We start from the raw sequence: 72,089 nt of genomic DNA, 5'->3' as shown, positions 1-72,089 counted from the left end.
TAGTAGAAATTTAATTTCAGTTTCCATTCTGCAATTAGAACAATTTGTTATGACTTTCACAAGTTCTAATATATCATTTTCTTTCAATGGATCACTATTGTGTATTGCATTTTTGGAAAACATGCTTTATATTCTACGACCTAATGAACCCCTCGCTCTTAATAATGATTTATTCAAAGTAGCTAAACCTAGGACCAATAAATGTCAAAAGACTGACAACGATAGCATGAAGTATTTATGACATTTGAGACTAGGTCACATTGACTATGATAGAATTCAAAGACTTACAAAAGACGGGCCTTTGAGGGAACTCACCTTAGGTGAATTACCTGTCTGTGAATCTTGTCTAGAAGGCAAACTGACCAAGTTTCCATTCTCTGTAAATGGTGATAGGGCCAAAGAACCACTTGGACTTGTTCATTCAGATGTTTGTGGACCTTTAAATGTAAAAGTCATGGTTGGTTTTGAGTATTTCGCCACTTTCATTAACGATTACTCTAGATACTCATGTATTTACCTAATGCATAAGAAATCAGAAACATTTTCAAAGTTTCGGGAAATCCTAGCTATGACTCAGAATCAATTAGGTAAGACATTAAAGATCTTGTGATCTGATAGGGGTGGAGAATATTTGGATATGCAGTTCCAAGATCATTTAACTGAACTTGAGATTTTATCACAACTTACTGCCCCGGGTATTCCGCAACAAAATGGTGTAGCAGAATGCCGGAACATAACTTTATTGGAAATGGTTAGATGCATGCATAGTTACTCAACTCTGCCAACTTAATTCTGGGGACATGAAATTAAAACTGCGAACGACATTCTAAATGTCGTACCATCCAAATCAATCCCCAAAACACCTTTAGAATGTTGGAATGGTCGTGAACCTAGTTTATGTCAATATAAAATCTGGGGGTGTCCCGCCCATGTCTTGAGAAAAAATGAAGGAAATCTAGAACCACGAACCGAAGTTTGTATGTTTGTTAGCTATCCTAAAGGCACTCGAGGTGGACTTTTCTATAGTCATTCTGAAAAGAAAGTGTTTACTTCTACAAATGCTACTTTTCTGGAAAATGACTGTCCAAAACTTCAAACCGCGCAGAAAAGTAGTTTTTAGAGGAGATGGTTGACGAATTGAATCCAACCAATGTTCCATCTTCATCAATGCAAGTTAATGATGAAATTCACACTCTTCATGTACAACCGACACAAGTCGATTTAAATGAAGAAAGTACTACTGTAACGCCCTACTTCCTTAGAGCCGTTAATAAGTGAGTTTAAAATGTGCATCTAACTCGCTAATCGAGGTTTTAAGGTAAACGTGTAATTAAATCATAATCAGAGACATAAACTTTGAAAATAATACCATTTACTGAAAATTATAAAACGTTTAACGTTTGGGATCCCAAAATACAGTTAAGAAATATTTACAACTCAAAATATAATCACAGTCGACTAAACGACAAAATCCAGTTTTATACAATTATCTCCCAAAAATGCCCCTGATCGTGGCAGTCAAGCTAACCAAACATGTACACGCCGCTTCACGCTCGCCATACTCATGATTGGTTGACTTTCTCCTTGCCCTTACCTGCACCACAGAGCACTCGTGAGCCGAAGCCCAGCTTGAAAACTCACAAACAGACAACATATGCATATCAAGCACTTATAAGATAAACAGGCCATCAACTGGCTAAACACGTACGACCATGCCGTCCCAGGCACTTTACCATGCCCTGGATTCGCGGTCCATACCGTGAGGATATCCTAGGTATCCTTTAGATTCTATCCTAGCAACTCGCACTCCACGTGCTAAACGCTGCCTCCGGCCCTGGCCCCTTACCGCACTCGGCCTTGCACTCCACATGCCTATTGCCGTTCTCGGCTCATTTCCGTTCTCGGCCTTGCACTCCACGTACCTATCGCCGTTCCAGGCCCATTGCCGTTCTCGACCTTTGCACTTATCGGTCTTCACCGCTCACGGCTCATGCCGCACAGTCGTCACACTCACATATGATAAAGCTAATCAATAAGCTAAACATACATAAACTCAAACAAAGGGTCAAACCCCACATCACAGTCATATAGGGCCGAGCCCAACAACTCATGCTCTACGGGAAACAATAGTTTTCTTACCTGAGTCCCGAGCTTCTTGTGCACAGAACCCTCGAGCACGGTCCTCTAATTCGAGCCTCTCCGAGAACCTATCCACAACACATAAATAGCATCCCCATTCCCCTACCCAGAAATGGCCTAGGGTCGCGAGGCCCAGCGTGGCCTCCTTCCCTGATGCAACCTAGCGCCGTGACGCAGTAGAACAGGGCCGCGGCGCCCCCTCGCAAACCCAGAATTCTGGGTTTTCCCCTGCATTTTTCCCGAGCCAAAACACTCCCAAATCAACCCCAAGGCATACCTAAGTCCCAAATTCAATTCAAAACCCCACACAGACCATCTAACAACTCAAAAACATCAACAATAAGCTTAATCCCACAATGAAACCCACAATTCACAATTTGGGTTTAAAACTTCAGAAACTTAAACCAAGCCCTTCAAAACTTAAACATCCCTTTAGAAATCTTAAACCAAACCAGAAATAACTTTCAAATATGCATGGAATCCATACCTCAAGTGAAGATTCGACCTTGAGCTGTTTTTCCCAATCAAATTCCAAGCTTAATTCACAAAATTCAGGCTGAACCTAACCACAATCCATCCCAAGAATTCACCAAACAAAACACACAATTCAATTCTCAAACCATGATATTCATAGCTGAATTCCACAACATAATCACACAGAATTCCCTTACCTCAATATGCAGAGCAATCCTCTAAGTTTTCTAGCCTTAATTCCCTTCTTGATTCCACAAAAATTCAGAAACTCCTCTCCTTCCCTTCTGTTTTCTCTAGTTTCCTCTAGAGCTTCCCAACACAATAATCAGATTATACTTAGAGTAAAGTAACGTAAATGATTCTTCCTCAACCAAATTCATCTATATCCCAGCCAAAAGACTCTTTTTCCCTTCCATCTAACTCTCTCTCTAACTAAACCTCAAGGCATCTTAGACCTTTCCCATCCCTTACAAATATACCACTTTTCCCACCTAGAGTAGCTATCCTTAACGGTTACCAATAGTTACCCAAGCCACTAAAATACCATTAATCAAAACTTACAAATTCCCAATCTCAAGTTATAATATTCCCAAAATACCCCTAGGCTCCTCCTGAGCCTGGTATTTAATCCCGCTGTGACTTTTAAACTAATTAGATCCCCAGGACCGTCTCGGCACGTGCATTACAATTATATCACCATCATACCATAAATTTCACATATATTACATTTATGCCCTCAGCGGCTAAAATTACCAATTTACCCCTAACAATCAAACGGGGCCCACATGCATAATTATTCAACCTAAACATGCATTCTAATCACATAGATTAACACAGTATAACAATTATTGCCCTCCAGGCACACTAATCAAGGCTCCAAGACTTATTAGCAAATTTGGGTAGCTACAACTACTGTTCTTGAGCAAACAGTCATGGAGCCTCGTCGTAGTGGGAGGGTTTCTAGGAACCCAGTTCGCTATGGTTTGGATGGTGAAACCAATATGGTTGTTGCTGACACTAGTGACGATGATCCATTGTCTTTCAAACAGAAAATGGCTAGCCCTGAAAAAGAACTATGGCTCGAAGCCATGAAACAGGAAATGGAGTCCATGTACTCAAATTCCGCCTGGGATCTTGTGGAAGCACCTAGTGACTTTAGGGCCATTGGGTGCAAGTAGATCTACAAGAAGAAATGAGGTGTTGATGGAAATATTGAAACTTATAAAGCTCGATTAGTGGCAAAAGGTTATACCCAAAGAGAAGGCATGGACTATGAGGAAACGTTTAGTCCAGTAGCCATGCTCAAGTCCATTCGCATCCTCCTATCCATAGTAGCTGCTCTCGACTATGAGATTTGGAAAATGGACGTCAAGACAACCTTTCTTAACGGGAAGATTGACGAAGTCATTTATATGGATCAACCAGAATGATTTAAAGTAGCTGGACAAGAAGGAAAAGTTTGCAAGTTGAATATGTCCCATTATGGACTTAAGCAAGCTTATTGATCCTGGAACCTTAGGTTTGATGAAATAATCAAAACCTATGGCTTTGAACAAAATATTGATGAGCCTTGTGTTTACCAACTGAAGGCAAATCCAATAGTGGTATTCCTAGTTCCTTATCTAGATGATATCTTACTCATTGGAAACAATGTTAAGAAATTGTCACATGTGAAGAATTGGCTGAACACTCAATTCTAGATGAAGGATTTGGGTGAAGCAAGTTATGTTCTAGGTATCCAGATCATTAGGGATAGTAAGAACAAACTCTTAGCTCCATCTCAAGCCGCTTACATTGATAAAGTGCTTGAACGTTTCTCAATGACAAATTCCATGAAAGGACGTCTTCCATCCCTCCATGGAATTCATCTTTCAAAGAAGCAATTTCCACAGACTCCTGAAGAGGAAGATGGTATGAGAAAAGTTCCTTATGCATATGCATTTGGAAATCTGATGTATGCTATGTGTTAGAGAATATATTTTTATACTCAATGGAAACATGGAAAAACCAAAATACAACTCTATGCAAAAGTACAATAGACAGGGTAATTGATTAAATAAATATTACAACTCAATTTCTCAAAATACAATTAAATATAAATAAGAGAAAAAAAGAGAATTATAAGAACTAAAACCCTAAAACAAAAGATACCAATGAATATGTAAATAAAAATAGAAGTAGAGGATTACAAACTCAATACACTAATAATACAAGAAGAACAACATAATGAAAAGAAAACCAATAAAATAGACAAACTCTCACACAACCAAAGTGTAGAGTAGTGGGGATCACCAACTTGAACAATGTTCAAAACCTTTGTCCAAAAGTTTATTTCCCCCTATTCTCTAAGCACTAAGGGATCTCTCTAGAAAATAGTTCTCTGGAATTATCAAGCCTCTATGGTGTATTTTCCAGCCAAGTGCTTTGTGGATGGAAAATGGTGTGTCTTACAAGTGAGCATTAGGCTCCTATTTATAGAGTTTAAGTTACCCCTTCGAATTTAAAATTCTAACAACCCCCATGACTGTTACCAATGTTTAATTGGATGTTTATGGAATTAAAATGGAGATTTGGGAGTTATTTGGGATGTTAGAACCATTCAATTTGGAAAAAACTGAAAAACCATATGGGTTGTCAGCCTCACTAGCCACGGCCAAGACTTTTCAGTGGCCGCGGTCACTGGCTTTTATCCCCCAGGCCGTGGCCACTGAAAGTCAGTGGCCGCGGCCACATGCCATTTTTAGCACAAAAAAGTCATTTTTCCAAAATGTTCCAAAACGTTCCAAATCTTTTCCCACATGATTTTGTAACCTCTAAACACCAATTGGGAGTTAAAAACATGTCTCCAACAGCCATATTTTATCATGGCTTTGTGAAATCCAATCTCAAATGTGTAACATATAATATACACATTATTGGGTAATATTTGGGAGTTACAAATTCGTAACTGATTTTGTAACTCCAAAATATATCACATTTGGGCACACACATTAGTCCAATTTTGTGACTCTCAATAATATGTTACAAGGTGTGACAAATCACATTTTGTCACATTATTTAATCTAATATTATATTATATGAAATAATATAACACTAATCATCATACACCTATCATGTTAAGCTAGTGAAAGGATCACTTATTTATAAAAGGGAACGGAACCCACCTTAGTGACTTGTACCACTGTCACTCTTTTATTCAGGGCTATCAGCCCGGTATGGTTACCGGAATCACTGGTGATAAATCACTTATCTGATTGTGATTGACTTGATAGTCATCCACTCAGGAGGGCAGGATTCCTTATCCTGGATACCCATCATTACGTGGATTTGTTTGCCTGCTTGATTAGGGCTATATCTGCTAGGTGTGTGCCTTATGATTTGATGACATGTTATTACTGTTCATGTGCATATTGAGTTTTCTTGCTGGGCTTCGGCTCACTGGTGCTATGTGGTGCAGGTAAAGGTAAAAGAAAGATGGACCATCCTTGAGCTGGAGAGCTTAGGTGACGATGTGTACATATGCGGCTGCTCGACCGCCACGGCCGAGGGTTGAAAGAGGAACTAGGTAGCTATGAGTGTTAATCATAGATATGAACATCTATAGCTTCTAATGAAGAAGTAAAATGATTGTTTCTGATTAGTGGTGAAAAATGCACATTTGTTGATTTTAATTGTCAAAATAAATTAAGTTTTAATTAATATTTTCATGGAATTAATATAATTTATTTAATAAATGAAAATATTTTATTATAATGTAATTTATTGTTATTTTTTAGGAATTAAAGATGCATTTTGTCATTAAGAAAAGAAAGAAGAAATAAATAAATAAAGTTGAAGAAAGGAGGAAAAGTTGGCATTTTTGCAAAAATTGAAGCCCAGAAATTCGGCCCAAAGCACCCTAGGCCCGCAGCTTCCCTTCTCTCCAGCGCGCCACTTGTCGTGCTCCTCGCATGCCACGCGTCCCAGCAGCCATCTTTGACCCACCTTTGACCCATGTTAGCCCCTTTGCTTCATTTCAACGTGACCCTCCAAACGCCCAACAACCTCCTTCAACGTGGCTGAAACCATTCAAAGCCCAGAACCACATTGGCCCAAACCAAAGGCCAAACTGAAGCTCCCCCAATGCAGGCCCATCTGAACCAGCCCAATCCTCCCAGCCAGTGCCTACGTGGCGCGCTCCCATTGGCTGGGAGTGGGTCAAAACCCTCATCTGCCACCAGCCACTTTCAACCCATATTTTGTGGGTATTGGGCCTTGCGAAATTGCCATTTTGAGCTTTAAAGCTCATCTTTTTTGGTGCTTTTGAAAAATGGTATTTTGACCATACACCAAAATAACTAGGTTAATATTTATAATAAGATTTGATTTTTCAAAAAAATCATATTTTATTATTAATATTTCAGATTTATTTTGTAAACCCCATTATATTGTTTAATTTCTTTTTAGTCATTTTCTCCCTCTATAAATAGGGACTCTCATTTCACATTTTGTATGTAATTTTTAGGTAGCAAAACTCTACCAAATTTTAGTCTCATTTCTCATATTTTCTCTCTAGAATTTCATGAGAATGTCTAGCATAATAGGCTAACCTTCTTAGAAAGGTTAGGATGATCATATATGCACTATGACTTTGTTTGGTATTTTTGATTCACCATGTGCTTAAAGTTTATATATTTTAGTGATTTATTTTCTTTCATCTTTACTTCTTCATCTTATTATCTATATTTATGTTTACTAATAGTATATAGATTTTGTCATGCACTTTCTATGTATTATCAAATCAGTGAAAATAATATAGATAATATCTTTATCATTTTCTCCATCTCACTCATATATATGTACTTTTGCTAAAATCTATATAGAATTAGTCATGCTCTTTCTATGTATTTTATAAATAGTAAAAGTAATATTTGTGTTAGGTTTTATGTCCAATCTTTTATTGCATTATTGCCAATGGTATAATATCATTTTTAGATTTCTCATAAGATTTATCTCATCTTTCCATGGTAAAGAATAATAATCACTTGAATACATTTTTGTAAAATATATTTGTGCTTCAATGTTAAATCTTCCAAATGAATAGTTGGGATGTGAACTTCTCATTTGTGTAACTTTTGTGAATCAAAGATCCAAATAAATAAGTATGCATATTGGTGACTCTTGATCCTTCCTACCTGTTACCTATTGTTACATCACACTTTATTTTATCTTTATTTCTAATCTTTAAATTTCAAAAACAACAAAAATATCCTTGTTCTATTTTCCTCACATTATTTATCTCTAACATTTATTTATTGATTAACTTTATTTATTTGCCTCATTGTGGAATCGACAGCCCGATCTATACTACAACCACCGCTAAGTGGAAGTTACGTTTGGGCGTTAAACAGTTTCCTTTTAGTTTGGTTCAAGGTGCTAAATGATAGAGATCTCATTTTAGTGATTAATGTTAGTTTACTGAAATATCATTTACAAAGAACTAAGTGTTTTAAGGATAAAATGCAATGAGAGGTAAAACAATATTTTTAGTCCCACCTCATTGTAGACCGTCTATAGAGGATTGAGTGACAATTATGGTTGTAACAATGAATAATTAATAACGTATCTATATTGGTTATAGAGCGTTATATGAATTCAAGATTGCAATTCTGAGTCTTTAGTGGAGTCACGAGGAATTAACAAGTTAGTAAATTTATGATAACTTATTGGAGCTTTATTTCATAGGCCCATGGTCCCCACTATACCTTGAATAAAATCGTCTAGATAGTCTCAATTAATTGATTTAATTATCAATTAGAATTATCAAAGTTGACCGGGTCAATTTTGGATAGTTTCACAAAGTTATGCAATTTAGAGAAGAAAAGAGATTTTAGGGAAAATTTATTAATTAAGATAAACTGGTGTCTAAATTAATAAATAAGTTTAATTCAATGTTCAAATTACAAATAATTAATAGAAAACATGCATTGATTTTAAGTCCAACTGACTTATAATTAAATAAGAAATTTCACGGGCCTAAAGCCCATGATAATTTTTACCTAATGGCTGATATTACCTATTATTTTATTGATTTTTTAATTAAATAAATGACCTAATTGAGCCTATAAAAGGAATACTAAGTGAGAGTTGAAATCAGACGATCTAACAGATGGAAAGAATATCAGAAGATCTACTCTTGATGCTCTAGGTTTTAGATTCTCTCTACAACAAAATGTAATTTTCTAAGCCTTTAAATTCTATTATCTTCTTCTTTTTGTATCTATCTCATGTGTTGAGAACATCCCACTTTAGTCTAAGTGATTCTAATGATACTTTGGAAGGCTGTGAAGAAATTTGAAGATCGGTTCAGTTTCTTGGTGATACTCTGCGATAGAAAGGATACAAAGGTTGGAAAAACTGAAGGAATGACTAATATATTCTGCTGCGTATAATGTAAGTGTTCTTATCATTATCTCTGTTTAAATTCAATTAGAGAAACATGTTCTAGATTGTCTTATATTAATTTGTTTAATATTAGATTTACATGCAAATAAATAAGATGATGTATAAGTTTTCCTAACAATATATTGGGTATCACAATTTATTAAATGATAATAAAACACATATATTTGAGTATTTTGGAATTAAAAATTAAAATTTACAATAAGAATAAATTTCGTTTTTTCTTTTTATATTTCATATATGATATTTTTCATAATAGAAAATTAATATATATATATATATATATGAATTTCGAATATTGTCAAAATAATACGAAAAAAGTCCAAATTTATTGTAGCTTTTTTTTAATTATTTCCATATATAATTAATAATTTCAATTTTTTTAGAATATTTGAAAAAAATTATTATTCTCATTTTGAATTTTGAACATCAATACACAAATGACTGATTGAATATTTAAAATTTAAATGCTAATTGCTGCCAAATTTTGTAATTAGTGATCTTATTAAATAAAAAATGTAACTTCCAATTTTTAAATGAATTTTAATATGAGACAAATAAGAATGACATATATTGGGTATTAAAGATTATTAAATGATAATAAAACACATATATTATCACATTAAACTTACAATCTCAATTAATTATGCCAAAATCGAAATATCCCTATTTTTCTCAAAATACGACTCATGCTCCAATGAGTCTCGGTAACTCACCGAAATACCCCTTGGCTCACCCCGAGCCAAGTATAAATCCCCCATTGTGACTAAACTGCTATCTTGCTCAAAAGGACTGACTCCTGCCAAATATCTCTAATATATCCACATAATAAAGTGGTCACAATCATATAATATCATTTAATCACAATTATACCCTCAACAGGTCAAAATTACAAATATGTCCCTAAACAAAAGTGGGCATGTTTCACACATTTAATACACTTAAACATGCTTAATCAGTCATATAATGATATAAACCATGCAATTCACATAATCACATAATTATTCAATTAATTCACATATAAACACATAATATTCTAATATTGCCCCTCGTGACCCCTTAATCAAGGCACTAAGCCTTATTAGGAATTTTAGGACGTTACAATTACATATGACTTTAGCAAAAGTAGGATGTAGTTTGGAGTAATATAGATATTTAAAAAGTGGTCGAATAGTTGAATCATGAGCTAGAACAAATTCAGATGCAGTATGAGAATTAAAATAATGATATTTTTGTAAATAAGAAGGGGTTTTAGAGATTCTCCCTATCCGAGTAGTAATAGAAGTAGGGGGTTCTGATGCAAGTTCCAAATCTGATCTAGGCATTGTTGAATGGTCAGTTGGAGCATCATGGAGTGATGTTTGTGCATTGTCAATGGCTCAGCCAGAAGTGTCATGCACACAATGAGGTAAAATAGAGTCAGAAAGTAATAAATGTGTGTCCTTTTGAGAGATATTATTCAGAAAAGGAAAGCCATTCTCATTAAGATGATACCACGAGAAAAAGTGATTTTATTTGTATGAATTTCAAGTACTTTGAAAGCCTTCATGCATTGGGGATACCTTGTGAAAATGCATGATTTTTCTCTTGGGTGAAACTTGTGTCTATTGCCTTTTAAAGTAGAGATGACTCACAAGCATCCAAAAGTGTGTAAATGACCATAAGTAGAAGGTTTAGAGTGCAATACCTCATATGAAGTCTTTTTGTGCAGCAGTTTGGTGGGAAGACGATTGATGAGGTGTGTAGCTGTGAGGACAACATCTCCCCAATATATAAGAGATAAACCTGATTGGAAAATTAATGGTCTAGGAACATGGAGCAAATGTTGGTGTTCGCACTCAACTACCGCATTTTGCTCAAGATAATCAACGCAAGAAAAATAATGTATAGTACCTTGAGTTTTTTAAAAATTGTTAAAAAGTCAATTCTTTGGCATCATCTGATCAAACACCTTTTACAGTATTACCAAACTAATTTTTATCATGGTGACAAAATAGGAATAATAGAAGCCACATCATATTTTGATTTAAGTAAAAATAACCATGTATATCTAGAGTGATCATCTACGATGGTAAGAAAATATTGAAAACCATCTCTAGTTTCTTTGGTAAAAGTGTTGGATAAACTTATACATGATCTTTATTTATTTTCATGTATATCTACTATTAAACAAATTAATACAAGATAGCCTAAAACATGTTTCTAAAATTGAATACAAAGAGAAACAAATAATATAATACTTACAGTATATGCAGCGGAATTAAGAGTCCTTCCTTTAGTTTCTCTAACTCTTGTATCCTTTCTGTCGCAGAGTATTATCAAGAAACTGAACCGATTTTCTATTTTCTTCACAATCTTCCAATGTATCCTTAGAACCACCTAGACTAGTGTGGGCAATTCTCAACACATGAGATAGATATAGAGAGAAGAAGAGAAAATAACAAAGTGACTTAGAAAAGGACTTGTGTTTAGAGAGAATATAAAACTATCAGAAAATCTGACTTGTGACTTATCTGTCGTCTCTAAAATCTTCTCTCTAAGCACTCCTTTTATAGACTCGATTAGGAAATTTAATTTAATTAAAAAAATCAATAAAATAACAGCCATTTTGAAGCCCTAGGTCGAAATTATCATGGGCTATAGGCCCGTGAAATTTCCCATTTGATTATAAGCCCATTGGACTTAAAATCAAGGCATGTATTATTTTCTATTGATTTAATTAATTAAATAATTATTTAAATCCTTTATCAAATTAATTATTTATAATTTGAACCTTGATTTAAATTTATTTATTAATTTAGATACCAATTTATCTTAATTAATAAATCTACCATAATTTCTCTTTTCTTCTCAAAATTACACAACTCTGTGAAACTATCCAAATTGACCTGGTCAACTTTGATAATTCTAATTGATGATTAAATCAATTAATTGAGACTATCTAGATGATTTTATCCAAGTTACAATGGGGACCATGGGCCTATGAAATCAAGCTCCAATAAGTTATCATAAATCTAATAAATAAATTTACTAACTTATTAATTCCCCGTGACTCCACTATAGACTTGGAATTGCACTCTTAAATTCATAGAACGCTCTATAACAAATATAGATACGCTATTAATTATCCATTGTTACAACCATAATTGTCACTCAATCCTCTATAGACGGTCTACAATGAGATAGGACTAAAATATTGTTTTACTCCTCATTGTATTTTATCCTTAAAACACTTAGTTCCTTGTAAATGATATTTCAGTAAATTAATTTAATTACTGAAATGAGATCTCTATCACTTAACACCTTGAACCAAACTAAAAAGAAACCATCATTTCACTTCTTCATCAGAAGCTATAGATGTTCATATCTATGATTAACACTCCCACTCAATTGTACTACCGAGTTCCCAAGATGTAAGTATGGGCTAGTCCGTAGGGTAAGCTGGTAACGAACAAGTCAAAGAACTCAAATAATACAATCAGTTAGAATAATAACCACTCAGAATTGAGATTGAATTGACCTATGGTCAACTATATGATATGACTAGAATAGATAATAATGGTATGTTTACTTATCTTATCAACTGTCAATATCGGTCCTGTCCGATGTAACATATACATCTGATCTTATCTACTTTGCTAATGTTCTGGAAAGAACATAACACTGTAATGTGTAAGTAGATCATATCGTAGATTGGCAAGTCAGTGTAAAGTGATTGACCAAATCAAAAAATGATTTCTATTCTTTTATTGATAATAAAATGAGATTACAAAGAATTTGGGTTTTAATTAGGGCATAAAACCCCAACAAAAAGGGCCCCAAACATCTATATGGATTAGGTCAAAATGCAATCTGAAACATTGTTATTGGAAACAACAGGCAATTTTCTTTGTCTAGCAAGATGACAAACTGTACAAAGAGTATGATATTCAAAGTACTAAAAGAAAGCATATTGTAACGCCCTAGTTAGCCAAGACCGTCACACTGTGTACTTTAAATAGTGCTTAACTCGCTGAACGAGTCATTAGGCCATAAACGTGCATCTAAGTGTTATTAATGGGTCAGGGTGAAAATCTCGGTCAAAAGGAATAGATATATTTTACTAAAAATGTTAAGTTGTACATGGGATCCAATAAAAGTGTTTACAATCCAAAATGGTCATTACAATTCAAAAGTTACAATCCACTGAACTAAGTGGAAAAAATAGGGTTAAACCCTAGTTCCCCTGAGAAACACCTTGGCCGTGGTGGTCAAGTGACCGCATATGTACACGTCGCCACCTAAGCTCTCCACTCAGGGATGTGTAAGCTTTTCTTTCCCATTACCTGCACCACATAGCACCCGTGAGCCAAGGCTCAGCAAGAAAACTTATTACTGCATGTATACAATATAAATAAATTATCATTCTGGGGCTTGCAGCCCTAATAAGATGATGACTGTTAAGTTATTTTGGGGTCCTCCGCCCTGAATAGATGACTAGTAAGTCATTCTGGGGTCCTACACCCTAATTAGATGACTAATGAGTCATTCTGTGGTCCTGCACCTTAAATAGATGACTAATAAGTCCTTTTGGGGTCATGCGCCCTGAATAGATGACTAATAAGTCTCTCGGGGGTCCTACGCCCTAAGCCATGTGACTATCCAGTCACCTGAGCCTTTTAGCCCTGGCTCTGAGTAACTAGTCATAGACTAGCCAAGCGGTTTAGTTTTCTTTGACCAATAGGTCGGTCAAGCATTTAATGCTCATGTTGATTAGATCTAATCATTTCGGCCCACGTCAATATGCTATTGATGCTCTTGACTCATAAGTCAATTCCATACGACCAGCGCTCAGTACTATTGCCGATCATGACTGATAAGTCTGAGCTTCGCGACCAGTACTAAACACCATTGTTGTTTCTGACTAATAAGTCAGTGCCATTCACAAGTAAACAATGTTGCTAGGCATTTACAAAGCAATTAATACGGTTAGTAAATTCGATCCCGAGCCTTGAGATTTGAAAAACCGCGCTCAAAACTGACTAAAACCCAATTTGGCTCAAAGAGGACAGACGGGCCGCGACCTGCCCCCAAGGGCTGCGGTGTGCCCCCAAGATAGAGAGCCCCCTGTTTGGGTGCCAAGGGCGGGCTGCGACTTGCTTAGAGGGTCGCGGTGCCCCTGTCAGGCAGAGCCCAAAGAAGGCCCTGGGGTTTACTCAAGTCGCGACTTGACCGCGCAAACCCAGCTCCCTTGCATTTTCTTCAATTCTAACTCAGCCAAAACTTATCAAACAAATCCCCAATATCGCAACCAATCATAAATACAACATAGCCACCAATCTAGCTACAAAACCCAAGCCTCTCAACACCTAAAACACCATCAAACACTCACTTTTAAGATAAAAACTCTCAGCCTTCAAGCAACATAAAAACAGATCAAAACCTTAAAGTTCAAGGTGAAAACCTTACCTCAAACCCAGAATTAACACCTTTCAATTGCTGCAACACAATCATAAACTCTTAAGCCTCAAATCCCCAAGCTTAATCTTCTAGCTTGCTTCAAAATTTCAAACCGAGAGAGAGAGAGAAAAATGATCGAGAGAGATGAGAAGATAACCTCTGTTTTGTTGCCTATGTATTCTACAACCTTCCTTGGCTGGATATATCCAATGGTCTAAATGACCAAATTGCCCTTAGGGCCATCTAAAGACTTCAAAGCTAAGCAATGGAAAAATTGTCATTTCCTACCTATCTCGTTAATCATAATTAACGTCCTCCAATTCCAGTCATTTGCAATATTCTCAATTAATTATTAAATCATATCTCATTACTCGCTCATTCCTGGCAATGTACTAGATACAAATTTACCCCTAGGTTCACTTTGAGCCTGGTAATTAATTGCGTTATGACCAAACTGCTAATTTGCATCCTAGGATCGTCTCATGTCAAATAGCTCAAACATATCCACATAATAATGTGGTCTCACCCATATATCACACACATGCACATAAATATATCAATATGCCCTCAACAGGCCAAAATTACGAAAATGCCTTTCTTATAAGAAGTGGGCCCACATGCATGCAATTATCATCATATAATAATATAATTCACATAATCATACATATATCACATAATCACATATTAAATCAATTATGACCCTCTTGGCCCCTTAATCTAGGCACTAAGCCCCATTAGGGAATTTGGGACATTTCACATGTTATGCCTATATTCAATATTGTTTAAAGCTGGGTAATTAGTGCTAAAAAATATTATTTTATTAGTTAAAGTTTAAATTAACGTAAGTTTTAATTAATATTTTCATGGATTTATTGTAATATGTCTTATAATTGAAAAAACAATTTATTACTTAATTTGTTGTTTTTTTTTTGTAGGAATTAATTTGCATTTTTGACATTTGGAAAAAGCAAGAAAAATAATTAAAGTAAATCTTTTTGAAAGAGTCAGGCCCAATAGAAGAAGTCTGACCGTTTGACCCAATCTCCCTAGGCCCGCCTATTCTTCCTCTGCCCAGTCAGCCCTAGCGTGGCACCTCTCTCCTTTAGCTTCCATCAGCGTGCCAAATGGCGCTTCACAATTTGCCACCGCTTGCAGTGCTCCTACTAGCTGCCTGCCGCCACCTATCACTTGATACAACTGACTTTTGCATGCGCCTCGGTCTATGTGATAGCCATTTTGCAGCTCCAAGCCTCCCACCACGCGTGTACTTGCATTAGTCTACAACAAGTAATGATAACACTAAGATTAATATTATTAATAATAATAATTTTGATTTCTAAATCTAATTTTATTATTAACATTTTAGTTCTCTTTTTGTATTTGCAGCATAAGTACCCAATGTTTGGGTTTTGTACGTGGCATAGACCCAATGTTTATTTTTAGTGGCAATAGTACCCAAAGTCAGTAAAAGTGTAATTTTGTTAGCCTCCTCCGTTAGGTCTCCGTTTCGTGATGATTGGACCAACATGTGTCACTCTGTGATTGGTCCAGCTCAATAATATTTTAAAAATAATTATGATTTGGACCAATAAAAACGTGACACGTGTCTGCCTAATAAGCTTATTAACAGACCTAACAGAGGAGACTGGCAGAATTACACTTTTACTGACTTTGGGTACTATTGCCACTAAAAATAAACATTGGGTCTATGCCGCGTACAAAACCCAAACATTGGGTACTTATGCCGCAATTATCCCATATATTTATATTTGATTTCAACGTACAATAATTATAATATTAGCAAGCAATAATTAATGACAAAAGATTACTTTCTGTTGAGAAATTATACAAGCATTTTTTGATCTAACAAATTAGAAAAGCAAGTGATATACGTATACACATGTATATATCTATTAAGTATTGACTCAAATATAACAATAGTATTTTATTTTAGGTAATTATTAATTTGTGTAAAATGATTGCCAGGCAAGTTGTCTTGCTCTTGCCTAAGCTTTGCAACTCTATGAATATGTATTTTGTGTATGTGACATTGTGAGTTTTGAAGAGAAGTGAGTTCGAGATTTTAAAGAAAGAAGTGAGAGTGAGTTTGAAGTGTTAAGAGTGTGAGAGTGAGTTTGCAGAGTGAGAAGTAAATTGTGTATTAGGTTTTGGATGGAGAGATTGAGAGAGTTTCGATATATGTAATATTGAAGATTGAAGTGAAGTAGATATCTCTTTGTGGGCTTTGGTAATTTTACCAATCTAAAAGTAAATTTCTTTGCTTTTATTATTTAGTTGTACTTGGAAAGTTTGTCTTTTTTTTTTCTCAACAAGTGGTACCAGAGCCAAGATTCAGATATTCGCCGAATATGTCAGGTCTTCCACTAAATTTGAGATTGAGTATTTTTTTTATGGAAATAACAATTTCAACATATGACAAAGCACAGTGAAAAAGCTCCTAAAGGCACTGCAGGGAAAAAAACCTGATAGTATGAATGATGAAGATTGGGAGGAGCTGCAGGCAAAAGCAGTAAGTACTATTTGCTTAAGTTTGACTTATGAATTAAAATATAGTGTCTGGAATGAAACATGTCATTCTAAGTTATGGAAAAAGTTACAGAAGCTTTATATGTCTAAATCCCTAACAAATATGTTTTATTTGAATAAGAAATTATATGGGTTAAAGATGATTCAAAGGGATGATGTTAGGGATCATATAAATAAATTTAATAAGTGCATAACTCAATTGTTAAGTGTAGATGTCAAAATTGATGAAGAAGATAAAACTATTATTTTGTTGGCCTCATTACCAATACCATATGAGACGTTGGTGACTACACTTTTAGTTATAAAGAGTACTTTTAACTATGGATGAGGTGTCAACAACTCTTTTGGAGACATAGAGTATCAAGCAATCAAGTAATTCATTCTATATTGATCAAACTCTTGTGACAATGTCAGAATCAAATCGTGGAAGGTATGATGACAGAAGAGATAACTGTAACTGTTGATGTGGTTCTTCGGCAACAGGTAATTATATGAATAAATGGGATGGATTAGTGAAAATTGGTGAACCGTAATATGAAAATAACTATAGATGATCACTCCTTTCTTTTTAGGTGGTTCGAAGGTTAAAACCCCACTAGTCCACCAGGCGATATTATTGATATCTCTTGACTATTTCTTACAGAGTGTTTCTTTATAAAAAATATGCCAACCCCTTGCACTACCCAAGGTCTTGGTATTTATAGGAAGAAGATATCTGGGTTGGCAATGGGGTCATCCCGTGATCTCTTTATCCTTCACGTCATGTCTGTGACACTGATGATTAATTCCTAAACTTTGCAGTGAAGTGTGGTCTAATCAATAGGTAAGGAGGGATAATGGGCCGCATGGCCCAAATCAGGCGTGAGATGTCTGAACACGCACGTTTACACTGCGTGTCCGAGAATTTAGGAATAGAATAGACACGTGATGTCTGATATATGCACATTTATATTGTGTGGTTGACTTTACAAGGGTTCGGATGTCAGATCTCTGTTGCATCACGAGCTTAGTGTGGCGCCAGCTTGTGACACTCATACTTCTGCTACATGATGCCTCCGTGTAGCAGTTAACTCTCTAATCAGCTCGGACTGTAGAAAAGGAGGCCCGCAACACACAGCTCTGGGTGGACGATCTACACGTGTCAGATCAAATTAGGCCCTCTTCTAGCTCGCCAAAATGTGTGGATATTTAGGGTGTACATTTGCCCCCCAAGCCTCTGCTCGTGACCCATGACGTCATCCGTGGTCTTCACAGCGGGGGCTTTTAAGTATCCCTTTCGACTATTCATATCCTGCCCTCTACGTGGGCATCAAACACGTGGAGCGCCGTGGTTGGTGACTGTTCGATTTCCGAGATTTGCATTAAATGGCCTAGCCTACTTTCTGCCATCGTTTTTCCTCTCGATTTATGATCCTCATATCTTGCATTAATTTGATCGAATGGTCCTCGTTCCTTTATGCCTCTTACGTATATATAAGGTTGGCCATCTTCCATATTAGCCACCCTTCATTTGAAATTTTTTCCTCAATTTCTCTCCTTTTTAGTCTCAGAAGTTTCTCTTCTTCCAGTTATCATCCCAGAGATCCCTACGCTCTCGCCATAAGAGTTTCTGCACCAGTCCAGCTTTAAAGACTCCACCAGGACTCCGATTCCTATGCTTTTTGCGGCTTCCATACAGAAAATACACTGTAAGTCCTCTGCCTGTTGCATGTTTTGATCTTTCTGTTTTTCTGTTAGGTAAACCTCTTTCTTAGTCGCACACTGTAGGTTGTTTTTGGCTGGTTTTTGGTGCATAGGTTTTGATCCTAGGTATATCGACTATATGAGAACATGTCTAGGAACGTGATGTTTGGGACAAGATAAATTATGGGTAATTTTTCTGGGTAGCTTTAGGGAATGCCTGTTTGGAAATGGGAAGGTGAGAGGTTTCTAGGGTGCAAAATCGGGTAGCTTAGGGGTCACGCTTCCTAGGCGGTTTTGCTTTTTAAAACTTTCCCTCCAAGGCAAGCATTATCCTGACCCTCCTGACACACAGATCCCGAGCAATCAGGGATCCATTGGAAACGTGGGCGCGTGACCATGGCATCGCGTGGCCTCACGCACCGCGGGCTGAGATTACCTCAGCCCGTGTACGAAAATCACTTCTCGCGCTATATTCCCTTTTCTATTTTTAGGTCGCTTATTTAAACTTTTCTTCATTCTTGTTCGTTAGGCGACCAGATGGGACCCAGGAAAAACGTACCCAAGAAGAGCACGACTGGCTCGTCATCCCAGTAGGCCAGCAAGGGGAAAGGGATTACTGTGGATTCTCCCATCCCCCACTTCGGTCCCATAGTGGAGAAAGCGGTCGAGGTGGGACCTGATGCTTTCTTCGAGGCAGAGAGGATAGTCTCGAAGATTATGACCCAAGGGAGGGTCAACAAGATCCTGCTGTCCCATAACATCGAAATCGGGAAAGGTGCTCTTGTTGCCCGACCTCCCCTCGAGGGCGAGAGGAGCTGCACGCCCCTCGATGAGGAGTTCGCGGCTTGGAGCGACGAACACCTCAAGGCCAGGGCCTTCCTACCTCTGGACCAGTACTTCATGGATTTTCTGAATTACGTGAAGCTGGCTCCCTTCCAACTGCCCCTTAACTCCTACCGTTTGTTTACGAGGCTGAGGTACCTCTTCCTGAGGCATGAGTGGGAGGTCCTGACCCTAGCAGACATCCTTTTCTTCTTCTTCCTCAAAGCCAGCCCAGATCAACGGGGCCGAGGCGACGGGTTCTATTATTTTACCCGTTTTCCCAACTCTCCTGCAATCATCGAGCTGCCTATCCAACCCAACGATGTCAAGGACTAGTTCTTCATGTCGACGGGGTTTCACAACTGCGAATACCACTACTTCAACCGTCCTCTTAAGTTCTCTCTATTCTCTGCTCGCAAAATCACCACATTTCTTTATTTCTTTTCATGCGTTTTGACTTGAACATCATCGTGCAGCTATTTTTGCGAGGACAGCCAAATCGGTGACCCTTGGGGGTCAATACGACACCTTGGCGGGGCTCCCACCAAGTGAAAAAGACTACCGCTAGCTTGTATCTGATGAGACGATGCTGGCATGTAAGTTGATTTCTCCGGGCCAGACTCTGGCCTTGAGGAGGTCGCGGGCTATCCCAGTAGCTCGCGAGCTGGTGCCTGTCCCCGAGGGGGATGCTGCAGACAGTGACGAGCAGGACGAGGAAGATGAGGTGTCGCTCGTGCGATGAAAGTGGGCTCTTGAGGCTGCTCAGGGCCTCGACGCGGATTGGATTCAGTCCGGGGCAGCAGTTGGCCCCTCCGGCCAAGGTAACGCATACCTATTTAGGGACTTAGACAGGGCTGCCGCAGACCTAAGGCTGGCTAGGTTTAACCCAAGCCAGTTCGTACATCGTCATCGAGATGACCCAGACCTTAACATAACCCTACTCTAGTGTGTAGATCAACTAGTGTTGTGCCATGATATGGGCCGCCCTAGGGGAACTGTAGTAGTAGACAACACCCTGGCTTTTAGGTTGGCCTTTTTTGAGGTGTACGGGACCAACCTTATGTCGTGGCCCTCCCTTCTGGAGGGTGTAGTCGCTCTAGGGCTTAGGCAATATGTAGAGGAGTCCAGTCTTGAGGCAGATCCGGACCCAGAACCCCCTCTCATTCGTGAAGTTATAAACTTAGACTCCCCCATAGAAGCTCCGAGGCCGAAGGTCGTGGCACTAGATTCCTCCTCCAGCTCGGAGGGTAGGACCTTTGCAATACATCTTTAGATTTTTCTTGTAATGAAGTAACCTTGCATGTATACTAACGCTCCCTTCTTCTTTTTTTGCTTTAGGCGAAGAGATGGCCCAGCCCGGTGACAACGTCCTACGTTCCATCTTCCAAGGGGGGAATCCTTCGTCCGGATCATCCGGGCCACTGGTCAAGAAACCCCGGCTGACCAAGAAGGCTCCTCCTCTTGAGACCACCTCCAAGTCTCCCGCTAAGGGGAGGGGCCAGGTCCCTGCTGCCGTAGAGAACATGCCCCCGCGACCACCGGTCCCTACTCGGGAACAGGAGGCACCAGCTGGAACCCCGCCAGCTCCCACTCCCACCGTGAGCATCCTGGTTAATGAGACCGCGAGCTATACGGTGGATCATTACTACAATGCCACCCCAAGGGACTTGCAGGAGATCAAGACGAGGAGCCCCGAGAATGTTATGGAGTCTTCACTGGGGATGACCCTCATGGTAAGTTTATTTAGTTAACTTTCTTTGTTTTCCTCTCAGAACATGCTTCTTTGCTTGCTTTCCAGCACATGCCTTACTATCTATGTCTTTGCAGGAGGCTTTGGGTCTACACCGTAGCATAGCTCGGTCTAGGGCCAGGTTTGACGAGATCAGGGGCGAGTTCCAGACTGCTCAGGCTGCTCTCACGTCTGCACAACAGCAAGAGTAGAATGCCAAGGCTGCCTTGACGACTGCCAAAGAAAGTGAAAAGGCCGCGCAGGTCGCCTTGTCCGCTGCGAAGGTCGAACTGGAGGGGATCAGGGCTAAGCAATTGGAGGCCGAGGCTGCACAGGTCGCCTTGGCCGCTGCGAAGGCCGAGCTCGAGGAGGCCAAGGCTAAGCAGTTGGAGGCCGAGGCTTCCACCGTGGCAGAGAGGGCGTCTTCTAGCTCCTCCATGGAGGCCATGCTCTATCACTGTTGGGCCTTCAACCAGGATGGCAACTTCTCCTTCCTAGCGCCTGAGATGTGGGAGCCATTCCTCGAGAAGTTCAAGGCCTGCCTTCAACAGGAGCCACCCTCTGAGACTGGGGAGACTTCCGCTGCTACCGAGAAGGAGGTCGAAGGGGTGACTTCATCGGAGCGGCCTGCAGGGGCCTAGGACTTGTATTCCTTTTTTTTTTTACTTGTAATCTTTTACCATGAGGTTTTTCTTCCTCGAGACAATTTATTTCCTTGACTTTCATTTCAATCTATTTTTAATATTGTGTTTGGTAAAAACTTAGTTTGCGTAAGTTTATTGACCTTTTCTTCGAAACTACAAAGCATTGTCCATCAATTTTAACAAACTTCTAAGTTTTTAGGACCTGGTTGTATCCAGGACATATTTGATTTTAAAAACTTAGTTCGCGTTAATTTTATCGACACCTCGTGCTCTTTAGGAAAAACACTGGTTAGTCAATTTAACTAATTTCTAAGTTTTTAGAACCTGGTTGTATCCAGGACGGTTCACTTTAAAAACTTAGTCTGCGTTAATTTTATTGATACCTCGTGCTTTTTAAGAAAAACCTCGATTAACCAGTTTGAATCAACTTCTAAGTTTTTAGGATCGGGTTGTATCCAGGACATATTTGATTTTAAAAACTTAGTTCGCGCTAATTTTATCGACACCTCGTGCTCTTTATGAAGAACACTGGTTAGTCAATTTAACTAACTTCTAAGTTTTTAGGACCTGGTTGTATCCAAGACATATTTGATTTTAAAAACTTGGTTCGCGCTAATTTTATCGACAGCCCGTGCTCTTTAGGAAAAACACTGGTTAGTCAATTTAACTAGCTTCTAAGTTTTTATGACCTGGTTGTATCCAGGACATATGCCCCCCAAGTAAACAAAAAGAGATCTTTCTTGGTTACTCGGAACACGCTCTTCTAACACTATCCGCACATAGAAACATACAACGATATGCAAAAGTACTTCTCATTTTTTAATAAAACAAGGCGGCTCTAATAATTAAGCCTTACAAAAGTACGACTATTGATAATATTTCTTTAGGTGTATGGTGTTCCATGTCTATGGGACTACTTCTCCATTAGGCTGAGCTAATTTAAAGGTCCCTTCCTTCACAACCTCTATTTTCTGATAGGGTCCTTCCTAGTTTGGTCCCAAAACTCCGTCCTTGGGATCCTTACCAGCTAAGAAGACTCTTCGGAGCACCAAGTCGCCTAAGTTAAAGATGCGTCTCTTGACCTTTGAGTTGAAATAACGAGCTGCAGCTACGAAGCTTCTCATTTTTTGTCAACTAGATCAAGGGACGCACTGAGCAATTTGTCGTTCTGGTCTTGGTCAAACGCCCGGACTCTATGTGAGGCTATCTTTGTTTCGACAGGAAGGACGGCCTCGCTCCCGAAAGTCAAAGAGAAAGGAGTGTGACCCGTCGAAGTTCGGTGCGAGGTTCGGTACGCCCACAGCACCTGGGGGAGATGTTCAGGCCAAACTCCCTTGGCTTCATCAAATCTCTTCTTAAGGCTCGCTTTTAGTGTCTTGTTCACAGCCTCGACCTGTCCATTAGCCTGGGGGTAGGGCACGGAGGAAAAGCTTTTAATTATGTCGTGCCTCTCGTAGAATTCGGTGAAGAGGTCGCTATCGAACTGGGTTCCATTATTCGACACGATCTTCTTTGGTAGCCCGAATCGGCAGACAATATTCTTAACCACAAAGTCAAGGACCCTCTTTGATGTAATCGTCGCCAGGGGCTCCGCTTCTGCCCATTTTGTGAAGTAGTCAATAGCCACCACCGCATAGCGAACCCCTCCTTTTCCCGTGGGCAGGGCACCAACTAAATCAATTCCCCAGACCGCGAATGGCCACGGGGACGAGATCATCTTCAGCTCGACTGGAGGGGCCTGGGCGACGGTGGCGAACCACCGGCACTTGTCGCACTTTTGTGCGTAGGAAATCGAATCTTTCGACAGAGTGGGCCAATAATATCCTTGCCTTAATATCTTCAAGGCCAGGTTTTGCCCCCCAGCGTGATCTCCACAAAATCCCTCATGGATCTCCCGCAGAATAGTTTCCGCTTCGCCTGGCAGAACACACCGAAGAAGAGGTAAAGAAAAACCACGTCGGTACAATGTCCCGTCTACCATTGCATACCTCGGAGCTTGGTAAAGTACCCTTCTCGCGTCATTTCGATCTTCAAGTAACTTTCCTGTTGTGAGGTACTCAACTATGGGAGTCATCTAGGTCGGCCTGGCATCGGTACCAGGCCCAAGGATTCGACCTCCCCGGAGGTGGCGAGCTTTGCTAAGGCGTCAGCATTGGCGTTCTGCTCCCAAGGTATCTGTTCAACTAGGTTGTGCTCAAATACGGACAACTTCATCTTTACCTTGGCCAGGTAGGTCGCCATCTTGGTTCCCCGCGCTTGGTATTCTCCTAACACCTGGTTTACCACGAGCTGGGAATCGCTATAGCACTGGATGGAGCTGGCCTTCAGCTCCTGGGCCACCCTTAGCCTAGCCATTAAAGCTTCGTATTCGACCTTGTTGTTGGATGCTTCGAATCCAAATCGCAATGCGGAGTGGAAATGATGTCCCTTCAGGGATATCAGAATGACTCCAGCTCCAGATCCGTTCTCGTTGGACGAACCGTCCACAAAGACTTTCCACGAGGCTCACACCGGTTCTTCCACTGGTTCCTCTTGGAATCCCGTGCACTCTGCTACAAAATCAGCCAGAGCTTGGCTTTTGATTGCAGTTCGCAGCACATACAGTATCTCGAATTGGTTGAGCTCAATAGCCCACTTCAAAAGACGCCCCGATGCCTCAAGTTTCTGCAAAACCTGCCTTAAAGGTTGATCGGTTATGACGTGGATTGAATGGGACTGGAAGTATGGCCTGAGCTTTCTGGAGGCCGTGATAAGGCAGAACGCCATCTTTTCCATCGTCGGATATCTAGACTCGGCTCCGAGAAGCCTCTTGCTAATGTAGTAGACTGGCTTCTGAGACCGGTCCTCCTCACGAACCAGCATGGCGCTGGCTGCATCTTCCGTTACAGTTAGGTAAAGAAAAAGAGGCTCTCCTGATGTTGGTTTAGATAACACGGGCGGCTCAGCTAAGTGTGCTTTTAGGTCAAGGAAAGCACGCTCACACTCATCGGTCCACTCAAATTTTTTATTTCCCCGGAGCAGGTTATAGAATGGCAAACACTTGTCAGTTGATTTGGAAATGAACCGATTAAGGGTTGCCACCCTTCCTGTTAGACTTTATACGTCTTTTCGTGACCGGGTTGATGGCATTTCGAGTAGCGACCTGATTTTATCGGGATTCTCCTCTATTCCTCTGGTGTTGACTATGAAACCTAGAAATTTTCCTGATGCAACCCCGAAGGTACATTTTTGGGGATTCAGCCTCATGTCATACTGTCTTAAAATCTTAAAGCACTCCTTCAGGTCGGGGACATGGTTATCGATAGTTTTTTACTTGACCAACATGTCGTCAATGTACACTTCCATGTTTTTCCCGATCTGATTAGCAAACATCATGTTGACCAATCTCTGATATGTAGCTCCTGCATTCTTCAGCCCGAAGGGCATGACCTTGTAACAATAAACGTTAGTTGGGGTCATGAAGCTAGTGTGTTCCTAGTCCGCAGGATTCATGGCAATCTGGTTATAGCCCGAGTATGCATTCATAAAGGGCATGAGCTCGTGCCCTGCAGTGGCATCCACCAATTGGTCAATTCTCGGCAAGGGGAAGCAATCTTTGGGGCAAGCTTTATTCAGATTTGAAAAGTCGATGCAGGTCCGCCACTTCCTGTTGGGCTTCGGGACCAAAACAAGATTGGCGACCCAAATAGAGTATTTTGCCTCGCGAATAAAACCGCACCTTAAAAGCCGAGCTACTTCCTCTTCTAAGGCCTCAGCTTGTGTCGTGCCCAGGCGCCTTTGTTTCTGGGACTTCGCAGGCACGTTCTTGTCCAAGTTGAGGGTGTGCATGATGACGCTTGGGCTGATCCCTATCATGTCTTCGTGAGACCAGGCGAACACATCTAGATTCTCCAATAGAAAATTCAGCAGCTCTGCCTTCCTTTTACTACACAGGTTTCTCCCGAGCTTCACCACCTTCAAGGGGTCTTTCGGGTCGATGCTCACCTCTTCGAGCTCTTCGATGGCTTGGAGCTCGGATCTATCTTTGCCTATCCTGGGGTCGATATCATCATTCAAGGTGATCCCCTCCCCATTGGCTTCTTGAGGTTTTTCTATCTCAGGAGTAGGTCCTACTTCCTGAGATTCCTTATCCCCGCTTTGAATGGTCATTGTCTGCTACCCGGGTCATGTTTTTCCCTTCATGGAAATGCTATAGCATTCCCGGGCAGTGAGCTAATCACCTCGGACCGTACATATCCCCGTAGAGGAGGGGAATTTGACTGCGAGATGGTGGATAGAGGTAATGGCCTCAAATGCCATCAACGTATGTCGGCCCAGAATAGCGTTGTAGGTGGTGGGACAGTCGATAACCATGAATTTGAGAAGCTTAGAGATAGTTCGGGGCCCCTCTCCCAAGGTTATTACTAGCTCGATTATTCCTATCGCTGCCCACCCTTCTCCGGAAAAACCATACAACATCATGGAGGTGGCCTTCAGCTCGGTGACAGACAATCCCATTTTCTCCAGCGTAGACCGAAACAACAGGTTCACCGAACTCCCATTATCAACTAGTATCCTCCTAACTCTCTAGTTGGCGAGTTGGGCAGTTATGACTAGAGGATCGTTATGGGGGAACTGGATGTGACTAGCGTCTTCCTCGGTAAAAATGATTGGTTGCCTCTCTAATCGCTGTTGTTTGGGTAGATGCTACTCCGGGACGAATTCCACTCCGTTATGATCCTTCAACTCATTGACATATCTCTTCTGGGCACCTCTGCTCGTGCCGGCCAAATGTGGGCCTCCGGAGATTGTGGATATATCTCCTCCTATTAAAGGAGGAGGGGTATCCTGACTTATCCGGGGCCCGGGCTGATTTACCGGAGCTTCCGGAGCTGGCTGACTGGTAGGAACTCGGTTCCGCGCATATTGAGCCAAAGGTCTGGCTCTGATGAGTGTCTCGATCTCATCCTTCAAATGCCTACAATTGTCAGTGTTGTGGCCAATGTCGTTGTGGAATCGACAGAACTTGGAAAGGTCCCTCTTAGCCTTCTGGTGTTTCAAAGGCTCCGGGTTTTTCCAGGGGAGGCGGGTAGAGTTTGCTAGGAAAATGTGTTCCCTAGTGTTTGTGAGCTCGGTATAAGCCACATAGACTGGCTTAAATTTTTCCACGGGCTTGTTCTTCTTCGGACCGTGCTGGTCGCTTTCGCTACTCCCTTTTCTCTTACCTCCACCCCCTTGGTTATTCTGTGCAACAGTTTGAGTCATTTTTACAACATCCGTTTCCACTCCAACGGGTTGATCAAGGGTTTGGCTGGTTCCCCCGATGACGCTCGTGCCTCTTCCAAGTTTATCCATTCCTGGGCCTTGTTCAAGAATTCATCCACGGTGCTGACACATCTTCTTTGTATCTCTTTCCATAGCTTGCCTCCAACGAGGATTCCAATCCTCAAGGCCATAAGCTTGGAATTATCGTCTGCGTCCCTGGCTCGAGCCGTGACGTTTGCGAACCTGCTCAGGTAAGCTTTCAAAGGTTTCCGGGCTGTTGCTTCACGTTTTCCAGGGTGTCATCTTTGACGCGGGCAGCTTGAGAATCTCGGAACGCCCTCTTGAAGTCAGCAGAAAAACTCTTCCACGAGCTGATGGAATGCTTTTTACACTGCTTGAACCATTGCCTAGCTGGCCCAGTTAAGGTGGAAGGGAATATCAAATACCTCATCTCAGGGCCGATGTTAAGGGCCATCATCAAGGTGTTGAACATACCCAAATGATCCGACGGGTCTTCGTCTCCATCGAACTTATATAGGTGGGGCATCCGAAAACCCGGCGGGTATGTTGTGGCTGCTATGTTGGGGGTGAAAAGCTCGAGTTCGTCCCCCGAGTCATACTCGTCTTTCTCCTTTTCTGACAAGATCTTCTTCATCAGCTCCTCCATCTGAGCTAAACGCTCTAGGGTTTGGTCCTTAATCCCTTGGTTGTTCTGGGGCTGTTCAACAGCTCCAGTTCCCGTGTACGCGTTAGGCGGGTTACTGTCCCTCCAAGCTTGAGCTTGGTTAGGCGGGACATTCCCACTGTCACATACTTCGGAAGGACCATCCCCTCGGTGAGCATGACTTTCCTTTCTAGCTGGATCCCCCCTCTGCGAGTTGAGGCGATCTCGAAGGTCAGCCCTCGAGGTGGCCCGAGGGCTTTGCGCCGAACTCAAGCGATTACGCAGGTCTCCACCGGATCTGCCACTTTGGTGGCTCTCGGTCCAGTAACTCTTGTTGGAAAAGCTTGGAGCCTGCTACTGGGGGTGAGGATCCGGGACCTCCCCGCTTGTTCGGTTGCGATGGGAAGGACTAGCGGGAGGAGGATTTCTTCTGCTGCTCCCGTGTGTCGGAATGTCTTGAACTGGATGGGGAGGAGATGGGTATCTTATCGGTGACGGGGGATTCCTAACTGGTGACGCGATCCAAGTCCCGTCCGGGCGGATCAAATTAGCTCGTGGCCGCTCTACTCTACCATCTCCAGCATCCTGCGCTCGACGGTCTGACCGCGGCGCAGGAGGGCTGGCTAGAGCAGGCTGTCTTCGCGAGCCTTCCCCAGATCTCCTCCGCGAGCTGCCACGAGCCCTTCTGTGAGCGTTCGACGGTGGAATCGAGCTAGGAGTCGAGATTCAGACTGATCGGTCGAATTGCTGATTGGCCCTGGAAAACTCCTCAAACACAGTTTCCTGGTTATGGTGTGATGTGGGTGCAGAACTCGAGTTTGAGGTTCTAACTGATCGACTGGGCCTGGACCGATTATCCTTGTGGGACTTGTGAGTCCCACTTTGCCTCTTTCCGATGTTAACGTCGGTTGTAAGAGGGGGTAGCCGGGCCAAGACTTCTTCGATTTGCTTACTTGCTCTGGATAGTTGACTCCTCAACTGTATGTTCTCCATCTCTATCGCCGTCAGGAAACCCGGGTTCGGATTTGGTAGTCAGGGCGCCTGTAATGCCCCAAAATCCATAATATGTTTTAATGGCTGGATTAGTAGGCCGGGAGGGCCATAACTGTTTAATTATGCCATTAAATGAATTTATGCATGTTTATGAGAATTATATTATAATATGATGTTAAATGCATGCATGTGGGTCCACATTTGTTTACATGGGTGTTTTGGTAATTTGGCCCGTTGAGGGCATAATTGTATATTTGTTTGCATGTCAATGATATATTGTGAGGCCACATTATAATGTGGATTGGTTCGAGTTATTCGGCATGAGACGATCTTTAAATATAATTTATCGGTTTGGTCATAACATGCTTAAGCTTGGGGATCGGGGTGAGTCTCGGGGTGTTTTTAATGATTAGAGCGTTACCAGGAATTATAGGGTAACAGGATGTGAATTATTGGTGTTTGAGATTATTGAGATTAGCAGGAATTGGAGAGCGTTAATTATGATTAACGGGATAGGTGGAAAGTACCAATTTTACCCTTGGGATGATTTTAGAAACCTTAAGTGACCTAGGGGCATTTAGGTCATTTGGTTTGGATGTATATGAACCTAAAGTTGATTGTAGAAAAACAGAGCAAAAACAGGGTTTTACTTCCCCTTCCTGTACATCATTCTCTTCCATTTCTCCTTTGGAGTTCTTGAGCTCAAAGTGAGGTTTCAAGCTAGGAAATCAAGGGGCTGGGTTTGTAGACTTGGTTCAGCCATTGAAGGAGGTTTAATCTCGAAGCTGAGGTGAGTTTCAGCCATAAGTTTCTGGTTTTACTCTGTTTTAGCTTTGAGTTTTTAGTTTGTAACTCTCTTGATGGATAGTTGAATTGATGGAAGTTTGATTGATGTTTAACTTGGGTTTTGATGAGGATTTGATATAGGTGATGTTTAGGGGTTAAATTGGGTGTTTGGAAGAGGTTTGAAACTGGTTTGAAGGTTTGGTTCCGAGGGAAAATGCAGGGGAAAGCAAGCTGGTGCTTGCTGGTTTTGGTAAAGGGTCGCGGCATGGTTATGGTGAGTCGTGGCCTACGTGCATTTTTGTGAGGGAAATGGTTCTATCAGAGGGGTGAGTCGCGGCCCATAAGGGCATTTTTGGCCATAAATGTGTTTTTAGCTTGGGGATTCAAGCCTTAGGCCTCGGGATCGATCCTACTACCCGGTTTAGTAGGATTCGATGTCTTGGAGGCTAGGTTTTGGTTTGGGAACCTTTGCTTATCATTTTCATTGATGAATCCTATATTTTGGTTATGATCAGGTGACCATCAAGGAATTAAAAGATTGATCGTTCTCAAGGGTCGTTCTTATAATAACATTCACTCGAACCAGAGGTAAGAAAACAGTGTATGAATACAGTTGCACCCTGGTTATGTATATGACATGCTTGATTTGTTATTGAAGCACGTTGGTTGGTAAATGTGGACATGGATTACATATTAAATGCTAATGAATATTGATTACTTGTATATGGCACTGACTAGTTAGGGACACTGACCTAAAGGTCAGAAACGGCATAAGCATTCTAAACGCAGGGCCGAATAAAGATTAGATCTAATCGATATCAGCATTGAATGGCTCTATGGCATTAATGATGGACCGACCCTAAATTCGATGAACTTATAAGCGCTTGGCTAGTCTAAGACTAGTACTCAGAGCCAGGGCATAAGGCCCCGATGACTGTTGTCACATGGCTAGGGAAGGATGTTCTAAGGTTATGACTTTATGGTCATGAGGAAGGTTATGTTGGTGATCATTCATCATACACCTGCCCTGATCAAACTTATGAAAGGATAACTTATCAGTTAAGCCCTGGTGACCCTAACGTCACATGGCTAAAGGGAGTTGTACCCATTTTTGTGACTTTTGCTACTGTCACCTACCTGTTTTGGATTGATAGTCCTGAATGATTATTATGATCATTGTTGATATTATATCATGTTTTATTGTGTGTTCTTGTTGGGCCTTGGCTCATGGGTGCTATGTGGTGCAGGTAAAGGGAAAGAGAAGCTCACCCAACCTTGAGTGGAGAGCTTAGGTGGTGTTGTGTACATATGCGGCTGCTTGACCACCATGGTCAAGGAGTTCTCAGAGGGACTAGGGGGTTACCCTATTTTTGCCGCTTAGGTCGGCGGGGATTGTAAATTTGAAATAGTAGCGACCATTTTGTACTATAAACAACTTGTAAACGTTTTGAATGGCTCATGAGCAGTTTATATACTTAATGAAATATATCATTTCCTTTTTATTGGTTTTACACCTTAACCTGATAATAACACTTAGATCACGTTTTTAACCAAAGGACTCGGGTAGCGAGTCAAATTTCCGGTTCACTGTTCACCATAACTGTTCTGGGGTAGCCAGGGCTTTACAGCGCCGAATTCCCGGTGTTGTCCTGGCCCATCGGCTACTTTCCCGATCGCTGCTGGATCTCGGGGTTTTGTTCATCGGATATGGCGGCATAGTGGGCCTCCTGCCCATCACGTTGATCCGCCTCGTTACCATGTCTGGAACGAGTAACCACTATGATCAGGTTTTTGCGATAGCACCAATCTAAATGCTCTCAATGAAAGCACCAAACTGTTGATGCGGTTCTTCGACAACAGGTAATTATATGAATAAATGGGGTGGATTAGTGCAAATTGGTGAACCGTAATATGAAAATAACTATAGATGATCACTCCTTTCTTTTTAGGTGGTTCGAAGGTTAAAATCCCTCTAGTCCACCAAGCGATATTATTGATATCTCTTGACTATTTCTTACAGAGTGTTTCTTTACAAAAATATGCCAACTCCTTGCACTACCTAGGGTCTTGGTATTTATAGGAAGAAGATATCTGGGTTGGCAATGGGGTCATCCCGTGATCTCTTTATCCTTCACGTCATGTCTGTGACACTGATGATTAATTCCTAAACTTTGCAGTGAAGTGTAGTCTAATCAATAGGTAAGGAGGGATAATGGGCCGCATGGCCCAAATCAGGCGTGGGATGTCTGAACACGCACGTTTATACTGCCTGTCCGATAATTCAGGAATAGAATAGACACGTGATATCTGATATATGCACGTTTATATTGTGTGGTTGACTTTACAAGGGTTCGGATGTTAGATCTCTGTTGCATCACAAGCTTAGTGTGGCGCCAGCTCGTGACACTCATACTTCTGCTACACGATGCCTCTGTGTAGCAGTTAACTCTCTAATCAGCTCAGGCTGTAGAAAAGGAGGCTCGTAACACAAAACTCCGGGTGGACGATCTACACGTGTCAGATCGAATTATGCTCTCTTCTAGCTCGCCAATATGTGTGGATATTTAGAGCGTACAGTAACCAATCACGTTCTTGGAAAGAAGTTGACCGTTATCATTGACGCAAAAAGGACATGCTAGGAGGAATTACGATGAACTAACCAAGCATCTTGAAATGTTGAAAAATAAAAAATGTAAATAGACTTCGGATCCTACTAATGTTGTTAATGCAAGCGGGTACTTTTGTTTGCGATTGCCATCATTCTTGTACTTCATTGTGCATTTTTAGATGCTCAGTGCTTTTGAATTTCTATACTTCTTTGAAATCACACATATGCAATAAAGACTAAATTCTAATTAATTGATAAAAATTAGTAGCAATATAATAATGCCAAACTATACTACTTTTTTTTCATAAAAAACAATCTATTTTAAAAAATAAGTATTGAAAAGATGAAAGAAAGAAGCAATTGATATATATATATATATTTTTTAAAATACATCATTTTAATTTTCAAACCATATAACCTCAAACTAATATTTACACATATTAATACAATCTTCATAAACTATTTATATATAAAGATAAAACTTATAGCTTCCAATAAAATGGTAAAAGACTATAATTATAAGAATAATAGAATAACTAGTTGAGTCATTATACATTAATTTTCAAACTAAAAACAATAAACTCTTAAAATATGCCTATGTATTCACCGAAATTATTATAAAATTATCAAAAATATTAGATAGATCTATAATTACAATCATACAATTTTGTATTTCAATTAGTCATATTATGAATTTTAAGAATGTAATTAAAAATAAATTAAATATTTTATAATAACTACCTCTGTGGTTGCTAATCATCTTTATCAACTTGTTTTCTAACCTTAAATGACCAGTATTTCCTAGTAGTAATTCATTTTTAGTTAATATAGCCAAAATGAGCAAAACTCAAACAACCACATTTAACACGACACTTTGGCCAAAGAAAGTCAATCATGTGTTGGCTTGAGAGTTATACATTCTCTCTTGTCAGTTTGTTGCCTAACAGCTACAATATCTACCATGATATATAACCTAACAACAATCTATAATGAGAAAATATTATATATTAAATAAAAATTAAAAAAATTAAATAGATTAACATTTCCAATCATGCAATTTTGTGTTTCAATTAGTCATTATAAATTTTTTTCTAAAAAAAATAATTTGCACTTTTAATTTAGTTGATAATTATTTTGGTATTGTATCATACCAGTATCATTCGAATAGTGCATTTATCAACAGTAAACGATCTTTGAAAATGTCACTGGTAGTTTATTTGTTGATAATGTATCTATAATCTTCAATATCTTATACCACCTAAAACAAAAAAAAAATAACAAAAAATATATATTGGACTTATAAAGAATTTAAAAATAAATTAAAATTGTATAAAAAATAACAAAAAAATATATTAGACTTATAAAGAATTTAAAAATAAATTAAAATTGTATAAAAAATAACAAAAAAATATATTAGACTTATAAAGAATTTAAAAATAAATTAAAATTGTATAATAACTACATGTGGTTTGCTCATCATCATTATGAATTTGTTTCCGACATATAAATAGATAGTGTTCCCACAAAAGCAGCAAAACTCGAATAACTACATTTAATACGACACTTTAGCCAAAGAAAGTTAATTAAGTGTTGTCTTAAGAGTTGTAAATTCTCTTCTGTCAGTATATTGCCTAGCAGCTACAACATCTGCGGATGATATAACCCAACAACAATTCTGTAAAGAGAAAAAAATTATATATTAGATAAAAATTACACCATGCCATATATATCTATATAAATGCGTGCAATGTCTTTTCATGCAACAAATTTCATGATTTTTAGAAAAATTAGATAGATTAACAATTTCAATCATGCAATTTTGTATTTCAATTATTTATTATGAAGTTTTCTTTTTTCAAAAAATTAATTTGTACTTTTAATTTGGTTGATAATTATTTTATCTTTATTACGTGTCTATTTTGTTTTAGCTTTGTATCATGGATGCAGCTATCAATAGTGGAACAATCTTTCAAAATATCACTGATATTTTCTTTGTTGATGACATATTCGTAATCTTCAATATCGTATAACACCTAAAACTAAAAAATATAACATAAAGAATAGATTACTTATAAAGAGATTAAAAATAAATTAAAAATTTATAATAACTACTTGTGCTGGTTGCTCATCAATGGATATTGTTCCTCAGTAGTAATTCTTTTCTTTAATGTAGCCACGAGCAACAAGAAACAAATTCTGATTAACCACGTTTAACACAACACTTTGACCAAAGAGAAATCGATCAAGTGAGTTGTAATTTTATATTTCAACTACATGTCTATCAACTTAATGTATTCACCAAAAGTATAAAATTATCAAATATTTTAGAAGAAAATTAGATGAATCAATAACTCTAGCAATGTTTTATTTCAATTAATTTATTACAATTTTTTTAAATAATAATAATTTGCACTTTTAATTTTAGCAATATATCTAATTAAGGTGATTTAGTTATATTCTGTGCTTATGTGGGTATTAGTAGTATGAAAGTACATTTATTGTAAGACTTCGGTGAATAGTTGTGGACATTGGTGACCCAACCATATTTCTTTGATATAAAGTGCGTAGATAACAGAAATTTTTTATTTTAAGGTTTGTTTTGTTAACTTTAACGGAATATTCTAAATATTTAACAGAATATATCTATAAAGGGTTCCTTGGAAAAATGACATATTTTTTTTAAGTCATTTTGCATTATAGCCTAGTTTTAATAATTATTTGCAAAATGACATCTCATAATTTAGACAACTAGTTGAAATTTAGACAGGTGGTTGAAAAATTCAAACAACCAGTCGAAAATTTTAGATACCTGGTCGAATTTTAGAAAGATGTCATTTTGCAAAAAATTATCAAAAGTAGGTCAGAGTGCAAAATCACTTAAAAAAAGAAGCTATTTGCACCAATTTCTCTTAAAACTAATTAAAAATAGATATTTATTAATTATATTAATCTAAAATCAAATATTATAAAATATCATTATTATAATAATATATAATATAAGACTAGATATTTAATAATTATATTAATATAAATTAAAATATTATTATGATAATAATATATAATCCTATTTTTTTACTAATGAATTCAAATATTATAAAATATTATTATAATAATAATATTTAATACAAGACTAGATATTTAATACTTATATTTATTCAAATGTTATATAATATCATTATTATAATAATATATAATACTATATTAGATATTTAGAAGTAATTAGTGAAAATGACTTTTTTTTAAGTCATTTTGTACTCTTACCTAGTTTTGATAATTTTTTTGCAAAATGACATCTGCCTAAAATTTTGACCAGCTGTTTGAATTTTTTGACCAATTGTTTGAAAATTTTCAATCAGTTATATGAAGTGTCAGATGTCATTTTGTAAAAAATTATCAAAACTAGAACATAGTGCAAAATGACTTCAAAAAATAAGTCATTTTCCAAGAGACCCAATATTGAATAATTATATTAATATAAATTCAAATGTTATAAAATAATATTATGATAAAAATATATAATTCTAATTTTTTATTAATTATATTAATATGAATTCAAATATTATAAAATATTATTATTATAATAATATTCAATACTTATTGTACGCCCTAATTTTCCAACGGGCTATTAGCGAGCTGAGATACGGCCTAATTATATCAGCCACATGGATCCCCCATGACCGGAGCTGTTGTCGTCAGGTCCTACCTCGTTAGCTCGGGGTATCCAAAGGTCCGCCAAGATTACTTAAGGACCGAGTTAGGACTGTGAAGGTCGCAGGTCAAGGAGGCATCCAACTCGTGGTACGAGCTGGAGTTGGAAGCTATGACCTTTTATAAAATCAACCACGCAAGGTAAACGTGCATATATCAGACATCACGTGTCTGATATATCCCTGACTTCTCGGACACGCAGCATGAACGTGTGTGTTCAGACACCCACGACTGGGTTGGGCCGTGCGGCCCATTATCCCCCTTACCCGTTGATTAGACCACACTTCATTTGTCAGGTTTTAGGAATTAATCATGAATGTCACATAAGTGACATGATGGGTAAGGAGGTCACGGGATGACCCCCCTTTTACCAACTCCCAGATGCCCTCTCCTATAAATATGGAGACCCTGAGAGTTGGAAGGGGTTGGATTCTATTGTGTAAGGAAATACCCTGTAAAGAATACCAGGCATATAACAATAATATCGGCTGGTGGAGTAGAAGGATTTTAACCTTTGAACCACCTAAAAACATAATTGTGTTACCAGTCCATAAAAGATCATTCATCTATTTCGGTTCATTCTTAAGCACCAATCTCTTTCTCTTATTCTCTTAATTACTTGTTGGCGAAGAACCGCGTCAACAGTTTGTTGCTTTCATTGAGAGCTCAGTTAGATTAGTGCTATCGCAGACATCCAACTATGGTGACCACTCGGTCAAGACACGGTAACGAGGTGGAACAACATGATGGGCAGGAGGCTCATCATGCCGCCATCTCCGGTGAGCAAAATCTTGAGGTCCAGCAGCTGCCGGGCAAGCAGCCGGTAGTCCAGGATGACACTGGAAGTTCGGCGCCCCGGCCACCTAATCCAAACCCATATTTTTACACTGCGATATAAATGGAGAACGCTCAACTGAGGAGTCAACTAGCGAAAGCTAGTCAGCAGATTAAGGAGGTGTTGGCCCGACTACCCCCTCTTACAACCGACGCTATCGTCGAAAAGAGGCAAGGCGAGACTCGTAAGTCCCGCCGGGGTAATCGATCCAGGCCTAGCCGCTCGGACAGACCTCCGACATCCAACTCTATTCCCTCATCGAAGAAATACCTAGATCCGAACAACAATATAGCCGCTCGGTCCGAACTTCAACTCCCAGCTCACAGCCAGCCTCGAGCGCGCCCAGGAGGGCTCAAGGGAATTCTAGAAGGAGATCCGGGGAAGGCTCATAGCACCAGCCCGTCCCCATCAGCTGTCCTGCGCCTCGTCCAGATCGCCAGGCGCGGGGCCCGCAGGTTGGCAGGGCCGAAAGGCCCCCAACTAACTTGACCCGCCCTGACGGAGCCAGGATTGCATCTCTGGTCAGGCATCCTCCGTCACCAATAAGATATCTGTCTCCTCCTCGGCCTATCCAAGATATTCCAGCTTATGGAAGCAGTAGGAGAAACCTGCCATCCGCAGGACCTTCCTGACGTAGCAGGGCGCCCAGAGGAAGCCCGATCCTCACCCCCAGAGGTGGACTCCAAGCTTCTCTAACGGGAGCTACTGGATTGGTAGTCGCCAGAGTGACCTTTCTGGCGGAGACCTGCATCAACGCTTAAGCTCGGCGCGAAGTCCTCAAGCCACCCAGAGGGGCGACCTGCGAGATCGCCTTAACTCTCATAGGGGGGAACCAATAGGAGGTGGCAGCCATGCTCGCTCAGGGGGAGACCTGTCCGAGGTGCGTAACGGCGGGAATGCCCCAAATAACCTATCTCAAGATAGGAGGGGCAATAACCCACCAAATGTATACAATGGATCCGGAGCTGTCGAGTAGCCCCGGAATAACCAAGGAAATCAGGACAAAACCCTTGAGCGCCTGGCTCAGATGGAGGAGCTAATGAGGAGCTCCTGTCGGAGAAAGAGAAAGACGAATATGATTCGGGGGATGAGCTTGAGCTCTTCGCCCCCAGCATAGCAGCAACGGCATACCCACCCGATTTTCGTATGCCGCACTTATCCAAATTCAACGGAGACGGAGATCCATCGGATCATCTGGGGATGTTTAATACCCTGATGATGGCCAACAACATTGGCCCTGAGCTGAGATGTTTGATATTTCCCTCCACACTGACTGGACCAGCCAGACAGTGGTTCAAACAAAGCAAGAAACAATCAATCAGCTCCTGGAAAACTTTCTCTGCTGACTTCAAAAGGGCATTTTGAGCCTCCCAGGCTGCCCGCGTCAAGGCCGACTCTCTGGCTAACGTGAGGCAACAACCCGACGAGCCTTTGAAGGCGTACCTGAGTAGGTTCGCAAATGTCGCTGCTCAGGCCAGAGACGCAGATGACAGCTCCAAGCTCATGGCTTTGAGAACTGGAATCCTCGTCGGAGGGGGACTCTGGACAAAATACAAAGGAAGGGAGTTAGCTCAGTGAACGAGTTCCTAAATAGGGCCCAGGGGTGGATCAACTTGGAGGAGGCCCAAGCCTCAGCTGCAGGAACCAACCAGGTCCCTGAGCAGCCCGCTGGAGTGGGAAAGGAGGTCGTGACAGCGACCCAGAACGTTACACAGAATAACCAGTTCGGTGGAGGCAAAAGAAAAGGGAACGGCGAGGGAAACCAGCACGGCCCAAAGAAGAATAAGTCCGTAGACAAATTTAAGCTGGTCTACGCGACTTACACAGAGCTCACCCACTCTAGGGAGAACATCTTCCTAGCGAACTCTGCTCGCCTCCCCTGGAAGAAGCCGGAACCGTTAAAGCACCAAAAGGGGAAGAGAGACACCTCCAAGTTTTGTCGTTTCCACAACGACGTTGGCCACAATACCGATGATTGTAGGCATTTGAAAGATGAGATCGAAACTCTCATCAGAGCCGGCCCCTTGGCTCAGTACGCTCGGAACAGGGTTCCGACAGGCCGACCTGCTCTGGAAGTCCCAGTCAGTCAGCCCGGATCTCGGGTAGATCAAGACGTCCCTCCTCCAGTGATAGGAGGAGAGATATCCACAATCTCGGGAGGTCTGCATTTGGCTGGCGCGAGCAAGGGTGCCCAAAAGAGGTACGTAAACGAACTCAAGTCGCATAATGGAGTAGAGTTCGTCCCGGAGCATCGTCTGCCAAAGTAGCATCGATTGGAGAGGCAACCAATCATCTTTACTGAAGAAGATGCCAACCACATTCAGTTCCCTCATAACGACCCCTTGGTCGTAGCAGTGCAGATCGCTAATCGGAGGGTTAGGAGAGTTCTAATCGATAATGGGAGCTCGGTAAACCTTCTATTCCGGTCCATGCTGGAGAAGATGGGTTTGACTGTCGCTGAGATGAAGGCGACCTCCATGATGCTGTATGGTTTTTCAAGAGAAGGATCAGCGGCTATAGGGACGATCGAGCTGGTGACCACCTTAGGAGAGGGACCTCGGACAGTCTCCAAACTCCTCGAGTTCGGGGTCATCGACTGCCCCGCTACGTACAATGCTATTTTGGGCCGACCCACCCTTATAGCTTTTGAGGCCATCACCTCCATTTTCCACCTCGCGCTGAAATTCCCTTCTTCCACGGGGATATGCACGGTCCGTGGCGATCAGCTTACTGCCAGGGAATGCTACAGCATTTCCATGAAGGGAAAATCGAAACCCAGGCAGCTAGTGATGGCCATCCAAGGTGAAGGAGAGGAATCTCAGGAACCTTTGACTAATCCTGAGATTGAAAAACCCCAGAGCGCCGAGGGGGAAGGTATCATCCTAAGCGAGGATATTGACCCCCGAATAGGCGAGGACAGGTCCAAGCTCCAAGCTATTGAAGAGCTCGAGGAAGTAAACATCGATCCACAAAATCCTACACGGATGGTCAAGCTCGGGAAGAACCTCTGCGGCGAGAGGAAAGCGGAGCTAATCAAATTTTTGCAGGATAACCTGGATGTGTTTGCATGGTCGCGCGAGGACATGGTGGGAATCAGTCCAAATGTCATCATGCACACCCTTCATTTGGATAAGAGCATTCCTGCAAAGTCCCAGAAGCAGAGGCGCCTGGGAACAACTCGGGCTGAGGCCTTAGAGGAAGAAGTAGCCCGACTCAAGAAATGCGGCTTTATCCGTGAAGCCAAGTTTTCGGTTTGGGTCGCCAACCCCATGCTGGTCCCGAAGCCCAACGGGAAGTGGTGGACCTGCATCGACTTCTCCGACCTGAATAAAGCCTGCCCCAAAGATTGTTTTCCCTTGCCAAGGATTGACCAATTGGTGGATGCCACGGCAGGGCACGAGCTCATGTCCTTTATGGACGCGTACTCAGGCTATAACCAGATCGCCATGAATCCGGCGGACCAGGAGCACACCAGCTTCATGACCCCGACTAACGTCTATTGTTACAAGGTCATGCCATTCGGACTGAAGAATGCCGGTGCTACATACCAGAGGTTAGTAAATAGAATGTTCGCCAACCAGATCGGGAAGAACATGGAAGTGTACGTTGACAACATGTTGGTCAAGTCAAAGACTGTCGATAACCATGTTTCCAACCTGGAGGAATGCTTCAAGATACTACGAGAATACGGCATGAGGCTTAACCCTCAGAAGTGCACTTTCGGGGTCGCATCTGGAAAATTCCTGGGTTTCATTGTCAACACTAGAGGAATCAAGGCCAATCCCGATAAGATCAGGTCATTGCTCGAGCTTCCTTCACCCAGGTCGCGTAAAGACGTCCAAGGCCTGACAGGAAGGGTGGCAGCCCTAAACTGGTTTATTTCAAAATCCACCGACAAGTGTCTGCCATTCTACAACCTGCTCCGAGGAAATAAGAAGTTCGAGTGGACCAAGGAGTGCGAAGGCGCTTTACTCGACCTGAAGGCACATCTGGCCGAGCTGCCCGTATTGTCCAAACCAAAGGCAGGGGAGCCCATTTTCCTCTACCTAGCTGTCACAGAGGATGCAGCTAGTGCCGTAATTGTCCAAGAAGAAGACCGGGTTCAGAAACCAGTCTATTACATCAGTAAGAGACTTCTCGGGGCTAAATCTCCATATCCGTTGATGGAGAAATTGGCGTTCTGTCTTATCACGGCCTCCCGAAAGCTCATGCCGTACTTCCAGTCCCACTCAATACACGTCATGACCGATCAGCCTTTAAGGCAGGTTTTTCAAAAACCTGAAGCATCGGGACGCCTGCTAAAGTGGGCTATCAAACTCAGTCAGTTCGAGATTTTGTACACCCCACAGACTGCTATAAAAAGTCAGGCCCTGGCCGATTTTGTGGCAGAGTGCACAGGATTCCTGGAGGATCCTGTAGAAGACTCACCCCAGGTCACCTTGGCCCAGACGTCATGGAAGATCTTCGTGGATGGCTCATCCAATGAGAACGGCTCCGGGGCTGGAATCATTTTGATATCCCCTAAGGGACATAGATTCCACTCGACGCTGAGATTCGGATTCAAGGCCTCCAACAACGAGGCCGAATACGAAGCTTTGCTGGCCGGGCTAAGAATAGCCCAGGAGCTGAAGGCGAGCTTCGTTCAGTGCTTCAGTGACTCCCAGCTCGTGGTAAACCAGGTGCTAGGAGAATATCAGGCACGAGGAACCAAGATGGCTGCTTACTTGGCAAAGGTAAAATTTGAACTGTCCCCGTTTGGGCGAGGCTCAATCGAGCAGATACATCGGAAGCAGAACGCTAACGCAGATGCTCTTGCCAAACTCGCCACTTCCGAGGAGACGGAGGCGCTGGGGTTAGTACCGATGGAATTCCTGGAAAAACCGAGTATAGAAGGTGTCGGGGCGGAGGTCGAGATGATTGACACCAGATCGACCTGGATGACTCCCATCCTCGAGTACCTCACCAAGGGGAAGTTACCCGAAGGACGTAATGATGCACGACGGATACTATACTAGGCTCCAAGGTATACGATGGTAGATGGGGTGCTGTACCGACGTGGACACTCCCTTCCTCTCCTACGATGTGTTCTGCCAGGCGAAGCAAAGGCCATCCTGCAAGAAGTGCACGAAGGTTTTTGAGGGGATCACACTGGGGGACAAAGCTTGGCCCTAAAAGTTTTAATGCAAGGGTATTACTGGCCCACTCTGTCAAAGGACTCGATCTCGTATGTCAAGAAGTGCGTCAAGTGCCAGCGATTCGCCACAGTTTCCCGAGCTCCCCTCATCGAGCTGAAGATGATCTCCTCCCCATGGCCATTTGCAGTTTGGGGGATTGACTTGGTTAGCGCCCTCCCTACTGGAAAGGGCGGGGTCCGCTACGCCGTGGTGGCTATCGACTACTTCACAAAGTGGGCTGAGGCAAAGCCTTTGGCAACAATCACATCCAAGAAAGTCCTCGATTTCGTAGTCAAGAGCATTATTTGCCGAAGAAAATCGTATCCGACAACGGGACTCAGTTCGACAGCGACCTCTTCACCGAATTTTGTGAAAGGTACAACATCATGAAAAGTTTCTCCTCCGTGGCCTATCCTCAGGCGAACGGCCAGGTCGAGGCTGTTAATAAGATGCTAAAGGCGAGCCTTAAGAAAAGACTAGACGAATCCAAGGGGGTCTGGCCGGAGCAGCTCCCCCAGGTTTTGTGGGCATACCGGACCTCGCATCGGACCTCTACGGGTCATACTCCTTTCTCCCTGGCTTTTGGGAGCGAGGCAGTCCTTCCTGTTGAGTTAAAAGTATATTCTCATAGAGTCCAGGCATATGACCAGGATCGCAATCATGAACTGCTTTGCTCATCTCTCGACCTAATTGATGAAAGGCAAGAAGAGTCCCAGCTCCAGCTCGCGCATTACCAACAAAAAATTACGCGTTATTTCAACTCAAAGGTTCGAAAACGTGCTTTTAACATTGGCGACCTGGTCCTTAGGAGAGTTTTCTTATCCAGCAAGGATCCCAAAGACGGAGTACTGGGACCAAACTGGGAAGGACCTTATCAAATAGCTGAGGTCATAAAGGAAGGAACCTACAAGCTAGCCCGACTTAGTAAAGAAACGGTCCCACGGGCTTGGAACGCCACCCACTTGAAATTATCAGTAACACCCTTGTAAGGCTTACTCAGAAAAGCCATTTTTTATGTATTGAGCAATGAGAATTAACTTTTTGTTCATGATTGTATATATTTGCAAGTGTAATCTAAAGTAACCATGAAAGACCCTTTCCTAGTTACTTGGGGATTATATGGTGCCTGGATATAACCAGGTCACCTTAAAGGCTTAGAAGTTGATTCAAATCGATTGATCGTTGTTTTTTTTAAAAAAACACGAGATATTGATAAAGGATTAACGCGAACTAAGCCCTACCCTGGATATAACCAGGTCCTAAAAGCCTATAAGTTTATTCAAATCGATTGATCGTTGTTTTTTTTTTAAAAAACACGAGATATTGATAAAGGATTAATGCGAACTAAGCCCTACCCTGGATATAACCTGGTCCTAAAAGCTTAGAAGTTAATACAAATTGATTGATCGTTGTTTTTCTTAAAAAGCATGAGATATTGATGAAATTTAACGCGAACTAAGTTTTCAAACTAAGGTCCTGGACATAACCAGGTCTAAAAACTTAGAAGTTAATTCAAATTGATTGATCGTTATTTTTCTTAAAAAGCACGAGATATTGATAAAAATTAACACGAACTAAGTTTTCAAACTAAGGTCCTGGACATAACCAGGTCTAAAAACTTAGAAGTTAATTCAAATTGATTGATCGTTGTTTTTCTTAAAAAGCACGAGATATTGATAAAAATTAACATGAACTAAGTTTTCAAACTAAGGTCCTGGACATAACCAGGTCATAAAACTTAGAAGTTAATTCAAATTGATTAGTCGGTGTTTTTCTTAAAAAGCACAAAATATTAGTCAAGAATTAACACGAACTAATTTTTTCAAAGCAATGACCAAAATGCGTAGAGGCAAAAGGAAATAAACTAATTAAAAGTAAAAACTGATGAAAGCAATTGTCTCGAGGTGGAAAAACCTCATGCAAAGTTACAAAAAAAAAATGATGATAATAATAAATGAGTGGGTGTGAAAAAGAAAGGCCCTAGACTCCACCGGGCTGCCCCGTGGAGGTCGCTGTCTCGCCCTCCTGCTTGGCCACTACGGATGCCTCCCCGGTCTCAGAAGGTGCCTCTTGCTGGAGGCGAGCTTAGAACCCTTCCTGGAAGACCTCCCAGTCCGCTCCTAAGAAGGAGAAGTCGTCGTCCGAGTTATAGACCCAGCAGTGGTAGAGCATGTCCTCCATGGCGGAGCTGGAAGCTGCCTTCTCCGTTTCCAAGGCGGCCTTAGCCTCCTCGGCCCCAGTCTTCGCAGAGTATAGCTCGACCAGCGTGGCAGCAAGGGCGGCCTTGGTGGCCTCGCCCTCTTGAAGCTTAGGACGGGCTTCATCCAGTTCGGCCTGCGCGGCCGCCAAAGCATCCTTGGCTTCTTTCTCCTTCTGTTGGGCCGTCTGCAGGGTGCCCAAGGCAGTTTGAAGGGCGGCCAAAACCGTCTGATGCTCGCCCCTCATATCCTCGAGCCGAGCCCTAGACCTGGATATGCTCCGGTGGAGGGCCAAGACACTCTACAAAAACAAAGAGGCAACTGCCTTAGAAAAAAAAAGAGAAACAGGGCAAGGCATGGTAATAAAAGATTATAAAAGGGTAAAGTCAGCTTACCGTTAGAGCCACCCCTTTTATATACATGAGAGGTCACGTGAGGAGGGCCGTCAGATTGCCCTGATGTGGGATCCAAGGCTCTCCACTCGAAAGGCGAAACGACGGCTGAGTATAGGCTAGGCCATTTAATGCGGTTCTCGGAAGACATACCCTCACCAACCACGATGTTCCACGCATTCGGCGCCTGCAGAAAAGGTGGAAGATGGAGAGTCCATGGAGAAGCCTAAAATCCCCTGCTGTGGCCCTACACGGCATCGTGTACCATGAGCAGAGGCTTGGGGGGCAAATGTACGCCCTAATTTTCCAACGGGCTATTAGCGAGCTGAGATACGGCCTAATTATATCAGTCACGTGGATCCCCCATGACCAGAGTTGTTGTCGTCAGGTCCTACGTCGTTAGCTCGGGGTATCCAAAGGTCCGCCAAGATTACTTAAGGACCGAGTCAGGACTGTGAAGGCCGCAGGTCGAGGAGGCATTCAGCTCGTGGTACGAGCTGGAGTTGGAAGCTATGACCTTTTATAAAGTCAACCACGCAAGGTAAACGTGCATATATTAGACATCACATGTCTGATATATCCCTGACTTCTCGGACACGCAGCATGAACGTGCGTGTTCACCCACGACTGGGTTGGGCCGTGTGGCCCATTATCCCCCTTACCCGTTGATTAGACCACACTTCATTTGTCAGGTTTTAGGAATTAATCATGAATGTCACATAAGTGACATGATGGGTAAGGAGGTCACGTGATGACCCCCCTTTTACCAACTCCCAGGTGCCCTCTCCTATAAATATGGAGACCCTGAGAGTTGGAAGGGGTTGGATTATATTGTGTAAGGAAATACCCTGTAAAGAATACCAGGCATATAGCAATAATATCGGCTGGTGGAGTAGAAGGATTTTAACCTTTGAACCACCTAAAAACGTAATTGTGTCACCAGTCCATAAAAGGTCATTCATCTATTTCGATTCATTCTTAAGCACCAATCTCTTTCTCTTATTCTCTTAATTACCTGTTGGCGAAGAACCGCGTCAACACTTATATTAATATAAATTTAAATATTATGAAGTGTAATTATAACAATAATATATAATACATAATCTTAATTTTTATTAAAAGATCATCAATTATATTTAAAAATGTTATCATATTATGTATATTTTTAAAAAAACCATAAACAATGTTTTTGTTTAATTTTTCTTTTTAATATGCGTATGTTATTCTTTTTTATATAGTATTGTTTATTTATTTGAAATTTATATGACAATGATATAATTTAATAAAAATAATTAATAAAACTATATATTCTAATTTGGGTGATTTAAGAGAATGGCAAACACGAAAAGTTGATTCAACTGTATAATGACAAATAATGCAATGTTGTATCAACATTCATAACATGTTTATCCACATTAAACAAGGTTGGAATCCAATATTGAGAAGCTTTTCAAATAAAAAGCTTTATTTTTGCTGGTATATTGAGGTTCCAAACTTGTTTTCACCATGGAGAGGGACCGGCAGAAGAGCCATGCCTATCCTGTTTGCGCATCAGTTCGCCAATACTTGCTTTTGTCAAAAAATACACCATTTAACAGACCTTTCAGTCCAAAAAAAAAAAAAAACACTTGGGCCTAAGAAAAAAAACTGATCTCATTTACCAAAAAGAAAAATGAAAGTTGTGTCTTATTTTTACATTGAAAAAGCTATATAAATATAGGGTCCAAAACAAGAGCCCAACCCAATAACAACTAACAAACAAACCTAACCAACTAACTAAAATAACAACTCTGCCATTTTGTATTTTCTGTTACTCCCCCTCAAGATGGGGCAAAGATGTTGAGAAGACCTATCTTGGAGACAAGAGATTGAAATTGAGTTGATGGCAAAGCTTTGGTGAGGATGTCAACAAGCTAGTTGTTAGTGGAGACATGTAAGTTTTGATGATTCCATGGTTGATTTTGTCGCGAACTAAGTGACAATCTATCTCTATGTGCTTTGTTCGTTCATGGAAGACAGGATTGGAAGAGATATGAATAGTGGCTTGGCTGTCACAGTAGAGAAGAGCTGGTTTTGTTTGAGGAAAACCAAGTTCTTTGAGTAAGGAGAGTTGCCAAATAACTTCAGTGGTAGCATTAGCCATGGATCTATACTCAGCTTCAGAGGAAGAGTGAGAGATTGTGTGTTGTTTCTTTGATTTCCAAGAGACCAAAGAATTGTTGAAAACACACACAAAAACCTGAAATGGAACGCCGAGTGTCTAGGCAAGCGGCCCAATCAGCATCACAAAAAACTTTGATGGAATGATCTAACGGGCAATGAGTGGTAGTGATAGAATCCTTGTTGGTTGGATAATATAGACCACGTTCGGGAGTGGTTTTGATGTAGTGTAGCACTTTGAGGGCAGCTTGATAATGGGGCTGCCATGGCGAACAAACAAATTGGCTCAATCTATTGATGGCATATGACAGATCGGGTCGTGTGATGGTCAAGTAGATGAGGCCCAATGAGTCTTCTATAGGCTTTTGGGTCCTTAAGTAGCTCGCCATCTTCAGTGGATAACTTGAGGTTGACATCCATTGGTGAAGATGTTGTCTTGCATCCAAGGGTGCCACTGTCTTCAAGGATTTGGAGAGCATATCCTCGCTGAGATAGGAAAAGGCCTTTGTTATTCCTAGCAATTTCAAGACCAAGGAAGAATTTTAGTTCACCAAGATCTTTTAATTGAAAACAAGATGATAAGTATAGAATAAGAGTGTTTATTGCATGTGTAGAACTAACAATCATAACATCATCAACATAAATTAAGAGAGCCAAGAAATTTGTATTGTCATGCTTAATGAACAAAGAATAATCTGTATATGAGTGCTGAAAACCGTAGGCAAGTAAGAAAGTAGTGAGTTTAGTGTTCCATTGTCTAGAAGCTTGCTTAAGGCCATATAGACTCTTGTTAAGTTTACAAACTGGTTTTTGAAAATTAGTTTGCTCCCCCTTAAGTGTGTATCATTGAGGTAGAGACATGTAAATCTCTTCATCAAGATCACTATTCAAAAAAACATTATTTACATCTAATTGGTGTAAATACCAACCATAATGGGCAGCAATGGCCAATAAAAGTTTAACAGTGACCATTTTGGCAACAGGGGCAAAAGTGTCAAAATAATCCATGCCTTCTTGTTGAGTATAGCCTTTAGCAACTAACCAAGCTTTATATCTTTCGACAATACCCTTAGAATTTCTCTTAAGTTTATAAATCCATTTACACCCTATTGGTTTATGTGTAGTGGGAAGGTCAACTATTGTCCAAGTGTTGTTATTGTCTAAGGCATTTAGTTCTTCATTCATGGCATTGGTCCATTCTAAGGAAAGACCAGCTGTCTTGTAAGATGTGGGTTCACTTATGGAGCTAGCATTGCAAATAATTGTATGAAAGGAAGGATACAATTTAGAATAATCAAGGTAGTCAGATAAAGGATATTGAGTAGAGGATTTGGTAGATGCTAAGCTATTATAACAGTGATATTGCTGTAAAAAGGAGGGAGGTTTAGAAGATCTCCCTGTTCTAGTGATGACTTCATTGGTGTTATTGTCAATGCCGAAATGGTTTTGTTGCCATTGTGAAATGTCCATTTCTAGTGAAGAAGGAGCATGGGCAGCAACTCCATTTGGTACATGCAAGGACAATGGCGAAGTAATATTAGAAAATAAAGAATTGAGATTATCAATAGATCTATTATTGAGAAAAGGGAAAACTTTCTCATAAAATGCAACATCTCTAGATATGAATATTTTATTAGTGGTTAGGTCCATGACTTTGTAGGCTTTCATACCTTGGGGATACCCTAGGAAGAAATAAGGAAGAGCTCTTGGAGAGAAGTTGTTTCTTGAGCTTGGCAAAGTGGAGGCAAAACACAACCAGCCAAAGCATTTTAAATGATCATAAGTAGGAGTTTTAGAGTGCAATACCTCATATGGAGTAATGTTTTTGAGAGGCTTGGAGGGAAGCCGATTGATCAAGTGAGTGGCTGTAAGAATAGCATCACCCCAATATACTAAAGAAACACTTGATTGAAACATTAAAGCTTTTGCAACATTGAGTAAACGTTGGTGCTTTCGTTCAACCACCGAATTTTGCTCAGGACAATCAACACAAGAGAAGTAATGAATAGTGCCTTGTGATTTTAAGAAATTATTGAAAGCTAATTCCTTGTCATTATCATATTGAACTCCTTTTATTTTAGTGCCAAACTGTGTGTGAATCATTCTGAAAAAATGTGGTATAATAGTGGAAACATCATATTTCATTTTTAATAAAAAAAAAAGCCAAGTATAACGAAAGTGGTCATCTACATATGTAAAAAAATATCGATATCCTTCTCTAGTCGCATGCATAAAAGGTCCCCATATATCAATATGTATTAAATCAAAAATAGAATTGGAGATATGGCTATTTGAGGGAAAAGACAATTTTCTTTGCTTTGCTAAGTGACGAACATTACAAGGGATATCTTGTTTATTTAAAGGTGAAAATGAAAGTAAAAAATCTGCATTAGTAGAAACATGTAAAGAAGGGTGTCCCAGTCTTGAGTGCCATATGTCAGTAGAGATAGAAGCAATCCTAGGCACATCCAAGACATATAAATTCTCAATACATTTAGCCCTCCCAATCAGAGTATGGTAATCCTTGTCCTGAATAATGCAATCATGTAATGTAAATATGACATTATAAGCCGATTTTTGACATAATGCACTAACAGAGATGAGATTTATGGTGAATGTAGGGACAAATAACACATTATGCAAAATAAGTGTTGCTGAGAGTTTGATAGTGCCAATATTAAGGATAGGGGCAGTCATAACATTAGGCATAGAAACAAAGTTAGGAAAAACAGTATCGTCAAAATCAGTAAACAAAAATTTGTCTTTGAAAATGTGATGACTAGCACCTATATCAAACAGTCAAGAAGAAGAGTTAGAGTGTATACCAGAAACTTGTGAAACCGAGGCAGTGGGCTCGGGATGTTGAGATTGCATCTGATTAGCAAGATATGTGAGGAGTTGTTGGCATTGTTCAGGGGTGAAATTCGAAGATAGCGGACCATGACAAACAGCAGCGGCTACTCCCTGTTTTGGTGGAGGCTTGGGTGGAAAATCTGGTTTGTTGGCAGCCTATGAAGCATTTGAGTCACAAGGTTTTGGCTTCCAACTAGGGGGAAAAGCCATGGAGCTTGTAGCAACAATCGCATGTGTGATTTTGGAGGCCACAGTGAGTGCACAGTAAACATTTCTTCCCAAAAGATTTGTTTGTGTGAACAGGGGCAGCAATAGGTAACTGAAGGTTAGACAAGGGTCTTTGTTTTCCCTCTTGGATGATGAGAGAAAACACTTTGTTAATGGGAGGAAGGGGCTCCATCATCAGGATATTGGAGCGTATTTGGGCATAGGATTCATTTAAACCCATTAGAAAATACAAGACATAATCTTGTTCTTGGTAATTTGAAGAGGCACCATCAGTGAGTGGCCTAAACATCATCAGTTCATCACAGAGAGTTTGCAACTTGGTCAAATATGTGGTAATGTCAAGATCCCCTTGTTTGATATTGGAAATGGACTGCTTCAGTTGATAAATCTGAGGGTCGTTGCTTTGATAGTACCGATCATGAAGATCTTGCCACATTGCAGAAGCACGATCACGATACAAAATGCTGGCAGCTATGGGAGGTGAAACTGAGTTAATAATCCAACCCATAACCATTGAGTTACAGCGGGTCCAAGAATTGTAGTGTGGATCATGAACCAGAGGTGTGGGTATCATACCAAGAACGAAGCCCATCTTGTTCTTGGAAACAAGAGAAATGGTGATAGATCGAACCCAAGAGTTATAATTGTTACTGCCTTGGAGTATACCAGAGACCAAACACAACTCTTGGTTGGTCAGCGTTATATGGGCGAAATCGGTGAAGCTATGAGAGGAGGAACAGTGGCTGACATAGCTGCGTTTGGCGGAACTGTGGTCGGCGGAGGTGGAATGGACGAAGTAGAGCGGCCATGGTCAGAGAGAGGCGCGTCTGAACGGGCTGGAGCTCCATGGTTGACAGAGTTCCCTTCGGTTTTTGGGGGGTGGTGCTGAGAGCGATTTTTGGTCATGGTGAGAGGAATGTCGACTAAGGATCTTCAGAAAAGGAGAAGAATGGTGTCGAAACAGTGATAAAGAAAAGAGCTACGGGTCAAGAAAAAAAAACTTGCAGAATTGGAGATCACGGTCCTTGCCTCTGAGCCGAAATGGTCCTTGCCTTTGAGCCGAAATGTAATTGGTCGAAGTGGATAGCTAGGTAGTGTGGGTGTTGACTAGTGGCAGAAGGGGGGTTAGGGTTACAATGGGCGGCTAGGGTTACAAGGTTGAAGAAGGAAGATGTGAAAAAATAATTGGGGTATTACTCTGATACCATAACAGACCTTTCGTTCCAAAAAAAAAAAAACACTTGGGCCTAAGAAAAAAAAACTGATCACATTTACCAAAAAGAAAAATGAAAAATGAAAGTTGTGCCTTATTTTTACACTGAAAAAGTAGTATAAATATAGGGTCCAAAACAAGAGCCCAAAATAAAACAACCCAATAACAACTAACAAACAATGGATTTTTTCATAAATATGGCTTTTTAGCCCTTAATATGCAAAAATATGGTAATTAAGGGCATGTTTGGTATTGTTTTCTGTTTTTTGTTTTCAAAGTTGTGTTGTGTTATCAGAAATGAGAACAGAAAACTGTTTTTGTAGTTTTCAAAAAACAATAGGTGTTTGGTTAATGTTTTCTAAAAACAATTTTTTAGTTTTATTTTTTAAAATCTTAAATAAAATATTAACAAAGAGAAAAATATTTTAAAAGTTTGTAATAAATAATAAGATAAAATAATTTGAAAGAAAAAATGATGAAAAATAAGAAGTGAGAAAGTGAGGAGAAAAAATTTGAAGAAATAGAAATTGAGAAGAGAGAAATTGATTCAAGAAAAAATGAGAGAGAATGTGATGAGAAAAAAAGTGAAAAGAGAGAAGTGAGTAGAAAGAAAGTGATGAGAAAGAAAGTGAAGAGAGAGGAAATGACGAGAGAGAAAAAATGATGAGAGAGAAAATGATGATATATTAAGTGATGAGAGAGAAACTGAAGAGAGAGAAACTAATGAGAGAGAAAATTATGTGACAATAAATTATGTTAGATAATAATAACTAAATAAATTATGTGAGAAAAAAAAAGATAGATAAATTTTTTTTGAGAACAATAGAAAACAACTTTTTATTGTTCTCAAAATTTTCTGTTTTTTGTAACTTTGTTTTTAAATTTTTTTTCTGAAAACAATGACAAACACCCCAACTTGTTTTCAAAAAACAGTTTTTAGCTTTTAAAAACAGTTTTTTAGTTAAGGTGTCAAACACCCTCTAAACTTTTCTTAGTTTGTATGGATAAATTTAATTAAAAAAAATCAGATTATGGGAAAAAAAAATATGACATAATAATAATTTCTTACAAAAATATGACATAATAATGATTTTTTTACAAAAATATGGGGAAAAAAATCTCATATAAGGGAATACAAGTTTTAAAAAGCCATAAAATAATAATTGTAAAAAAAAAGCATATTTTTTAAAACTTTATTTAAAAACCCATTTAAAATGTAATTTTCACAACAAACAAACCCAACCATTTTGTATATTCTGTTACCATTCCCTCCATAACTCCATATCAATCCATCTTTACGATTATGAATTGACCAAGGTATATATCCACTTTTCTTCTGATGTTAGCTTACTATATTTTTAATTTCTTATATGAGAAGCACGTTTATCTTTTTCTTTTTGGAAAAAAAAAACCTTTTAAAATCTTAATATTCAAATTAACACTTGGTATAATTCAAAACGCCAAATGCTCTAAATTTTACCTTATAATAGGAAGTATTTTTTAAAAAATATATATATAAACTAAACATTATATCTATTTCTGTGAAAACACATTTTTCTAGAGGAAGCTTTATGCATACATTACATATAGAAAGAGAGAAATATGGAACATCAATACGAAAATGAACCAAAACTAGGCAAGTTTTCAGAAAACAAAAAAATCATGCCATGCTATACCATACTCTACTTTCCTATCTCAAGCTCCATAGTGAAAGAAGACTACCCCTTCTGAAAATAATTTGAACATTACAACCTCAAAAGGAACTCCAACCAAAAACAAAAAAAAAAATCCCTGGAAGGATTACAATGACAAAATCTCACAACATACCATCGATGCATCCTGCAACGAGTAGATGATTTTCAGGAGAGATGGTAGATGGAACATATTTTACGAACTGAGTTTCTAATCCACATTCCTTCAACCACATCATCCTACCCATGTCAATAATTTGCTTGCACTTGAACCCGAGTATCGCTCTTTCAACTGCTTTCATATTCCTTGTAATGTCTTCGACTCCAATATTCCCTCTAAAATTAGTTCCACTGTAACAACAAGTTGTGTAAAACAAATTATGTGTACAAACAATATGAGAGGAAAATGAGCAGTGCCATCCAAAAACATCATTATTGTTCAAAACATATTAGAAAACATACATGGATTGTGGCTGGAAACTGTTGTTAGTTACATCAGAAAGATCTGAACCATGATCAGCATCGACTGCCCAACTGGTAAACCATGTAATTGCATGGAATTCTTCCTTTGTGATCCCCAAATTGGAAAAGTATTTCTTATCTGTGACAAGCCAAATTTCTCACAACCAGTCAGTTCAAAGCAAAAGAAATTAATTACTAGCCAATAAATATTTGTAATGCAAGATCAGTTGATTACTTATGTAGTTTTTCCACTGGCAAAGATGGTGGCAACAGGTAGCTATAGCTAAACCTCTCAGTTTCAGGTCCACAGTAGACCCTGCAACGGTTTCTTGGTTAGAGTGCTCCACAAGGCAACATCTCAGGGTCAAATCTGCAGAGAGTTAATTTATAATATCAACTGAAACAATAACTGTGGACATTATATGTGACTTCTATCGAAATACATGATTACCTGTTGCAGGCCCACAAAGATGTTTACCAATGGCCAGGTATGGAAACCCCCTTAGAGACTCAACAGCACTCAAGTTTAAATCTTCAACTGCACAAGAAAAGTTCGTAATTGTGTTGTAAGGTTGTAAAATGCTATTTGATAACAAAATAAGCTCACTTCCATCTTAGATGTAAAAAGAATGAAAATAGGATGACATGATAAGTGGGATCAAGACTACAATAAGCATAGCATCCATCTACAGTCTCCAGGCCGGCAAAGAAGGTTGGCTGAAGAATTTCATAAACCGAACCACTTTAAAGCTATGTTATCTTCTCCATTATTCACATCACTAATGTTTGAGATTTTCCATAAATTGGGAAAGAATTTAGCAAAGTGAAAAATTCCATGCTTTTACTAAGAACAAAGCATGATTTGGAAGGAAATTTAACTTCACAAGAGCACAGCTTTATTTGAATGACAGAAGCAGATAATGCACTTTTCAACTTTATTATTACTGACAGCAACTCAACAAGCATCCAATCAAACATTTCTGATTTATTTTTTCTTAGGAAACATCAGGCATACTGACTACACACAACATTAGGAGCATCAAAACTAAAATGGAGGTAGGAAAGATAATGGTATAGCAAGACCTCCTTTCAAAATACAAAAAAAAAACAAAAAGAATTTCAGAAAACCTTACTGTCAATTCTCAAACGCTCTAATATCAATTTCTCTTTTTGTCGCAAGGATCGATCAGCCTAGAAGTAGCATTGACATGAAATACACAATAAATAAGGTCCAGACTACAAAACATCTTAGAACTTTTTATTACAAGGAAATCTAAGTATATCAGCCTAGGATGAAGATTGCATTTGATTCATATTCAAACCAACTAACCTTAAGCTTGTATGACTTTCTCTCCACCAAAAACACCTTCTCAATACCGTAACAATCAGCCAGCATTTGTGTCAAGTACCCTCTACCTGCTCCAAACTCAACCACTGCAGGGACAATGCTGCCATCCCCCAAAGACCCTTCAAGCTCACACCTCTCACTCCCATTAGAACTCTTCAATATCCCAACTTCTTCCAAGTTTCCGAGAATCGAAGCCTGCTGCGCAACATGTTTCTCTTGAAACGGCAATTTCCTGTAAAGAAAGTACTCATTTTTTTCACAAACTAAAAGACCCTTTATCAAACTCACTAAAACAATGAACTTTTCCAACTCATATATACCCATCAAATTCTCTTTTAATCCACTTTTCACAAGCTTCAGGGATTTTGTACGAGTCCTGAATGTCCTTACAAACCGACTCATGGACACACTCAATCTTCTCAATTAGTTTGCAAAATTGAGCTACGCTCAAGCTATGAACAGCATTTCTCTTCAACTCTGAAGTAACATGTTCCACAGCACCATAATCTAGCTTATTATCATCAGGCAATGCCAAATTTCCAACATTTGAAGCTCCCATTGTTTGGTCCTCTTCTGGGGATCCTTCTACGCCAGAATTTATACCCTTTTGGTAAAAAGGTTGTACGGTCAAGGACTGAACTTGTTTGATATATGGGCATCTCTTTACATGACTTTCAAGATTTTCTTTAAGTACGGAGCTATTAAAGAGAACAAACAAGAAATTTACTAAAAAATCAGACACAGAGAAGAGATTTATCAAGATTGAAAGAACAATAATAGTAATAAGACTTACTGGGAAGGGTCTATGGGGCATGGGATCCACTGGTCGTCGGACCTGGGAGTGTGGTTACCGCAGAACCTATCACAATATCAGAATAAGATTAAGATGAAACATGAGAAATAAGAGAATAAAGGAAGGAAACCCAATGAAGAAGAGAGTGAATAGTATCTCACAAGGAATCGTTGAGAAGGGTGTTAGCGCAAAATCGATTCTTTTTGGGAAGCCAGAAACTGCAGCGCTTCTTCTCCATTTTTGGTTTGCTGCGTGCTCGCCAGGTTCAGACTCTCCTTCAGAAAACGGCGCTCATTTTCTGAGTGGGACTGTTTGGGTGTGGTACTTTCGTATTCTAATCGGGAACAGTCATTTCCCTATATTGGATTTGAACATTTAATATTGGATTCGAGAACAAATAGAAAAATATAATATTCATTATTAATATAATTAATTCATTTATACAGGATATTCATTAAAAACTTAGTAGGTTAGAAATTTTTCATCTTCGTTCATATTATTGGTGAATCAGTAGTCTATAATTTCTTATCAAACTCATTTTTTTTCATAATTTTTTATTTAAAAGTAATTAATTCACTATTATTTTGTTTTACTAATCAAACAAACCATTATATGTTTTGTGATACTTCATAGAAAAATGATATACGACTAATTAAATCTATTATATAATGATTATATTTATTATGTTCGGTAATTAACCGCACAATGTTGGAACTTTTAAAACATGATATTGAAATACTATTTAATTAACTGCACAAGGGTCCTCGGCAAAATGACATTTTTTTTAATAGTGTAATTTGTACTTTGGTCTAGTTTCAATAATTTTTAGCTAAATGACATTTTTTATTAATAAATTTTTTGTATTATATATTTTACCCTTAAAATAAAATAATAATAAATTAAAATAAAAACTCTAATAACTATCAGCTTCTTCCTCTCACCCATCCACCCACATCCATCCACAACCACCCACTATCATCCCCCGCCGCCGCCACCACCACCGGCAAACACTACTCATCACCGGATGCTGCCATTTCTCCACAAATCTAGCCACCACTCATTTGAAAGGTTGGTTTATAAATATTTTTTTTATTATTATTTTATTTTAAGGGTAAGATGGGTAATACAAAAAAATTCATTAATAAAATACGCCATTTAGCTAAAATGTTTTGAAAGTAGGTTATTGTGTAAAATGCACTATAAAATGGGTCTATTTCCACAAATTTCTCTTAAAACAAGGGATCCTTGGCAAAATGACCTTTTTTTATAGTGCAATTTGCATTTTGGTCTAGTGTCAATAGTTTTTAGTTAAATGACTTTTTTTATTAATGAATTTTTTGTATTACCCATTTTACCCTTAAAATAAAATAATAATAAATTAAAATAAAAACTCTAATAACTATCATCTTCTTCCTCTCACCCATCCACCCACACCCATCCACAACCACCCACTATCACCCCCCGCCGCCGCCACCACCACCGGCAAACACTGCTCATCACCGGATGCTGTCATTTCTCCACAAATCCAGCCACCACTCATTTGAAAGGTTGGTTTATAAATATTTTTTTTTATTATTATTTTATTTTAAGGGTAAGATGAGTAATACAAAAAAATCATTAGTAAAAGAGTCAATTTAGCTAAAATGTTTTGAAAGTAGGTTATTGTGCAAAATGCACTATAAAATGGGTCTATTTCCACCAATTCTCTTAAAACAAGGGGTCATTGGCAAAATGACATTTTTTTATAGTGCAATTTGTACTTTAGTCTAGTTTCAATAGTTTTTAGCTAAATGACTTTTTTTATTAATGAATTTTTTCTATTACTCATTTTACCCTTAAAATAAAATAATAATAAATTAAAATAAAATCTCTAATAACTATCATCTTCTTCCTCTCACCCATCCACCCACACTCATCCACAACCACCCACTATCATCCCCCGCCGCCACCACCACCGGCGACCACTGCCCCCTACCGGCGGCGAACACTGCTCATCACCGGATGCTGTCATTTCTCCACAAATCCAGCCACCACTCATTTGAAATGTTGGTTTATAAATATTTTTTTATTATTATTTTATTTTAAGGGTAAGATGGATAATACAAAAAATTCATTAATAAAAAAAATTATTTAGCTAAAATATTTTGAAAGTAGGTTATTGTGCAAAATACACTATAAAATGGGTGATTTTCACCAATTTCTCTTAAAACAACGGGTTGGCACAGCTTTCTAAAAAGACTTTATATAATATTTAGCTATAAAACTTTTTGTAAGAACTGTTTGGATTTAAAAAATAAAAAAAAATGCTTATATGACTGTTATAAGTAAGCTAATTGAAAATGTTTCTATAAAAAGTGCTTCTACAAACCTTGCCAACCAGGCATAATCAAACTTTAAAATGTCAAATTCAGCCTAGATTTGGCATACCTAACTTGCACGAGATATGCCAAATATATTACTATGAATGAATTAAGTATTATTATTTGGTACCTTAAAATGTCTAACACCATATGAGGTAACATCATAATTAGTTAGCGATACTCAATAATACTTATTAAATTCAAATAAGTGAGACTCGATATACCCAATAGCGGTATGCCATATTCTTATGGTGTTGGACTCCAATAATGCTTTTAGCAATTAATATATATATATATTAGACTATTGTGTCCCACATAGAATAAGTGTACGAATATTGAACTATTAATAAGAACATGTGTAACTCCACTAATCACCAATTGATTTTTAGATAGAGCCTCATGATTCTTGTCAAGGTATCAAGAGTCAATTCCCTAGAGGGCATTCGATCCACACCGATCCAAAAGAGTGAGTCAAGCCGCACGAGATTCGTATAGTGCGAAAAGACACTTGAGATCCAAAAAAATAAGCGAGCTGAAAAAAAATGGGTTACTTGTGATGAGGTGATACAAGATTGGTGAGCGAAAAATCGCCAGCATCTTGAGGGGGATATTAGACTATTGTGTCTCACATAGAATAAGTGTAAGAATATTGAACCATTAATAAGAACATATGTAACTCCACTAATCACCCATTAGTTTTTAGATGAAGTCTCATAATTCTTGTCAATATATATATATATGCAGTAGTATATATTGACTCAATGACTTGTAAACATTGCAATGGAGATATTCACCCGGAATATATATAACATATTTTTTTTCTTGCAATATATTGGATGAAGATGTCTGATTGTAAGATAAATTTTAGTATAATATATTTTAACATATCATTTGAAGTATGTCCTTATATATTAAGAAATAGTTGACAAAATAAAATGAGGGAGGCTTGGTAGACAAATGTTAAAGGATTTGTACTAAGTACAAATTAATAAACTAAATGTAACTTTAACCTTACTACAATCATAATAAATAAAGAACCATTAAAAAAACTGTGATTAATTATTATTATTATTTTCATTCGGAGTTGATTGTACGGAAAGGGCTAGTTCTTGTTCAAACATATATAGTAGTCTTAATTAGACTACTTCAAAATACTTAGAGTACAAGAAAAAAAAAAGAATATATATATATATATCTTTTATATAATAAGTCTATATAATAAGTGTGTAGATAACGAAATTTTTTTATTTTAATAGTTTTTATTTTTTTAATGTTGACTTTAACGGAATATTCTTATATTTAATAGAATATTCTTATATTTAACGGTAATTTGTAAACACTTAAACTTAAATAAAATAAAATAAATATTTAAAAAAATTAGAATATGATATTTTTGAGATATTTTACCATGATAATTATTTTAAAATAATAAATAATTAAACAAATTAAAATATAATATTTTTGAGATATTTTACAATGATAATTATTTAAAAATAATAAAATCATACGTTTTACAACTTAAATAAAATTTAATTAAACTTAAACTCACTTATTAGAATAATATTATATTAAACATATAATATAATCTACTATCAATTAGCAACAAATTGTTTTTTTTAAATAGCAAGAAACTTAAATTTAAAACTCATGTATAATATTTAATATTACATTAAACATATAATATATAATCTATTTTTGTCATTCCCAAGTTTACAAATTAGAACAAACATAAACCTAAACAAAAATAAATAAATTATTTAATTAAAATATGATATTATTTAAAATTTATATGACATTAATATAAATTTAATAAAAATAATTAATAAATTATATAAATAAAACTTAATAAATGTGCATATTATCTAGTATAAATATATATATAAATGGTTTGCTATTCCGTCAACCTACAATTAAAACTTAAGATATTAAAAATAAAAAACTAATGTAAAACTTCTATGAAGTTCTATTTTGTTTTACTTTTCTCTGCCTTCTCTTCAATTCAAATGTAAGTATATATTTATCATCCACAAGATTACCTATAAAAATAAACCACACCGTTTTATAATCAAAGCGACTCAATATACATTAATATTTGAACTTGTCTTCAACTAATCACATCGACCTTGAAATAATCCTACTACACATGACTTGTTTGTCATTAATAAATAATTAATAATCGTAATCATAATCATTAGCAATATAATAAAGTCAACTTGTATATATGTATGACGACCTGATCAATTAATCGTGTATGTACTCATTCAAGGATGTAAACCTAGCCGTCCACTGAAAAAGATGGTGAAAACGAGCTCATATATATATATATAAATCAAATATGTGTACGTAATATGTATATTACTAAATATATCATATACATCTTTTTCTCATTTCCATGGGTCAAAAAAGATATAAACCTTTCTATTTTAAGCGGCCAGTTGATCTAAGTTTGAAATTATAACATATGACTCAACAAAAATAGATATAATAATAGGTACTAGCTAGTAGTGGATTAATATATATGTATTTATGAAAACGATTTCAATGAATAAGATAGAGATTTATTATTATTATTATTATTATTATTATTATTATTATTATTGTTATACATAATAAAGATATAAGCAGCTGGGAGCCAGGGTACTAAAAGTTGGAAAACTTCAACATATAGCTAGCTACAAATACACGTTTTCCATTCCAAAACGAAAACCATTTCCAATATACTACTAAGTATAAATAACCTCATAAACACTCTTCTCATTCCCATCTCGTCCCAATTATATCCATTATACTCTATCTATACCAATATATACTTGTCTCTCATCAGTCTCTATAGGCTAGCTCCCTCTTGATTTTGGTTCTACTGAGATCGTTCTCTCAAATCATACATATATATAATATACACACACACGCACACACACACAACTACCACAACCGCAGCAAAAATGGGTTATGGAAAGTCTGTGTCCGTGGTGTATTGCATAGTGCTAGTGTTGCTATCAGCTTCAACTACTCGGGCTTCATTAAGATCGTCTAGTCTGAAAGTGGGGTTTTACAAAAGGAGTTGTCCAGCAGCAGAGTCAATCGTTAGAAAAGCTGTAAACAAAGCTGTCTCACTCAATCCAGGCTTAGCTGCTGGCCTTATTAGATTACATTTCCACGACTGCTTTGTCAGGGTGCGTATTACCTCTCTCACACTAGTGTATATGTATGTGTGTCTATATATGTATATATAATATTAATGTTATCATATCATGCACATGCAGGGTTGTGATGGTTCTGTGCTACTGCAGTCCACACCGGAAAACACAGCCGAGAGAGACCATCCAGCCAACAATCCAAGCTTGCGAGGTTTCGAGGTCATCGAAGAAGCCAAGGCTAAAATCGAATCCATATGCCCCCAAACCGTATCCTGCGCAGACATTCTCGCTTTCGCCGCTCGTGACAGTGCCAACATAGCCGGACGCATCAACTACGCCGTCCCATCTGGACGCCGTGACGGCCGAGTCTCCTTGAGCGACGAAGCAGGCCAAAACCTACCACCACCGTCCCTCAACGCCCAGCAACTCATCGCCAACTTCACACGAAAAGGGTTGTCTGCCGACGAGATGGTGACTCTCTCAGGAGCACACTCCATCGGTGTCTCCCACTGCTCTTCCTTCTCAACCCGCTTGTACACTTTCAACGCCACACATCCTCAAGACCCCTCCATGGACCGTAGATACGCAGCCTTTTTGAAGACCAGGTGTCCGCCGCCGATGATGAGTAACGGTGTTGATCCGACGGTGGCGCTTGAGTCCCGCACTCCTCTTCGTCTTGATAACATGTACTACGTAGAGTTGAAAAATCACCGGGGGTTGTTGACTTCGGACCAGACACTGAAGAGTAGCAGCTCAACCTCAAGAATGGTGTTGTTGAATGCCCGCCATGGCTCGTTGTGGGCTGCTAAGTTTTCCAGGGCGATGGTGCGCATGGGCTCCATCGAGGTTCTCACTGGCCGGGGGGGAGAAGTAAGGAGGTTCTGCAGCGTGGTCAATTAAGCCATGCAATACAAGAGTTGACTATTTGACTTTGGTCTCAACGTACAACACACATATTCATTCTTTGGGTTTTCATGATTTAATTTATTTTGTTTTATTCTCATTATTTCAATTACGATATGCAAAAGTGTAAATCAATTTCCTTTAATCATTTTATTTGAGTTCAATGATTTGTTTGTCTTGCACACACTTGAAATTCTTACAATGATAAGTGCAAATTAGTGGATTTCTATGATATGAACATGTTGTTCTACCATCTCATCTTAAACTATTTATTTATGCTTATATAATAATTACTAGATAGCTTTGATTAGTTTCTATACTTATCATCCTACTATACCTATATATAATATATATGTATATATAATAGAGAGTTCTATAATGAGGGGATTACTTTTGCCCCTGTCGGTGAAAGCATCTTTCTGTTTTCAGTATGTACATAAATTATAACTTAATCTTTTTTATATAACGATGTACATTGTAGTTATAATATACATCCCACCAGTTTTTGAGAAATTCTTAATAATTTACGGTGCTAAAAACATAGTTCAAACAGTTAGTAGCACACGTGCTTATTTTTTTTATCCGCGTGGAACTTACTATTTTGAACTCTATTTTTCAGTATGGTAAATTATTCAGAATTTCAAAAAAATTGGTGGGATGCCTACTATAACTACAGAGTACATCATCATATACAAAAATATCATATACATAGTACATCATTATTCTATTTGAGATTATAAATTTTCCAGTTCGGCCAGTTTGAGATTACTGTACACTTATAATGTGATCTATTACTCTTTTATTGTTTCATTATGTGGAGAATTCGGTATGCGTCTCCTTTGTTCTTGTAAGTGGGAAGACTTAATTTTAGTCTGTGCACTTATGAGAACTGTAAATGTGGGAATTTTTCCCTTGTGAAGTCCCATCATCAAGAGAACCTCAAAATTACAAAGGATGTTAAAGGCCATGAAACCCATCCTAACGAAAAGGTACTTCAAGGCACGCCACATAGGTGCCACCAAGGAATCATGGACCTCGCTCCGACCGTGCATGGCCCCCTAACCAATGGCCTCGCCAAGTGAGGCGCGGTGTATATATGTGTGTAAGTGTGGAGGCGTGCACAACGGCCTCGCATAGAAAGGGTCGTCATGCATGTGTGCCTAGATGCTAAGACGCGCGCAAGTCTCTCCCACGATGTCACCATGGAGGAGTTTTGAGACGTGCGAACCATTTGCTAAGGGCCTCGCTAAGCGAGATCAGATGCATAAGGCACCCCCTCATAGGTGCTGCTAGCGTAGCTCGGCGTGGAAGAAGGCCTCGATGCATCTCCAGGCGCCTAGGGTCGCCCCCGTGACTCGGTGTGAAGAAGGGCCTCACATAGCGAGGCCCGATACCTTCGAGCGCCTTAGGGCGCGACCTGCACGTGGCCCGATGCCGAAATGCCATGGCCCGATGTTCTTGGATGGCCGCGTAGCGACCCGCACATGGCCCGATGCCTTGGATACCGAAACGCCAAGTTGTCAAGAAGTGTTGAGAACCCAAGATGTCGAGAAGAGCTGAGTTCGCGAGGTGCCATGTCCCGCCTTTATGCATTTACGTGAGAGCAACACTAGGAAAGACCAAGTAATCATTCAATGTCAAACTAGAATGGATAAAGACGACTGATGACATACTACAAGCTATCATACACATATAAGGAGGCTTGGGAGGAATTAATGCCTTGGAAATGATAGGACGGCCATCAGGTACAAGGAATGCGTACAAGTAAGGGGTATACAGAGGATTCAAATGTGTGATTCTGACATCTGTATCCGACAAGTAATGGTGACACGAACTAGTACGGGAAGTGGTAGCATGTTCTGTACATCCCTGACCATGTGCCAGAGCCGACACCACGACTCTCTACACCACTACGCCCTGCACCACTACCTTGACAATGTACCTACGTACGATCTTGTTCCCTGGGACCACCTTGTATCAGGGGACATTAGAGCTCATATATAAATAGGCTTCGACCCCTCAAACTAAGGGGTTGGAAAATTCTTAATATCAGACTATTCTAAGAGCAATATACGAGTTTTTCTTCTACGATTCACTTACAATCTTCTTTCAAATTTCTATAAGTTCTTTTGCGTTCAGAAGACATTTATTACGCCTTTGAGTTTTCCATCCATATTTCATTGATGAATTTCTGTCGTCAACAATTTGGCGCCGTCTATGGGAAGGACAAGCATTTAGCCAACGTTCTTTCATTACTTCCAAGGAAAAATGCCAAGGTGTTCAAAATGCTTGCGGCAATTACAAGATGTTGAGGTTCACCTGGACGGAGAGCAACTGAGGGCCTCCAAGAAAGACCCTCCTTCGCCTAAGCATGGGGATATGCTGGAGGAATTTCCTCCCCCAAGGGAGGAGAAGGAATCATCATCCCTGGGTATCCCGCCCGACGGAGGTCATCCAGAGCCACCAGCACACCCACATCCCCGGCCCCCGGTGGCACCACGCTCTGGCCACTGAGACCCAGGTCCCTCGAAGCGTAGGCCAGGCAAGAGTCCCCAAGTACACTCGGTGAGTTCCAGCTCAATGACTCGCTTCTATGAGGACGAGATTTGCGAGTTACATAAGAAGAACCGAAGGCTGGAAACCACGCTAGAGAACATGCAGGAGGTTTTAAACTGCCTTCTGCAAGGAAAGTCGAGCATACCCCTTCCAAAGCATAAAGAGAAAGAGCGAGAAAGAGGGGAAAGCATTATCCCCATGGACGATGGGAGAACCCGACTTTCCACCAGAAACACTCCCCAGACAAAGTACCATGAGGGACCTAGGCCGGCGAAATACCCCCAGGAGCAAAGGCGGAGGGACAACGATGGTCGTAAGAATGAAGCCGAAGTCACCTCTAAGGAGGCGCTGCCTGACCTAAGAGAAAAGCTCAATGGGAGGAGGTCAGAAGTAAGGACGACACCTCCTATGGCCCCTCCGAAGGGCAGAGAGAAGAGAAAGGTCAATCCTACCAAGCTGAGGGACTCCTTGCATAGGAGGCGACATGAGCTAGACACCGAGATGAGGAGCCTTCAGAGCAAAATCGTCACGACGTCTGGGGGGCACATTAACGATGAAGAGAGTTTGAATACGAGTCACCTTTCACGCTAGAAATCTAGTTGGAATGACTCCCGACCAACTTTAAAGAACCTCATATGACCCTGTACGAGGGTACCTCGGACCCCAAGTACCACTTGGATGCCTTCAACGATTTAATGAAACTAAGAGGGATCAATAACAGGGCAAGATGTCAATGTTTTGCTGTCACGTTGAAATGGCTTGCATACAAATGGTTTAAGAGGCTGAGGTCGAGGACCATTAGGTCATGGCAATAATTTTCCGACTAGTTTCTCCAAAAACATCATGTTGTACGCAATTACACCATGCCGAACACCAATCTCGCTAACATAAAGCAAGGTGAAGGAGAAATCTTGAAGAGCTATATTCATAGGTTCAACATAGAGGCAGCCAAAGTGAGGAGCCTGACCAAGGGAGAACTCAAGATGGAAATCACGGCTGGAGTGCACCCAGGTAGCAAGCTTTGGGATAATATGCTTAAAAGGGAAGTCACCGACTTAGATGACTTCTACGAAAGGGCACAAAAGTACATTCGTGTCAAGGATGGCCATGAGAACCTAAAGGCAGGAAAAAATGAATCCCATGTCAAGCCTTCAGCACATGAAGGGTCGAATGGGGAAAAAACGAAGAGGGTGTACGAGGGGCCGAGAGATGACCACCAGAGAAGGCCTAAACGGGGAAGCGACCCCAGGCAAACGACTTACACCTTCTATACAAACCTGACAGACACCAAAGAACATATCTACCTCACGAATGAAGGTCGAGTTCCCTTCAAGAGACCCTTGCCGATGAGAAAAGACCGGTCCAAGAGGGACCCTAGAAAATACTGCCAGTACCACAAGGACATCGACCATACCATAGCAGAGTGCACCCATTTGAAGGAAGAAATTGAAGATCTCATACGCATGGGGCACCTAGGCAGATATGTCAGAAGGGAAAATCAGAAATCGAAGGACGGGCCGGCGTTACCTCAGGCTCGAGAAAGAGCCCCGGAAATACAAGGAGAAGTGAGAACGATCTTCAAAGGTCTAGGGTTTGGAGGAGAGTCTAGGAAGGGTTGAGGCAAGTACGCTAGAGAAGCCAGACAGAGTCCACCACCGTGTGTCATGAGCCTGGAGCAACGACCCTCGAAGAGTTTTAAGGGAGAAAATAACTCAATCACTTTCATGGAGGAGGATGCACGAGGGGTGCACTTCCCCCACAATGATCCTTTGATGTTGACAATCCAATTGGCCAACATGCGGGTGCATTGGGTCCTCATAGACAACGGAAGTTCCGTGGATATCTTGTATCACCCTGCATTGAAGAAGATGGGTTTGGGCATCAGACACTTGAGACCCTGCCAATCCTCCCTATACGGATTCACAAGGGACTCGATACAACCCTTAGGGGTAATCAAATTGGCCTTCACCATGGGAGAACAACCCAGACAAACCACTGTCATGGCAAACTTTGTTGTGGAAGAATGTGTTTCAGCTTTCAATGCGGTATTGGGGAGACCATCCCTAAGAGAATTGAAAGTGATAACTTCAATATATCACCTAGCTGTCAATTTCCCAACTCCTGGGGGAATAACGAGTATGAAAGGGGAACAGAGAGAAGCGAGGGAGTGTTATAACACCTCCCTCCGCACGTCTATAAAACCGTGATAACCAATGGCGATGGTAGTACATGGAGGCACAAACCCGCAGGAACTAGACCCTAGAGTCACAGAGGAGCTAAAGGCTGAACCTGTGGAGGAGTTAGAAGAAATCGTAGTGATGGAAGAGCCCTTACGAAAGTTGAAGGTGAGAAAAAACCTTCAAGATGACACGAAGGAAAAATTGGTGAGGTTTCTCAAGGACAATCTGGATGTATTCGCTTGGAGTCACGAAGACATGGTGGGGAGAGATCCTTCCATCATGTGCCACCATTTAAATATAGCCCCCGAGGCAAGGCTCGTCAGGCAGAAAAGATGAGCGCTCAACCTGGAGAGATATGCAACCTTGAAGGAGGAGGTTGACAAATTGAAGGCGAATGGGTTTATTCGTGAATCATTCTATCCCGTATGAGTATCGAACCTCGTACTAGTCCCAAAACCGAATGGAAAATGGAGGGCTTGTGTGGACTTCTCTAACCTTAATAAGGCTTGTCCTAAGGATATCTTTTCGCTTCCAAGAATAGACCAACTGGTGGACGCAACAGCCGGACATGAGTTACTTAGCTTCATGGATGCTTACTCTGGATACAACCAGATACCCATGAACTTAGCTGACGAAGAACATCCTTCATTCATAATGAATAAAAGACTCTACTGCTACAAAGTCATGCCTTTTGGATTAAAAAATGTAGGTGCCACCTATCAGAGATTGGTGAACAAAATGTTCGACACACTTCGGAGGTATACATTGACAATATGTTGGTGAAGACCAAAAATTTCGGAGAACTCAACGGGGACCTAAGTAAGATGTTCGACACACTCCGGAGGTACCGAATGAAGTTGAATCCACTCAAGTGCACTTTTAGAGTCTCCTCAGGAAAGTTCTTGGGTTTCATGGTCAACTCCAGAGGCATTGAAGCTAACCCTGATAAGATAAAGGCCTTGGTAGAAATGAATCCACCCAAGAGCAAGAAAGAGGTGCAATGTCTAACGGGACGGGTAGCAGCCCTTAGCAGATTCATTTCAAGGTCTATGGACAAGTGCCTCCGCTTCTTCAACATCCTAAAAGGGACCAAAAAGTTTGCTTGGGATGGAGATTTTGAGGACGCTTTTACCAAGTTGAAGGAACACCTAGGGAAGCCGCCCTTGTTGGCTAAACCTAAAAAGGGCGAAAGGCTATACTTATACTTGGCAGGATCCGAGCATGCCATAAGAGCTGCCCTAGTTAAAGGAGAGAAGAAGCATCAACAACCTGTGTTCTACGTCAGTAAATGGTTGGTAGATGCGGAAACCCAATACCCAAAGATAGAGAAGTTAGCATACGCATTAGTCGTGGCCTCAAGAAAGTTAAGGCCTTACTTCCACACCCATGCAATCGAGAGACTCACTGATAGCCCTTTAAGACAGGTCTTGCACAAACATGAAACCTCGAGGAGACTGATGAAATGGTTGATTGATTTAAGTAAATTCGACATCACATATACCCCAAGGACCTCCATCAATGGGCAAGTGCTTGCAGACTTCATAGTGGAGTTCACCTATCGACCACATGAAGAAGGAGATATAGGAGAGGGTCAGTCGGTCGGAAATTAAGAGGAAAGGAAGTTTGAGGAATGGAGCCTCCATGTAGATGGAGCATCCAACGAAGGGGGAGCTGGAGCAGGTATCGTGATGACTGGACCCGGAGGACACAATATGTATTGCGTGATATGATTTAGGTGTGAAGCCTCAAACAACGAGGCAGAGTATGAAGCGCTCCTAGTTGGATTGCGGTTGGCCTAGGGGCTAAAGGTAACACATTTACACATTTTTAGTGACTCACAGTTGGTGGTATTCCAGGTGAAGGGCGAGTATCAGGCAAGGGGTCTATCTGGGGCAATTGGAGGGGTATAGCACAGTGTTGGGGTTTTATGCCCTAATTAAATCCCAATTTCTTTGTAATCTCATTTTATTATCAATAAAAGAATAGAAATCATTTTTTGACTTGGTCAATCACTTTGCTCACATATTTTATTTTCATGATTATTTGTTTAATATAAACTTCTATTAAATCCCGAGCATATAGCTAATCGTATTTATAGTGACGTAATCACAGTGGAATATAAATATGATTATATGTTCAAAATAAGTTAGTCATAAGATTAGTCAGTGCACAGGATTTACACTGCCTTGCCAATCTATGATATGATCTACTTACACATTGTGGTGTTATGTTCTTTCCAGAACATTAGCAAAGTAGATAAGATCGGATGTATTTGTTACATCGGACAGACTCGATATTGACAGTTGATAAGATAAGTAAACATACCGTTATTATCTATTCTAGTCATATCATATAGTTGACCATAGGTCAATTCAATCTCAATTCTGAGTGGTTAGTATTCTAACTGATTGTATTATTTGAGTTCTTTGACTTGTTCGTTACCAGCTTACCCTACGGACTAGCCCATACTTACATCTTGGGAACTCGGTAGTATAATTGAGTGGGAGTGCTAATCATAGATATGAACATCTATAGCTTCTGATAAAGAAGTGAAACGATGGTTTCCTTTTAGTTTGGTTCAAGGTGTTAAATGATAGAGATCTCATTTCAGTATTTAAATTAGTTTACTGAAATATCATTTACAAGGAACTAAGTGTTTTGAGGATAAAATACAATGAGGGGTAAAACCGTATTTTAGTTCCATCTTGTTGTAGACCGTCTATAGAGGATTGGGTGACAATTATGGTTGTAACAATGGATAATTAATAGCGTACCTATATTTGTTATAGAGTGTTCTATGAATTCAAGAGTGCAATTCCGAGTCTTTAGTGGAGTCACGAGGAATTAATAAGTTAGTAAATTTATTTGTTAGATTTATGATAACTTATTGGAGCTTGATTTCATAGGCCCATGGTCCCCACTGTACCTTGGACAAAATCATCTAGATAGTCTCAATTAATTGATTTAATTATCAATTAGAATTATCAAAGTTGACCAGGTCAATTTTGAATAGTTTTACAGGGTTATGTAATTTTGAGAAGAAAAGAGAAATTATGGTAGATTTATTAATTAAGATAAACTAGTATCTAAATTAATAAATAAGCTTAAATCAAGGTTCCAATTATAAATAATTAATTTGATAAATGATTTAAATAATTAAATCAATAGAAAATAATACAAGCCTTGATTTTTAAGTCCAATGGGCTTATAATCAAATGGGAAATTTCACGAGCCTAAAGCTCATGATAATTTCGACCTAGGGCTTCAAATTGGCTATTATTTTATTGATTTTTTAATTAAATAAATGACCTAATTGAGTCTATAAAAGGAGTGCTTAGAGAGAAGTTAAAAACATATGTTTTAGAAGTTCAGAAGTCACAAGTCAGATTTTTTGATAGTTTTTAGATTCTCTCTAAACACAAGTCCTTTTCTAAGCCTCTTTGTTATTTTTAATTCTTCTCTCTGTATCTATCTCATGTGTTGAGAATTGCCCACTCTAGTCTAGGTGATTCTAAGGATACTTTGGAAGACTGTGAAGATAATAGAAGATCGGTTCAGTTTCTTGATAATACTTTGCGACAAAAAGGATACATGGGTTAGAGAAACTGAAGGAAGGATTCATTCATTCCGCTGCATATACTGTAAGTATTCTTATCATTATTTCTCTTTGAATTCAATTTTAGAAACATGTTCTAGGTTATCTCATATTAATTTGTTTAATATTAGATCGACATGAAAATAAATAAAGATCTTGTATGAGTTTTCTCAACACATAGAGAAAATCCCAAGAGAGAGGAATACCCATGCCGATGCCCTCACAAAGCTGGCTTCCACTAAGGATGGAGATACCCTCGAGTCCGTACCTGTAGAGTACTTATCCAGGCCAAGCATCATTGAATGAGACATGCATATGATTAGTACCCCAAAGGAGTCGTGGGCCGACCCAATTATAAACTACCTGAAGGATGGAGCTCTACCAACAGACAAGAGGAAGGCTCGTAGGTTGGTGTATAAAGCCGCTCGGTACACCTTAGTAGACGGAGTCTTGTTCAAGAGAGGGTTTTCTGTGCCGCTCTTGCGGTGTGTTGATGAAGAGGAGGCAATGAAAGTTCTGTATGAAATACATGAGGACGAATGCGGTAACCATGCGAGTGGGCCATCCACGACCAGGAAAGCCATGAGGCAAGGGTACTACTGGCCCTCTATGGAGAAGGATGCAAATGACTTTGCGAGAAAGTGTGACAAATGTCAGAGACACGCAAACTACTCCCAGAAGCCCCCAAATGAGCTAACTAGCTTGACCAGCCCTTGGCCTTTTGCTATCTGGGGGATAGACTTGATAGGCGCCTTTCCCGCAGGCAGGGGTGGAGTGAAGTACACAGTCGTAGCGGTATATTACTTCACCAAGTGGGTTGAAGCAGAACCTCTAGTAAAAATAACAACCAAGAAGATCACCACCTTTGTCAACAAATTCATTGTCTAAGGTATGGAGTGCCCTATAAAATCATTTCTTACAAGGGCACCTAGTTTGAGGGGGAAACGTTCGAGGAGTATTGTAAGGAGAAAGGAATAAGAAGAAGCTTCTCAGCTGTTGTGCATCCATAGGCCAATGGGCAGGTGGAGGCCATTAACAAAGTCCTTAAGAAGAACTTAAAAACAAAGCTAGAGAAAATGAAGGGAGCCTGGGTCGAGGAGCTACATAATGTGCTTTGGGACTATAGGACCACACCACGCACAACCACTGCGAAGACCCCTTTTGCCTTAGCATATGGATGTGAGGTTGTTCTCCCAGTTGACATGAAGGTTAACTCCTTTAGGATACATGCATACGAGGACCAAGTCAACCATGCATCAATGGCTGAAAGCTTAGATATATTAGAAGAAAGAAGGGAAAGGGCGCAGATAAGAGTGGTAGTATACTAGCAACAGGCAGCAAGGTACTACAACTCGAGGGTGCGAGAAAGAATGTTCAGGGTAGGAGACTTAGTACTGAGAAAAGTACTCCCCAACATGCGAGACTCGGGGGCGGGGGTACTAGGGGCAAACTGGGAAGGACCCTACCAAGTCGCTCAATGCATACCACCAAAGACTTATAAATTAGCACGCATGGATAACACCGTAATACCTCGAGCATGGAACGCGGAACACCTCAAGACATACTACCAGTAAGACTTCCATATCTGATGCAAAGAATATCCGTATTTAGTTTATTGCATGTTATGCTAACTTTGCAGATAATAATCAAAGAGGTTACCCAGATAACCTCACAAGTAGATGTAACCATTTCATATATGTCATTGTAACTTGCTTACTATGAATGAAATTGTTTGCAACTTCGCATGCTATATTTCTTCTCTATGCAAGCATCCACCAAAGTGCTTGATGAAATAAATTTCACCAAGCACTTGGGAGGGTAGGACAGGAGGCACGCATATATGCAAAAAAAAAGAATAAACTCGGCAAGCTATCTCTTATATTCAAAAGGATTAGCTACCCTTATGAATATCAAGGGAATAGTAAAATAATTTTTTTTTTGCAAAAAAGATGACCTCCAACCAAAGGCTGACACCCCCGTTGGCAGTGAGGCTATAAGGAGGGAATCTCTCAATAAGTCTAGAACGACCACTAAGCCGGCTAGCCAAAAAGGGTACTAAAAAAGACCCTTGTAAAAATAGTAATATGCAT

The 72,089-nt window shown here is 39.8% G+C and overlaps 2 protein-coding genes across 2 annotated transcripts; one reads left to right on the top strand and one right to left on the bottom strand.

The window, feature by feature from the left end:
- Positions 1-52,567: 52,567 nt before the first annotated feature.
- LOC133790646 (uncharacterized) lies at positions 52,568-55,601 on the bottom strand. Its single transcript, XM_062228348.1, has 9 exons — positions 55,430-55,601; positions 55,269-55,334; positions 54,796-55,173; positions 54,458-54,707; positions 54,261-54,318; positions 53,579-53,665; positions 53,363-53,497; positions 53,128-53,266; positions 52,568-53,016 (listed from the first exon to the last, which is right to left on the bottom strand). The coding sequence occupies exons 1-9, from the start codon at positions 55,504-55,506 to the stop codon at positions 52,791-52,793; spliced, it is 1,416 nt and encodes a 471-aa protein (XP_062084332.1). The 5' UTR covers positions 55,507-55,601; the 3' UTR covers positions 52,568-52,790.
- A 4,946-nt stretch (positions 55,602-60,547) lies between these two features.
- LOC133822364 (peroxidase 5-like) lies at positions 60,548-61,665 on the top strand. The gene is made up of 2 exons (XM_062254703.1): positions 60,548-60,801; positions 60,892-61,665. Exons 1-2 carry the CDS (start codon positions 60,571-60,573, stop codon positions 61,663-61,665), a joined length of 1,005 nt encoding a protein of 334 aa, XP_062110687.1. The 5' UTR covers positions 60,548-60,570.
- Positions 61,666-72,089: the final 10,424 nt, after the last annotated feature.

The sequence above is a fragment of the Humulus lupulus genome, chromosome 1, assembly GCF_963169125.1.
Source record: "Humulus lupulus chromosome 1, drHumLupu1.1, whole genome shotgun sequence".
Classification (NCBI taxonomy): Eukaryota; Viridiplantae; Streptophyta; class Magnoliopsida; order Rosales; family Cannabaceae; genus Humulus; species Humulus lupulus.
The sequence above is the reverse complement of the archived record's forward strand: the minus strand, read 5'-3'. Positions and strand labels throughout refer to the sequence as shown.

Excerpts from the sequence above, each read along its gene's own strand:
- LOC133790646 (XM_062228348.1), bottom strand. The coding sequence starts at position 55,506 with ATGGAGAAGAAGCGCTGCAGTTTCTGGCTTCCCAAAAAGAATCGATTT. Across the intron at positions 54,319-54,457 it reads GAAAGTCATACAAGCTTAAG|GCTGATCGATCCTTGCGACA; the intron begins GTTAGTTGGTTT and ends TGCTACTTCTAG. Across the intron at positions 53,666-54,260 it reads AGAGCGTTTGAGAATTGACA|TTGAAGATTTAAACTTGAGT; the intron begins GTAAGGTTTTCT and ends TTTCTTGTGCAG.
- LOC133822364 (XM_062254703.1), top strand. The coding sequence starts at position 60,571 with ATGGGTTATGGAAAGTCTGTGTCCGTGGTGTATTGCATAGTGCTAGTG. Across the intron at positions 60,802-60,891 it reads TCCACGACTGCTTTGTCAGG|GGTTGTGATGGTTCTGTGCT; the intron begins GTGCGTATTACC and ends ATGCACATGCAG.